Genomic DNA, 59,556 nt, shown 5'->3' on the forward strand with positions numbered 1-59,556 from the left:
GCGTTTTGGGATTTTTGAAACTCTTCGCAGCTAGAGGGACAAAGAGCAAAGGATTATTTCTCCATTCCAATAAAGCTGAAGTTGCAAGTGATGGATCCATCGCACCTCATCCACCAAATCGTCATCAAATTTAAATACCGCTCATCTCACAAAACAGGTGACATTTGTGAATGTACAACAAAGTTAAGTTAGCGAATAAGAAAGGATTGGTCCTTCGAACAGTTGCTAAGTGACCGGTTGTAAGTGGAGGACTACCTGTAGTTAGATGAATATACCAGGGGTCTCCAACCTTGGTCCCTTTAAGACTTGTGGACTTCAACTCCCAGAGTCCCTCTGGCTGAGGGACTCTGGGAGTTGAAGTCCACAAGTCTTAAAGGGACCAAGGTTGGAGACCCCTGGTATAGACAATATAAATCACCGCCTGTGGTTCCTCTTTCTCACATTCTGTGCTTTTGCCAGCCTTTTGTCCATCTTTGCCAATTAACTGTTTTGGTGTGTGCTGATATTTATGATTAACACCAAGCTATATTATTTTTTTGGTGTCTAATCTGAGCGGCCTATGTGCTTGCTCGGTTCTGACCATAAAGATAAACTGAGAGTGTGCTAGATGCAAACTAGCCTACTGTATCTGGAAAAAAGCCAGGACTTTATTATTACTTTCATTATAATCAATTTTCAGCCATCTCTTATGCAGTCCATTGTCAGTGTAGGAATCCTGGATCATTACAACCTAGCAGAGGTCATTTCTGTACATGTGGCATGCAATCATTCCTTGCGATAACATAAATTCCCTTAACATTCAATTGAGGTCCAGCCCAGCTGTTTTCCTTTCATACTCTGCAGTTCTTAAGTTCTTTTGGGGAGACGTCTATGCACATTGCCAGGGTGAAAAAGTTGGGGATGGGGAGATGGGTTATGTTGTTGCAATGTCACTGGAAAGTACAACCCTGAAATGTCCAAGTCTCGTTTGGAGGGTTGTCTCGGAATAAAAAATAAGATAAAACTGTTGATCTTAATGACGGCTTAATACCTCTTTTAAATCCTACCCTCCTCTAATCCCATTTCTGAAAATCACTGATTTGCTGGTGAATTTTAATTCACACTGTTGGAAACTGGGGATTGTAATTCCTCATCCAATCCCACCTGAAGTGATAATGGCACTTCCAAAGCTTTATCTAATGGAATGTTCTATCTTGGAGCTCAACTGCATCATAAAGTAGAGACTGTAACCATACATTATCTTCGAACCAAGAATAATCTTTAAAAAGAAGGCTGGTTTTTTTGCATATAAAAGAGGGCTGTTCTATGCCAAAATAGCACTTAGATTTAGATACCGCTTTATGGTGCTTTACAGCCCTCTCTAAGAAGTTTACAGAGTCAGCGTATTGCCTTCAACAATTTTGGGTCCTCATTTTACCCACCTTTGAAGCAGGGGTGGGTTTCACACGTTTCGCTCGTGCATGCGCAGAAGCTTCTACGCAAGCGCAGAACGTATTTAATGACATGCAGGTGGGTGGACGAAGCCTCCCGTCACCACTGCTACCAGTTCGCCCGAATTGGGGTGAACCCACCACTGAAGGATAGAAGGCTTGAGCCTGGTGAGATTTGAACAGCCAAACTGCAGGCAGCCAGCAGGCAGCAGAAGTAGCCTGCAGTAGTGCATTCTAACCACTGCACCACCGCAGCTCATACGACTCAAAAAGCACTGCACAGGAATTTAATTTGCACAGTAAGGTTACTGACCACATCACCTGGTTTTTAAAGTGTTTTAGTGGCATTAGTATTTTTTCAGTAACAATCAATATAGTAATTGCAACTGTGATGTAGATCTGTTTCTCTAGAAGGGGGTCACTTGGGGTTGGTTATTCCCTCTCTTTTAGAAATTATTACGAGTGCATTGCTAAGAATCATAACACACCTTCACTAAGAGCCACAACCAGCCAGATAACATCAGCGGGATCGACAACCTTGTTGAAAACACAACGTGGCTGCTGTAGGACAAAAGTGGAAGTAGTGATCTTCCCTTCCATTTCCTCAGAAGTGAGATGAGGGGTATAGTCAACCAGCTCTGAAAAAAAAGAAAAAAGAAAACAAAGTGAGTTTTCCTCTGCGTTCAGGCCCCACGGCTTCTCCATGTAGTGCAGAGTTGTCAGAGTAGATTTCATTGAGGGCTGCATCAGGGTTGTGTTTGGCCTCGGGAGCCAGGGTGGGCGTGGCCAGCTTGATGTCACTCATGTCGGGGGTGTCTGTAGTGGCCTGAGCAATCTGCCAGTGAAAACGGCTCCTGAGATTTGTTTTCAGCCACGACGGCCTCCTGCTGCCCTCTGCCAGTGAAAACGGAGCTCGGGGGGGCGCACACGCCACTCCCAAGCTCCGTTTTCACTGGCAGAGGGCGGCAGGAGGTCATCGCAGCTGAAAACGGAGCTCGGCAGGACCACACACAGCCCCCCCCCCAAGCTCCGTTTTCACTGGCAGAGGCACCGCAGGCTGGTCCTTTGCTGTTTCTAGGGCAGCCCCACGAGCCAGATCTAAGCACCCCATGGGCCGGTTCTGGCCCTGGGCCTTGAGTTTGACCACCGAGATAGTGCTTTCTGCAATGGGTTAATCATCGGAGACAAAAAAAAAATTAAAGCATTCTCCTAACAACTCTTGTTTATCAAAATTATATTAAAATAGATAAGCAGTAAGGGAAGGGAGATGTGATTAAAATCTGAGCTGGGCAGAGAAAGAACTCTTGAGTTTGTAAACTAGAGTACAGTAGTTATGCTGAGGGCTGCTTGAAGCTCAAGTCCAAACTACTTCAAATATTTGAGAGGCCTCAGATTTTTGTATCCGAGAAAGCTGTTTTTTTTCGCTGTTGAAAGACTTTTTTCTTACCAAAACAAAAAGTATTTTCCACGTGCTATTGTTATTGCTGCTACAATATTGATAAGCAAAATAAAAACTTATTAGTTTTATTTATTAGCTTGGTTTGCCACTCCTCTTGCTGAAGACAAGAAGTAAAATAAAAAAATTTCCAAGAATTAAAAAATAAAATTAAAAAAAATCTCAAATTGTAAAGGAGAGCAACAAAGATGATAAAGGTTCATACAATCAGGGGTGGGCTGCTGGGAGTTCGCAGGGGTTCGGGCAAACCTCTAGCTAAGATTCTATGCAGTTCAGAGAACCCCCAAATCCCACTCCTGGCTGGCCCCACCCACCCCACCCTGCCCCTCCCAGGAGTTTTGGATGCAGGTAAGTGCAGCTTGGGGAGGGCAAAAAACAGGCCTACCAGAAGTTCAGGAAGGGCCTGTTTCTGGCCTCCTGAGGGCCTCTGGAGCCTGGGGAGGCCGTTTTTGTTCTCCCAGAGACTCAAGGAAAGTTTGCCGAGCCAGGGGAAGGCAAAAATCCCCCCCCCCCAGCCATGGTGCAGGAGGCTGACTAGACCACGCCCATCATGGCCACGGCCACCCAGCAACCAGGCAGAGAACCCCTTGCTAAAATTTTTGAACCCCACCCCTGCATACAATGAACTAGGTACAATATGTTTACCCTAACAAACGTAAGTGTTAGGGATGACATAATATCGGTCTTAAGATATTTGAAGGTTGTCACAGGGAAGAGAGGCAGGACAAAAAGAAATAGGTGGAAGCTCTTCAGAAGGAGACCAACCTGAAACTAAAGAGAAATTTCCTGACAATAGGAATGATTGATCCATGGAACTGCTTGCCTCCCAAAGAGCAAGAAGAAAAGATCAGCTGCAGTGATTGACTTAACAACTGCAGCAAGAAAGGTTGTAAAATGGGGCAAAACTCACTTAACAACTGTCTCGCTTAACATCAGAATTTTGGGGCTCAATTGTGGTCGTAAGTGGAGAACTACCTGTTGTAAAATTACACCTTGTAGCCTTGTAGCATCTGTATTCAAATGGTTTTCCCTTCTAGATTCGAACATACAATTGGGAAGCTAGAGTAGTAAGAAAATGAGTAGTGCTGTTTCCTAATCTGCCCAGGAGGTCAAAAAGGGGGGAAATTAAGCTCATGGCATTGTGATCAATTTTTTGCCCTTTTATTTGTGTTCCTGTACAAAGGAGAGGGAATTTAATTACATTGTGGCAGTGGTGGGTTTCAAATTTTTTTACTACCGGTTCTGTGGGCATGGCTTGGTGGGCGTGGCAGGGGAAGGATACTGTAAAATCTCCATTCCCGCCCCACTCCTGAAGGAAGGATATTGCTGGTCAGAACCTGTTGAAACCCACCTCTGCATTGTGGTGGCTGCCAATTGCCCTTTTCAAAACCATGCCTGTGGACATTGATGATTGATAATAGACTACAATATCTCGCCCCCCCCCTCATTTTTTTTATATTAACCCACATGAGCATGCTGGAGGATGAAGACACAAAATAGGGGACTCTAACCCTTAGTCCAATGATGGCTAATCTTTTCCGGACCAAGTGCCCAAAGCACACACGTGCACGCAAATGTGCTCTCTGCATCCATTCTGCCCCCCGCGCATACGCATGCGACTCCCGTACATACAGAGACCCAAAGACCAGCTAGCTGGCAGGAGATGCATGTGCATGCGTGGCAGAGCTGAAATGGGGCTACGGGTCACGTGCCATCAGAGGGGGCACTGTGTGCCACCTCTGGCACGTGTGCCATAGGTTCGCCATCACAGCCTTACTCTAACCCCACTTTCATAAAGTTCACTAAACCCTAGCATTTCTTTGCATATTTTGAGAAATGGGCGTTTCCTTGGCATCTAGGTAAAATGTTGTCCACAAGTTCCTGAGTTAGCAGAAAGCTTCTTGAGACATAAAACCTGTTGCTTCTTCGCAGATCCCTATTCAACTTCAGGCCCTAGGTTAGCAAATAGTTTATTTGATTTATGGGCTAGAGGCATGTTAAAACAGGGATCAGCTGAGTTTCCTGGTTTTGTTTCCTTCCCTTCTCACCAGACGTCACCATTCTGCAGAGAAAGATCTGAAGCAAATACTCCAGAAGATAGGTTCAATATACAGAAGGATTTTGACAGATTTGAACGTTGGGCCCTATCTAACAAAACGAAATTCAATGGTGTAAAAAGTTAGGTTCCACATTTAGGCAGAAAAAATCAAATGCACAGGTACCTGGCTCAATAGTAGGGATCTGAGAGGGATCTTGGCGTCTTAGTGGACAATCATTTAAATATGAGCCAGCAGTGTGCTGCAGCTGCCAAAAAAGCCAAGACAGTCCTAGGCTGCACTAACAGAGGGATAGAATCAAGATCACATGAGATGTTAGCACCACTTTATAATGCCTTGGTAAGACCACACTTGGAATACTGCATCCAGTTTTGATCTCCACAATATAAACAGTTGAGACTCTAGAAAGAGTGCAGGGAAGAGCAAGAAAGGTGATTAGGGGACTGGAGGCTAAAACATATGAAGAACAGTTGCAGGAACTGGGTATGTTCAGTTCAATGAAAAGGAGCAGGGGTGACATGATAGCAGTGTTCCAATATCTCAGGAGCTGCCACAAAGAAGAGGGAGTCAAGCTATTCTCCAAAGCAGGGTTCTCCAACCTTGATCCCTTTAAGACTTGTGGACTTCAACTCCCAGAGTTGAAGTCCACAAGTCTTAAAGGGACCAAGGTTGGAGACCCCTGCTCCAAAGCACCTGAAGACATGACAAGAAGCAATGGGTGGAAACTGATCAGGAGAGAAGCAAGCTAGAACTAAGGAGAAATGTCCTGACAGTTAGAACAATTAATCAATGGAACTACTTGCCTCCAGACGTTGTGGGTGCTCCAACACTGGAGGTTTTAAAGAAGAGATTGGATAACCATATGTCTGAAATGCCTAAGCAAGGGGTTGGACTAGAAGACCTCCAAGTCCTTTCTGACTCGGCTGGGGAAGAAATGAATTTGGATACATGGATAGACCATCAATTTTAACTATGGGCATCCATAGAGAAGAAGGGGGGCCATGGTGAAATGTGATTTGTGATGCTAGCTTCACTCTTTTTACACTTGGGTCAGGCTACACATAAATAAGGAAAGAGCTGGCATCATGACATAACGATGTTATATATCATTCCAAAAAAATCTTGACTTGCTCCAGAAACTCCAGGTTTAGAAATCTGTCAAAACTCACTGCACTTACCCAAGTGCCTTTTGTGTGTGTATTTAAAGGGGGGGCTGACTATAAGCCAAGGTTGCAGGTGAACTTGTGCTGAGTTAGATGCAAATGAGGGAAGCCCAGACTGTCAAGAATCATCAGCCAACCATCCATGAGAATGGTGGCTGGGATAGCAATAGCAACAGCACTTAGACTTCTATACCGCTTCACAGTGCTATAGAATAGAATAGAATAGAATAGAATAGAATAGAATAGAATAGAATTTTATTGCCAAGTGTGATTGGACACACAAGGAATTTGTTTTGGTGCATATGCTCTCAGTGTACATAAAAGAAAAAGGAAAGAAAAAAAAATACATCAAAGCTACAACATTTTAACCCTTAATGATAGCAACAAAAAGTTACAGTCATACAGTCATAAGTGGAAAGAGATTGGTGATGAAAACGATGAGAAGATTAATAGTAGTGTAGATTTAGTAAATAGTTTGACAGTGTTGAGGGAATTATTTGTTTAGCAGAGTGATGGCCTTTGGGGAAAAAACTGTTCTTGTGTCTAGTTGTTCTGGTGTGCAATGCTCTGTAGCGTCGTTTTGATGGTAGGAGTTGAAACATTTTATGTCCAGGATGTGAGGGATCTGTAAATATTTTCAATATCTGTAAATATCTGTAAAAATATTTACAGCCCTCTCTAAGCAGTTTACAGAGTCAGCATATGGTTCCCAACAATCTGGATCCTCATTTTACCGACGGAAGGATGGAAGGCTGAGTCAACCTTGAGCCTGATGAAATCTAAACTGCCAAATTGCAGGCAGCTGGCAGGCAGCAGAAGTAGCCTGCAGTGCTGCATTCTAACCACTGTGCCACGGGTCAAGCATAGCAGTCAAGACTATGAACACTTGGAGATGGTTTTATAATATTGAACCATAGTCTTAAGAAAACTGCCGGGATTTGTCTAGGCAATCACCCAAAGTCAACACTAATTTGAACGCCCTGTAATAAATGACGGTTATACACCCTTGTTTATTATATCACAAACCATAACTTTAGTTCTCCCTCACAAAATTAGAATAGAAACAAAGTTTATCTGGAAAGAAATCTTACTTATTAAAATAGAAACTTTTTGTCCTTTTAGAAGTTTGAATGAGCATATTACAAAAAACAAATTAAAGAGGACATCAATCAGAAAATTGTCCATTTAAATCTAAGGATTGTAGGATATCAGTTAGATTATGATTACTAAATATATTACAAAGATTCTTCATTGTTTTAATTATTAAAGAAGTGGGAACATTTGCCATTGATCAGCTTTCAAGTAGCTTTTCCACTTTGCTTTCATGTCAAGATCTGCTGAACCAGGTGGTTGCCTATGACAGTTTATGCTGTTTGTTAATTTAAAATTTTCTCAAAAGTGTAAAAATGCCATTGAAAAATGCCACTTTTTTCTTCTTTAAAAACAGACTGGAGAATGGAGGGACCTTTTCATAATTAGGTCCTGATTTTTCACCTTATTTTAGGAAAGGTCTCTATAGAAATCATTATTCATTCTCTTTCCACCAAAATACTTACACATTGATTGATATTTATCTGGTGAACCGTGAAAAACTAGGGCTTTGTTAATAATCTGTCCATTAAAAGAATAAATCATAATTAGCAAGAGGTAGGAATTGCAGTCTGAAGGCCGTGTTCACACAATATGCTTAATTTGATTGCTGATTTAATTAATTTTCTGGATCGGCATAATACATATATCCACCACATGAAGCTTAGCAAGTTGTGGGAACATTTTTCTCTTCCCTCCATCTTCTGTCAGGTTTCATGCAATATATTGACACAGGGCCAACATCCTTTTCTCATCTACCCTAAAGAATTTGCAGTTTTGCTGAGGAACGCCCGCTTAGCCTGAGGATGTTCGATGAAAGACGTAGCACCTTATCTTTTATACCTTCAATTCCAAGTGAGGATTTCATTAATTTCCCATAGAATCCACTGAAACAACAGCCAAGCTACAACCCTCTTACCTTCTGCATGGGCGGCATTGATTGTTATCCCAATCAAAAGTACCATGGATACTGCCAGCACTTCCATCATCATGTCCCCTTTCCTGTCCTGCAAAAGTATCTGTGGAAGAGTTGAGTAGAGGCGCTTTTTTCCCTCTCCTCACCACCCCACTTGTGGTCCTGCCTTGTTAGGCCTCGCCCACACCTCTCATCCATCTTTGGAACAACCGTGAATTCTTCTTCTTCTTCTTCCTCAATAGAAAGGGGCAAGGGAGGGCTGGCAGCAAACAGGTACGGCTAGTTTTCAAGAGGGAGAGGTAAACTGAATGTGAGCAAGCAAGCGAATCAACTTGAACAAAGAAGTCAATAGGGAGGGGGAGTTGTAAAATGTCTCACCTGGACTGGCGTTCTCCGGATGCCACTTAGAGGTGATTTATTTCAGGAAAAGAATGAAGATGTATGCTCTTTGTCTTGGAGACCTTGAATTGAAAAGGTAGGGATTTACTGTGGTAATGGATGTGTTTCTCAAGATGCAGCATGTTCCACAGGTTGGCTTGGCGTTGAATAGATAAAAGAAAACCAGTAAGGTATGCTGGTTAAAGGACTGGACTAGCACTAGGAAGAGCCAGCTTCAAGTTGCTCTCACTTCTAAATCACTTCTTCTCAGCCCAACCTATCCCAGAGTTTTTGTTTTGAGGACAAAAATGAAGAGAGAGGCTGCCTCCCTGAAGGGAAAGAAACATAAGTAATAAAATTCATAAATTAATGAATATTATATATCCCCGAGCTGAAGTGCTTTTTATCTATCTTTAAACTGGCAAAAAAAAAAATTGTGCTGCATGAAATTTGCTGCCTCTGAGGGCAGAGATTAATAAAATGAAGGCAACATCAAGAGGACCTGGCAGAAAGAGGTAGGTTGTCTCTGAAATTTCCAATTCCAATGATTTTTATTGCTTCTTTAATCTCCATTTTAAATGATATCATGAGCACTGAGAGGAATTTACCCCTCATCAATATGTCTGACCTCTTTTTAGTAGAATGTTGGGAGATACCTCCTCAAAGAGAATTATTACAGGAATCGTGGTGGCGTAGTGGTTAGAGTGCAGTATTGCAGGCTAATTCTGCTGACTGCCAGGGGGTCGATCCTCACTGGCTCAGGGTTAATTCATCCTTCCATCCTTCTGAGGTCGGTAAAATGAGGATCCAGATTGTTGGGTGACTCAATATGCTGACTCTGTAAATTGCTTAAAGAGGGCTGTAAGGCACTGTGGTGGTATATTAGTCTAAGTGCTATTGCTCTATTTAATAGATGATTGCTTACAAATATAGAGAAACATACTAAAAAGCAGAGACATCACCTTGCCAACAAAAGTGCGTATAGTCAAGGCTATGGTTTTCCCAGTTGCAATGTATGGTTGTGAAAGTTGGACCATAAGAAAGGCTGAGTGCCAAAGAATTGAGGCCTTTGAACTATGGTGCTGGAGAAGATTCCTGCAAGTCCCTTGGACTGCAAGGTGATCAAACTGGTCAGTCCTAGAGGAGATCAACCCTGACTGCTCTTTAGAAGGCCAGATCCTGACGATGAAACTCAAATACTTTGGCCACCTAATGAGAAGGAAGGACTCACTGGAGAAGATCCTAATGCTGGGAAAGATTAAGGGCAAAAGAAGAATGGGACGACAGAGAACGAGGTGGCTGGATGGAGTCACTGAAGCAGGAGGAGTGAGCTTAAATGGACTCCAGAGGATGGTAGAGAACAGAAAGGCCTGGAGGGATGTTGTCCATGGGGTCGCAATGGGTCAGACACAACTTTGCAACTAACAACAACAACATAGAAAAGATGGACAAGACTCCTTTGATATTAATGTGTGTCCATAGAAATGGCCTAGGCATTCTCTGCTTGCTTTTTGTATGGTTGTGTCTCTCCTTCTTGATCTGTACAGGTAGCCCTCGATTTACAACAGTTCATTTAGTGATTGTTCGAAGTTGTAACAGCCCTGAAAAAAATCACTTATGACCATTTTTCACACTTACAACAGTCTGAGGCATCCCCATAGTGACATGATCAAAATTCAGATGCTTGATAGCTGACTCAGATTTATGACAGTTGTAGTGTCCTTGGCTCACCTGATCCTCTGGAACGAACTCCCCCCAGGACTCCGTCAACTTCCTGACCTTCGAACCTTCCGTCGCGAGCTCAAGACACATTTATTCATCTGTGCAGGACTGGCTTAGATTTTTAAATTTAGAGGGGTTTTAAATTTAAATTGATTTTAATATTTATATTTTATATTTATATTTCTATTTTTAATAATTCGGGCGCTAGAATAAGTTTTTTAAGGATTATTTTAATTTGTATATTGATATTGATGTTTTATATGCCTGTGAACCGCCCTGAGTCCTTTGGGAGATAGGGCGGTATATAAATTCGAATAATAAATAAATAAATAAATAAATCCCCTTTTGTGACCTTCTGATGAGCAAAGTCAATGGGGAAGCCAGGTTCACTTGATAACTGTGTTATTAACCAAACAACTGCAGTAATTCACTTAACGGTGGCAAGAAAGTTCATAAAATGAGGCAAACTCACTTAATAAATCCCTCACTGAACAACAGAAATGTTTTCCTTACTTATCGTTGTAGGTTGAGGATTACCTGTACTGGGCCATGGAAGAAGATAGTTGAAGAATCCTGGGAAGGAGAGTGGAAGAAGGAAACATCTATGAGAGGAAGTGTTGGGGACTGGAAGGAACAGCACTCCACCCCTCCCAAAATCAGGACTGTCTGACCTAACCTTCATTCATCATTAAGTAGCCTTTCCCAATTAAGAGTTCTCCATGGCTAGTAAACAAACTGGCTCGGGAGGCTGGAAACAATATTCCTGCATACCTGAAAGGCCAAATATTGGGGGAAATTGCTCTACAAGTTTGAAAGCCTTGCCAGAGAACCATGTTTTAGGAAGGAGAGCAAACAGGGGAAGAAAATTAGCAACACAGTGCTTTGGAGACAATACAGTCCCTATTATTTTGAAGGGCGTATCTGTGGAGATTCTCAATCATCCCAGGTTATTGTTGTCGCATATGGTTGTGATGGACTTGGAAAGTCCCATCGCCTTTTGGAAAGCACCTTTATTTTGAAGGACCTTTAGAGCAAATATCCGCATTGGCATCCTTCAGTCTCCAAAGACTATGTTATCGTTCTCTGGAAAGAGATCCTAAAACAGCATCTAGTGTGACTGAAAAGGCCAATTTGAGAGTGACAATCCCTTCCACACTGAGGGCAGATACATTCTGTCCCCTGCCTAGTCCCCAGATTTTGCTGGTTCCAGGACTGCCTTTTTGCCTCAGCCTGCCAAACAAATGTCTCTTCGAATTGGAGAAGGCCATGCTGCATCTTTAGCCTCCAAGCTGAACGATCGGAGGTCAAGGTTTCCCAGTTGTTAATGTCCATTCCCAGGGCCTTTAGGTCCCTCTTGCAGATATCCTTATATCGCAGCTGTGGTCTCCCTCTGAGGCCTTTCCCTGCACTAATTCTCCATACAGGAGATCTTTCCTCAATGGATTCCAATTCACAAACGAGTCAGCTTTCTTTTCATTGTCCCCAGGCCCTCTCTGCTTGCTCACCTCCCTTGGACTTAAATTCACATCACTGTTCAAAAAGAGGAGAGACAGATAAGGTTAAAAATTCAAGCATCCTGCGTCATACAGTAGCCACCCAGATGCCCTCAGGAGGGTAATAGCTTCTTTTCTCTGCTGTTTCATAATGCTAGTTCATAAAGCATATTGTTTCTGATTTTTGAGGCAGGAATTACCTAGGGGTTTTGCCACACTGCAGCTTTCATCTAATTCTCTCCCACTTGTAATGCTTTTGGAAATGAATCTGGTTAAGAAGTCCTTTTCTATATTTCAATTCCTTCCTTTGGTTTGGCCAGAGTGACGGCTTGATGTTCTGACTGGACCATGTTTGCCCTGGCCGTAAGGGATGCGTTTTCCTGCTCCTAAACACTCCAGGACTGTTTGTTTTTTTAAAATGGTTTTGCCATTTTTCTATCCCATAGGCCAGAAGGAGAAAACATCTAAATCAGTGTTTCTTAACCTTGGCAATGTTATGATAGCTGGCTGGGCAATTCTGGGAGTTGAAGTGCCAGACATTTTAAAATTGCAAAGGCTGTGAAACACTGATCTGGATTATGGTCAATTTCACCTGAAATCTTGTCAATTTCACGGGTCAAAAAAGAGGCTCATCTTTGCACTGTTTCATTGAATTGGAACTGGGGAAGGCAGTGGTGGGTTGCCCCCGGTTTGGACTGGTTCGCAAGAAGTAAAACTGGTGGGAGGCTCCGCCCACTGACCTGGACGTCATCAGGAAGCTTCTGCATGCGCGCAGCCCTGTTGTGAACTGGTAGTAAAGGTAAGTAGAACCCATCCCTGGGGGAAGGTGACCAGAGACAAGAAGAAAAATGGCATTCCATTTTTCCAGCTCCAGCAGTCATTTGGGATGGAGGGCTTTAGTTAGAATAACAGATTGTCAGAGTTGGAAGGGACCTTATAGGTCATCTAGCCCACCCCCCCGCTCAAGCAGGAGACCCTACACCATTTCTGACAAATGGCAGTCCAATCTTTTTTTTGAAAGTCTCAGGTGATGAAGTTCCCACAACTTCTGAGGCAAGTTTTTCCATTGGTTGATTGTTCTCACTGTCAGAAAGTTCCTCCTCATTTCCAGGTTCATCTCTCCTTGGTCAGTTTCCATCCATTATTCCTTGTCTGGTCTTCGGGTGATTTGAAAAACAGCTTGACCCCCTCCTCTCTGTGGCATCCCCTCAAGTAATGGAACATGGCTATCATGCCTCCCTTGGTCCTTCTCTTCACTAGACTAGCCATGCCCAGTTCCTGTAACCGTTCTTCATATGTTTTAGTCTCCAGTCCCATAATCATCCTGGTTGCTCTCCTCTGCACTTTTTCTAAAGTCTCAGCATCTTTTTTATAGTGTGGTGACCAAAACTGGATACAGTTTTGGAGAAGGTACGCAACTTGGACGTGCTCCTGGATGGTCGGTTGTCCTTTGAAGATCATTTGGCGACCGTCTCCAGGAGAGCTTTTTATCAGGTTCGCCTGATCCGCCAGTTGTGTCCCTTCCTGGACCGGGATGCCCTATGCACGGTCACTCATGCTCTCGTTACCTCTTGCCTGGACTACTGCAATGCTCTCTACATGGGGCTCCCCTTGAAGAGCACCCGGAGACTTCAGCTAGTCCAGAATGCGGCTGCGCGGGTTATCGAGGGAGCGATTCGGAGCTCCCACATAACACCTATCCTGCGCAGACTGCACTGGCTACCTGTTGTTTTCCGGGTGCACTTCAAGGTATTGGTTACCACCTTTAAAGCGCTCCATGGCTTAGGACTGGGCTATCTACGGGACCGTCTACTGCCGGCCTCTATCTCCCAGCGTCCGGTGCGTTCCCACAGAGAGGGACTCCTCAGGGTGCCGTCAGCCAAACAGTGTCGACTGGCGGCCCCCAGGGGGGGGGCCTTCTCTGTGGGGGCTCCTACCCTGTGGAACGAACTTCCCCTCGGGCTTCGACAACTACCTGACCTGAGGACCTTTCGCCGCGAACTTAAAACCTATTTATTTCATATGGCTGGACTGGCCTGATCTTAATTTTAAATTTTAATTGAATTGTTGATGGGTTTTAAATTTTGTAATTTTATGGGGTGTAATGTCATTTTAAATTTTTTGGCAAAATTTGAATCAGTTTTTTAAGGGTTGTTTTAATTATTGAGTATGTTTGTTTGTATTTTATTTGCCTGTTCACCGCCCTGAGTCCTTCGGGAGAAGGACGGTATACAAATTAAAACATTATTATTATTATTATTATTATTATTATTATTATTATTATTATTATTATTATTATTATTATTATTATTATTAGTACTCTAGGTGTGGTCTTACTAGAGCTTTATAGAGTGGTATTAGTACCCCATTTGATCTTGATTGTATGTTAATGCAATTTAGGTGAGTGAAATGTAGCACACAAATTGAACACTAGTGGGGTTTGAGCTGGCATAAGACATAAAATGCTACGTTTGATGCAGAGTCAGAAAACTCTGGCAGGGCCAGCATTACCTGCTAGCTGGGGAATTCTGGGAGTTGAAGTCTACATATCTTAAAGCTACCAAATTTCAGAAACAGTGCTCCAGTCCAAATGAGTAGGTACTAAAGTTTACTCATCCAAACATTGATGCTATTATTATCGAGAAACACATATACACTTAATAGAAAAACAGCGATTACTGAAAAAAAAATCTGAATAAAAATATATGATAACAGCAACAACATAGAGACCGATCAGCATTACAAAGATCAACAGTGTACTAAGAACTATTAATGTGATGTGCCCTCAGCAGCTGGCAAACCTGGCAGTGGTTGAAATCAAGTGGCATAGCTTCAAAAGAAGAGAGTTTCATAGCAATGATGCCATATCATCAAAAGCCCTTCTTGGCTAATTTTTCCCTGGCCATGGCCACGTGATACAGCCTTGGGGGGGAAAAAAACATTGAACTGAATTCACCTAGGGCATGATAGATGTGCAGATGCCCTCTATATGTGGGATAGAATAGAATCACCGTATTGTGGCTGTGGAGCTGAAAAACAAACTATCCAACATACAATGACATTGTCAAAATAGAGTCTATAATGGAGATTTTGCTGATTTCCTGACTGCCGCAAATGAAGTAAAAAAAACCCTATATTTGCAATTTAGATATACATTTGTAATCTTCCGGTTAAGATTTCAAATTTTATATTCTCTTGTTTTGTATTTTACCCCTGTGTTCCTTTTTACTAAAATATGGTGTGAATGTGCCATATGATAAACAAATACAGCAAAAGTGTTTCCAGAGTTGTGAAAAGACAGACAGATACATAATGGGACATTCTTACGCTGCATATCAGCAGTGGGTTGCTCCCGGGTTTTGTCCAGTTCTTGAGAACCGGTAGTAAAAACGACGGGAGGCTCCACCCACCCACCCTGACATCACATTTGGTGATCTGCACATGTGCAGAAGCTTCTGCACATGCGTGTGTGCTCCCGTTGCAAACCAGTAGTAAAAGTAAGTAGAACCCATCCCTGCTGCATATACGTATTTGTCTTATCTGCATCTAAATTGATGGTTTCCACCATATCATAGTTTAAATATGCATTTACATACATGCTATGTAACCAAGTGCTTTCGGGGCGGGGGGGGATCCTTGGTCCTCTCTGAGCTTGGTTGTTTTCTTGCTCAGAGAGCACTAAGGAACCCACAGTTCAATCCTGAACTACAAATATTCTCTTCTATCAGCAAGTGTTTTCTATTACCGGGTTTTATTTCATCTCTATTATCCTTCAGTGGGTGAGTAAGAACTGACTGGGCAAGAAGGTGAACAAACGGGGTATTATCTACCAAGCCACACCTAGCTGCACACTATTTTCTCACCTGGTTTAAAACCATACCTTTAAAAAGAATACATAAAAATATCTAGAAAATGTTTGTGTGTGCCTACCAATACTCATGCATGGACAAGCACCAATAATAAGCAGAAGATTCGGAGAAGATGGGACCAACTGGTTACAACATACCTAGCAACACTTCTGATTTTTAAATAATCATAGGACCATGAAATTCAAACTTTCCTAAATAGAGAACAACCTTTTGTGAAACAGGCCATTTTGACAAATTTTGACAGTTCAGATCATTGCAACTTAGGAGGGTCCAGATATCCACCTTCTGCAATCAGCATCTCAAAGACAACTGATGGGAATGGGTTGATTTACATAAATTGAGAGTTTTACCCTGCTTTTTAAATAACTAAAATAATAAATGTAAGGATCTCCAAGATCCCTTCCAATTCTGTTATTGTTACTGTTTACTGGCTGTACCATATTACATTAATAAAGAATCATAAAAATCAAAATAGCTAAAAGATTTAAATATGATTTGAATATGAAAAAAAAATGAACACCTTTAGTATTCCAGAGATGGAATTCACTGGAATAACAGGAGCAATTCCAGGAAACACCAAGGAGAAATTAGAATAGGGGTGGTATACTGAGCTACAGTGACCGGCCCAAAGTCACCCAGCTGATTTTCATGCTTAAAGAAGACCAAGAAGTCATTAAACTAGACTAACATTTCTGAATCTTGACAACTTTATGATATCTGGACCAACTCCCAGAATTCCTCAACCAGCATGCTAGGTGGGGAATTCTGGGAAGTGAAGTCCACACAACTGAGATTAAGAAACACTGCCCTTGAAGACTTGCCCTAACCCATAACTTTCTGCTTGAGTCTGGGAAACAATACTTCCATACTTCTTAAAGTTGTCAAGGTTGAGAACCGGTAATCTAAGCAGCCATATTGCCAGCACTTGCAGAAGGCCTGTGAGAGTCAGTTGGCAGACCCACGCAGGTACTCTGGGAAACTGGAGGAGGAAGGCAGGTAGTGGGGGAAAATATGTATGAGCCAACCATGCAAAGCCAGAATCTCGTGGCTGCCCAAGCCAAGGCTTGGCTCCAACCCAACTGCTCTTAGAGCCAACCTCATATTAAGGTACAGGTAATCCTTATGAACATAACTGGGCCCAGATTGCTAAACAAGATGAGTGTTAAGTAAGCCATGCCCGATTTTATGATCATTTTGAAAAATTCCCCACTTCTATACTCTATTATGATATGACTAACAGAAAATATATTTCAGATGTTTCTCGTTTCTTTGGGAAGGCTAATGTAAACTGAGCCACATGTTTCTCATGTGTGGATGCCCATTCTAAATGTAATCCACACCAGAGGTGGGTTTCAGCAGGTCCTGAGCAATTCTGGAGAACCAATAGCAGAAATTTTGAGTAGTTTGGAGAAATGGTACTAAAAATTCTGACTGGCTCTGCCCCTATCTATTCTCTGCCTCCCGAATCCCAGTGATCAGGAGGAAACAGGGATTTTGCAGTATCCTTCCCCTGGAGTGAGGTGGGAATGGAGATTTTACAGTATCCTTCCCCTGCCACGCCCACCAAGCCACACCCACCAAGCTACACCCAAAGTACTGGTAGTAAAAATTTTGAAACCCACCACTGATCCCCACCTCATGTGAATATATATATAGAATTCCCCAGGGAGGCAGGAAGAAAGAGGCATTCTTTTAGATGGGCTACTAAATTCAGGTGAGCCTCAACCAATGTTCATTTTTGCTTCCAGCTAACTACAAGGATCAAATCAGCATGACATTAAATATGAGATGGGCAAGAGTTTTATTAAACGAAGACCCAAGGATATCTCAGAGAAGGAAATTAGCACACTGCTTTTAATTCAGCAGGAACTGCAACAAACTACATTGATCTAGAAATGATGACATTTCTCAAATACCTCCCTTACATACTTGTGTGCTGATTCTGATGAAAATACATCAGTTGCAGCATTTGTGCATGTCTCATCTTTGGTGTCCTCCCCATGGATTCCTCTGTCTTATTCGAATCTGAATTTATCTATGTTTTATTTTATTTTATTCATTTCATCAAGCATGTATTTTATGACAGATACAAATGTAAACATAATTATAAATACATGTAAAGGATATGAATCAAAGAAAACATTAGGACAGAGACGGTAGGCAAGCTGCTGCTGTTATGCATGCCCCTTACAGACCTCTTAGGAATGGAGTGAGATCTACACTAGACAGTCTAAGGTTAAGGTTTTGGGAATTTGGGGAAGAAACCACAGAGTCAGGTAGTGCATTCCAGGCGTTGACAACTCTGTTACTCAAGTCATATTTTCTGCAGTCTAGTTTGGATCGGTTTACCATGAGTTTGTATCTATTGTGTGCTCTTGTATTGTTTTGGTTGAAGCTGAAGTATTCATTGGCTGGTAGGACCTTGTAGCAGATGATTTTATGTACTATGCTTAGGTCAGACCAAAGATGGTGAAGTTCTAAATTGTCTAAGCCCAAAATTTCGAGTCTGGTAGCATAAGGTATTTTGTTGCAAGCAGAGGAGTGGAGGACTCTTCTTGTGAAATATCTCTGGACTCGCTCAATTGTATTAATGTCCGATATGCAGTGGGGGTTCCAGACAGATGAACTGTGTAATGTATCTTTAAGAGTTTTGGAGGGAAAACTGAGCGGGAAAAAGCACGTTGCTGATTGGATGAAGCCTCTGGCTAAACTGTATATAAAGAGAGGGTTTTCCCAGCCCGAGCTGCTGGGTTCACCATATAGTAAAGAGCTGTTGTCACTATCCTGGTCTCCTGCCTCGTTATTGCCCGAATCTAACACTGGCGACGAAGGTGGGATCTCGAGGCTAGGAGCGCCAGGAAAAAAGCTGAATTCACCAGGAAGACGCGAACCCAGCAAACAAGGGGCGGAAAGCAGCGATGTCCAGCTACACACCGCCAGCGCCATTCGACCCAGCTAAGGAAAAATGGGGGTCATACATGGCTCGTTTCGAGTGTTTCCTCGAGGCGAACGAACTCCAAGGAGTCTCAGACAACAGGAAGCGAGCGTATTTCCTGAGCCACTGCGGTCCAGAGGTTTTCGACACCGCAGAATCGTTGGCGGAGCCAACGCCGGTACAATCGGTGCCGTGGCAGACTCTACAGACCGTATTGAAAGCCCATTATGCACCAACGCCGTCCAAGTATGTGCAACGGTACGAATTCAGGGAGCGTAGGCAGCAAGAGGGCGAGTCCATCAGCGTATACATGGCAGCCCTGAGGAAAGCCACGAACCATTGCGAGTACCGAGACTTGGAAGAGGCATTGCTGGAGCAACTCATTTGTGGGGTCAGGGACATCCGTTTGCGACGGCGGCTGCTGTCCAAAAGCAACTTGACGCTGGCAAACGCCTTGGATGAAGCCAGGGCTCATGAGATGTCTACCCAAGCGGCGGAAACCCTACAAAAGCAGGTCGCACCAACGGCTGGTGCGAAATCAACCCCGGTCCACAATGAAGAGGTCCAGGCCGAGTCGGACGGTGAGGAGGAGGAAGGAGTCTTCCACACCGGGAGGCCGGAGAAAGAAGACCGGGGTGACTGCGCGAGTTGTGGAGGGCAACACCAACGACAACAATGCAAATTTAAGGATGCGACTTGTCGGCGGTGCGAAAGGAAGGGGCACATAGCACAGGTCTGTCGAGCACCCCAACCTTCCCGCCAAAAATTCAAACTGACCAACCAGAGCGCAGGAACGGCGAAGCGGCCCGTGATTGGTCAATTCAAAAAGGCGCGGTTGAATCAGACTGTCGTGAGAGTGGGTCACGCATCAACACGCCTAGAAAAAAATCTTTACGAAACAAAGATTGAGGGGTGCCGTGCCGATTGGAGGTGGACACCGGCTCAGCGATCACGATCATGTCCTGGGACACTCGTGAAAGCCTTACCCGCCATCGCAAAGCGCAAGCTGCAACCACAGAAATTAAAGGTACAAGACTACCAAGGAATCGCATCCCTGTTCGAGGGGTAACGTCCGTCCACGCCGAGTATGGACAATACAAGAAAACCCTGCCCATCACCATAGTCGATGGGACCCTGCCAAGCTTGTTGGGACTGGACTGGTTCCGAGCATTGGGCATGGGAGTGACTGGAATCTTCAGAAACGAAGTCAACCTCAAAGACGCACTCATGAAGGAATTTGGGGACGCCAGAGACTGCCTGGGCAAGTACACGGGACCCCTATTTCTTTAACTTAGACCCACAAGTTGCCCCTATTCGCTTAAAGGCTAGGAGGGTCCCGTCACCTAAAGCCCAGGATTGACCGGGAACTGGACAAGCTAGTAAACCAGGGAATTCTAGTGCCAGTTGACCATGCTAAGTGGGAGACCCCTATAGTCACCCCAGTCAAACCGGACGGGTCGGTCCGGATTTGCGCTGACTATAAGGCAACGCTTAACAAAGCGTTGCAAAAGAGTGCTTACCTCATCCCGGTGGTACAACACTTACTGCACTCAATGGGGCAAGGGCAGGTTTTTGCCAAGCTAGACTTGACCCAAGCCTATCAACAGCTGCCTGTAGATAACAGCACAGCCGAAGCACAGACAATTGTGACTCACAGAGGGGCTTTTAAGTGTACCCGGTTACAGTTTGGGGTCAGTGTGGCTCCGGGGTTATTTCAGAACCTAATGGAGCGACTATTGCAGGGACTACCAGGGGTGGTACCATACTTTGACGATGTACTGGTATCCGCTGAGAATCTAGAGGAATTAGGGGTAAGGCTGCGAAAAGTTTTGGGCATTTTCCGGTCTGCCGGTCTCAAAGTTAAACTGAACAAATGCCAGATCGGGGTTGAATCTGTGGAATTCCTGGGCTACCGGATAGACAGGGAAGGGATTCACCCCACTGAAAGCAAGGTACGGGCCATCAGGAAGGCCCCGGTTCCAAAGAACAAAACGGAGTTGCAGGCATTCTTAGGTCTGGTCAATTTCTACGCGGTATTTTTAAGAAATAAGGCAACAGTAGCCGAGCCGCTTCATAAATTACTAGCAAAGACGGCTGCATGGTCTTGGGGAAAGGCGGAAGCTAGGGCATTCGAAGGGGTAAAGAATCTCCTATCGAGTGATAGCCTCCTTATCCAATACAATGGCACGCTGCCATTAGTGTTAAGCTGCGATGCATCTCCCTATGGGGTGGGGGCTGTGCTCAGCCACAGGTTGCCAAATGGCACAGAAGCCCCTATTGCATATTACTCCCGAACCATGTCATCAACTGAAAGGAATTATAGCCAGCTTGATAAGGAAGCCTTGGCTATAGTCTCCGGAGTAAAGAAATTCCATGAATATGTATTTGGTCGTGATTTGAAATCATCACGGACCATAGACCTTGCTAGGCCTGTTGGCAGGCGATCGCCCAACGCCCGTGGCACTTTCGCCCAGACTGACCAGATGGACTATCTTCCTAGCGCGATTCTTACAAACTACTACACCGGCCAGGAAGGAATTAGGCATGCAGACGCCTGAGCAGATGCCCGCTACCAGAGACTATCAAGACCCCACTCCGGGGACACCAATTCTGCTAATTGACTCTTTGGACTCTGGCCCAGTCACATCCAAAGAGGGGGCTCGGGCTTCGTACAAGGACATTACAATAAGGACTGTAATTGGTTGGGTACAAAGAGGTTGGCCCGCTGCGCCGGGCGAGCGTTTTAAAGAATTTGTAAAAAAACGTGGGGAACTCTCAGCTCAAGGGGGGTGCCTGCTATGGGGGGATCGAGTGGTGATCCCGGAGAAATTGAGGGAAAAGGTATTGGAGCTCCTACACGAAGGCCACCCAGGGATCGTGAGAATGAAGGGTCTAGCGAGAAGCTATGTGTGGTGACCCTTAATGGACACGGAAATTGCTGAAAGGGTAGGGAAATGCCAAGCCTGCCAGGAATCCAGACCGCTACCCCCAACGGCCCCAATTCGGGAATGGGAGAGACCCCAGGGTCCTTGGTCTAGGATCCATATCGATTTTGCCGGCCCCTTCCACGGCCAAACCTTTCTGGTAGTAGTCGATGCCTACTCCAAATGGCTGGAAATCATTCTCATGAGATCCATGACAGCCGAGGCCGTGATTTCAGTCCTACGGCACCTATTTGTAACCCACGGGTTGCCCGACACTTTAGTCTCCAATAACGGCCCGCAATTCACGGCAACCCAGTTTGAGGGGTATTTGGCAGAGGAGGGCATCCGGCATGTCCTCTCGGCGCCTTTCCACCCTGCGATTTAACGGCCTTGCAGAACGCTTCGCTCGAGCGCAAAGGAAGCATTGTCCAGAATCAGGCCAGGCGATTGGCAAACAAAATCGATACATTCCTAGCAGTCCAACACAGAACCCCTGTGTAACAACTGGCCGCAGCCCGGCAGAGCTATTAATGGGTCGGAAGCTTAGGTGCCCACTAGACCGCTTAAACCCAAACTACACACCAGACGGTTACAAAGGGCACACGGTAAAACAAGAGGGATGGCAGTAGGCGACCTAGTGTGGGCACACAACTACAGCGAGGCCCGACCTGGTTAGCAGGAAAATCCTAGAGATAACAGGACCAAAATCATATCTAGTAGAGATAGAGGATGGCCGGGTATGGAAGCGCCACATAGACCAAATAAGGAAACGCATAACCGGTAAATCAGAATCAGACGAAACAGGCCCTGACTATCCAATGTTTGAATCCACAGCTGACTCAAACCCGGGGCAAACGCGGGACTTATCTGAGTTCCAGGAGGTCCAGCGACGCCAACCGGTTCCTCCTGAAGACAGCAGGGACGACTCTGCAAATAATCCAGGGCCGGATGGCCTAGAGGAGGAGCTGAGAGGAACAAACAGTCCCTCCGGTCAGCTCGACTCACTCCCAGAAAATGAATTGCGCAGGTCCGAAAGAGTCAGGAGACGCCCAGTCTACTTGCGTGATTAATTCTATGTAAATATTGGTAAAGTGTTCTCTGGAAGGGAAGGAGTGTAATGTATCTTTAAGAGTTTTGGAGGGAAAACTGAGCGGGAAAAAGCACGTTGCTGATTGGATAAAGCCTCTGGCTAAACTGTATATAAAGAGAGGGTTTTCCCAGCCCGAGCCGCTGGGTTCACCATATAGTAAAGAGCTGTTGTCACTATCCTGGTCTCCTGCCTCGTTATTGCCCGAATTTAACAAACTGTATTCAAGAATTGGTCTGGCAAAAGTTTTGTATGCCCTAGTTTTCAGTTCAATATTACGGGAGAAGAAGCTATGCAAGATTAGGTTACAGCAAGATTGTGCTGTGGATGTAGGGGTGTGTCCAGGGCTCCAGGCTGTGTGTATGTGTGTTTGCATGCATCCAAAATAATCAAAAGGACAGTTATGATCACACCATAAAGCCCTCTGCCTTGCACGTGTGTGCAATCTTAATGCATGTATCAAAAGAAATGAACTTGATGGTGCAATCATGATTGCCTTCTTGACTTTTTTGACCCGATTCACCTTGGCTTCAACAAATTGAGGCATGACTTTGGGAGAGCTTTCTCTTAGCTGCTGATGGCATCAGACTAACTTCCATTGTTTGAGAGAGACTCCAAGTTGACACACTTTGTGGGAATTATGGAGTTCAAGAGAGTGGCAGAGGTCAAAGTACTTGTAGAGAAATGTTTCTCTACCATGGCAGCTTTAAGATGTCTGGACTTCAACTCCCAGAATTCCCCAGTCAGCATTCCATGCTGGGAATTGAAGTCCAAGCATCTTAAAGTTGTGGTAAATTTGTCAAGGTTGAGAAACATTTATATATATACATGTGTGTGTGTGTGTGTGTGTGTAGGTCTTTGGTTATTCGGGTTTTCTCCCGCGTAAAATTGGAAGTGTCTTGGCGACGTTTCGACGAACTCTTCGTCGAAACTCGTCAAGACACTTCCAATTTTACGCGGGAGAAAACCCGAATAACCAAAGACCTACATACAAACACCTGTGAAAACCTCAGAAAACAAATATAGATAGATAGATAGATAGATAGATAGATAGATAGATAGATAGATAGATAGATAGATAGATAGATAGATAGATAGATAGATAGATAGTATACAGTTGCCTGCACATCCAAAACAGACTTCATTTATCACATGAAATGCTGTCATTTCAATAAAGCAGTGTTCTTTCCCTCTCCCGCATAATTTATTAAAAAAATCATTTATATCAGATTAAGAAATATCAGATTGCCTTTGAATAATTAGAAAGTTATTTTATCTAATGGGGAGGGGGTTGGGAGATGAAAAGCTTTGGATGAGGTTAATTGGATTGGAAGGGAAAATTTTATTCTATGTTTGGTTTATGTATAACAATACCTTGTGATTAACCCGGGAAGCCGGGGAGGAGGGGAAGGGGTTTTCTGGGAGGGAGGGGGGAAAAAAAGGGGCGAAAATGTTTTTGTTTTTTTAAAAAACTTTTTCAATTTAAAAAAAAAAATCATTTATAACCAGAGATACAAATCCACACGGATTTGAAGAAGCCAATGCCAAATGCAGTTTTCATGCATTTTTTTTTTTTTGAGTATTCACCCCACATGGCAATTAAGCCAACACGATTGATTGCAATTTTGGGGTTGTTGAGAATATTGTTTCAAGGCATAAGGTTGTCTTAAAGGGGACTTCCTTCTGATGTGGGCTAAGAATACTGGGATTTCCATATCCAGATTATGATGGATTTGTTATTTTAAATGTTTTTAGAAAAGAAATTCTTTCTATTCTTTTCGTGTCAATCAAATACAGTGACATATAGGAACTTAGGGAAGACATGAGACATAAAGCATAAGAGTTAAGATGGATCTGCCTTGGATAAACAGAGGCAACTCACATTGAATAATTTCAAAAGTCCCCTGAAAGTGCCAGATTATTGCCAAATGCAAGGTCTCCCTTTTCTGCGTAAAGAGAGAGAGAGAGGGTGAGGCTGGGTGATGAGTTAAAAAGGGACTTTTGTAGCTCTCTTTCAAATACCTGATAGGTTGTCACCTAAAACGTCAAACCATATTTTGTCTTGCTCAAAAGTTTTGGAGTTATTTGTAAAAAAAAGGTTAAGGTGGGATGTAAATCAAAAATATTAAAGATGTTTAGTTATAGGGGGAAAAAAAGGTTCTGATTAAAAGCTAAGGGAAAAAAAATTGTCAACAGGAAGAGGAACTCTTTGACAGGTGAAACGTAGAGATTGATGTTTCTCCTTTGTTTGATATGTGTATTCAAGCAGGGGCAGCCACTACTAGACTGTTCTTGCTTTGGATTTGATTTGGATTCCTGCAGTGAGCAGTGAATTCCAACTTTATGAGTGAGCCGGGGGGGGGGGGGGGGAAGGGAGGGAGGGAGAGAGAGAGAGAGAGAGAGAGAGAGAGAGAGAGAGAGATGCTATAAGAGAGAAGGGGGGGCTATAGAAAAGGAACACACACCTGGTTCATTCTTGGGTCCAGTACTTTCAAAGTGGTTTCTACTTCTATCTGTCATATAGCAGAAGATATGTGGGGAGTGGCAATTGCTTTGAAGGTATGCATGTCAACTGTGCTTCACGATTCAAATGAATCAATGTTTTCCATTCAGGGCAATCATTACTCATCAATTCAGGCACAACCCTAAGAATTATTCCGGCTTTCAGTGGTGGCAAATGGCCTCCATATAAGCTGCAGTCCATATAAAGACTTCTTCCAGAGGATGCTTCAATTAATATCCTGCCCCTCAAAAATGTCCATGGAGGGTTGAAGAACTTAACATTTAAACTTCTTTATGTCAAAAAATCAGCATAGAACAAAAAAGGATAGAAAATTGAATTGAATACTTTGTTTGACCAAGTGTGATTAGATACACAAGGAATTTGTCTCCAGTGCAGAAGCCATCTGGTTCCCTTTCCTCGTTTTATTTTATTTTGTTAAAACTAATTGATGCGTAACACCAGGTTGCACCACAAATACATGTGTCTGGCCTATAGGCAAATAGCCCAGGCAGTTGTTTGCTATGTTCATATAATGTAACACAGGGGTCTCCAACTGTGGTGAAATCCTATTTTTTTTACTACCGGTTCTGTGGGCGCGGCTTGGTGGGCGTGGCAGGGGAAGGATACTGCAAAATCTCCATTTCCACCTCACTCCAGGGGAAGGATACTGCAAAATCCCCATTCCCTTCCCATTCCTAGGGGAAGGATATTGCAAAAACTCCATTCCCACCCCACTCTGGGACCATCCAGAGGTGGCATTTGCCGGTTCTCCAAACAACTCAAAATTTCCACTACCGGTTCTCCAGAACCTGTCAGAACCTGCTGGATTTCACCCCTAGTCTCCAACCTTGGCAACTTTAAGATTTGTAGACTTCAATTCCCAGAATTCTTCAGCCAGTTTTGTTGGCTGAAGAATTCTGGGAGTTAAAGTCCACAAGTCTTAAAATTGCCAAGGTTGGAGACCCCTTCTATAACACACTTAATGAGACTACTGGATTGGTTGAATCATAAATTAATAAAAGATGGTGGCTTTACACAACATGCTAAGCCAGTTGCACACACCCACCCACCCCAAGATTGACATTAACCATGCTAATTATTAAGTTCACCATATTTGGAGAATAGAACCAAAAGAATCACTTTCTCTTTTATACCAACAGAGGAGATCATTATTGCAAAATACATCAAAATTTCAATAAGGCTGAATATATATATAAAATAAGGGACTGAAATGCATCATACTCTCTATTTTAATCTGGGGGAGGGGGGGATTAAAAAGTAAACCCAAAGTAGACATTGTATGCAGTAGAAATTGATTCTCTGTAGATGGAAAGCTGGAGAGATCTACAAGTTCACATAGCAAATTAAACTGGAGGCATCTTGAAGGTAGCAAAAATTTGGTGCCCCACAAATGATGCGTTTCACACTTCTGCTACTTGAGTTGCTTTGGTGGTGGTTTGCTTTTGGGTCCAATTCAGGGTGTTGGCTATGAATTTTAAAGACCCATGTCTGCATGAATATGATATTTATATGGTTCATGGTTTTTATGTTTTGTGTTTTAATTGTACATCGCCCAGAGTCGCTTTGTGAGCGAGATGGGTGATCTTCAAATCTGATATGTGTATACATAAATAAAAATGTTGTTTTCACTATAGAGAATATGGCGCCGTTTATAAGTCTTGGTGATTGCTGTTCTCCTCAAAGATGGGCTTTCACTCAGCTGTGGGGAAGGACTCCAGAAAGCAAAATCTCTGGTATGATATATTTATCACAGAAAATGATTTCTGAAGATTTTATTTTATTTTAGGTTTTGCTTTGGCTTGTAAAGGTGTGCCATTAAAACAAGATAATTCATTGATTTGAAAACATGTTGAACAACAGATATATAGCTATACACAGTCACAATGGAAATATGTACGGAATCTACTGCCTTCATGATTCATATATATAGAAACATCAACGAAACGTAACCTATTATATTAGGAGAATAAGCATCTGATTTATTTTGTTTACATTTTGCTTTATTTCTGTATAGAAGGCACGCATACTGTTCCCACCTCCTATTTTCTCTACAACGGCAGTCCTATGTGAGGTATGTTGTACTGAGCTACAAAGATCAGCCCAAAGTCACCCAGCTGACTTTCATGCTTAACAAAGACCTAGAAGTCATTAAACCAGACTAGCATTTCTGAATCTTGACAGCCTGAAGATATATGGGCCAACTCCCAGAATTCCTCAGGCAGCATGCCAGGTAGGGAATTCTGGGAGTTGAAGCCCACACAATGTAAAGTTGCTGAGTGAAACACTGCCCTTGAAGACTTGCCCTAAGCCATAATTTTCTGTTCTTGTCTGGGAATTACGGTTCACACAACTTAAAGCTGTCAAGGTTGAGAAACAGTAATCTCAGCAAAACATGGGAGTTTGGAAGCAGCCATATTGCCAGCACTTGCATATTGCTGTGAGAGTCAGTTGGCAGACCCAAGCAGGCACTCTAGGAAACTGGAGGAGGAGGGCAAATAGTGGGGGAAAATATGTATGAGCCAACCATGCAAAGCCAGAATTTCGTGGTTGCCCAAGCAAAGGCTTGGCTCCAGTCCAGCTGCTCTTAGAGCCAACCTCATATTAAGGTACAGATAGTCCTTATGAACCCAACGGGACCAGACTTTCTATTGCTAAACAAGACGATTATTAAATAAGTCATGCTTGATTTTATGCCCTTTTTTGACACAGTTGTTAAGCGAATCATCGCAGTTGTTTGGCAAATCACACAATCGTTAAGCAAATCTGCCTTCCCCCATTGACTTTGCTTGTCAGAAGCTGGCTGGGAAGGCTGCAAACGGTTATCGTAGGATCCCAGGATACATATGCAACCATCATAAATGCATGCCAGTTGCTAAGTGCTTGAATTTTGATCACACAACCATGGGGATGCGGCAACAGTTGTAAGTCTGAGGATCAACGGTAAATCACTTTTCCCAGGGCCATTGTAACTCTGAATGGTTGCTAAACAAATGGTTGTAAGTCGAGGACTAACCTGTAAATGCATTTCCTGATTTGGCAGAGCCAGCTTTGATTGTACTGCATCCTCTTGGCCAGAATTCTCCTATGAAAAGCCAAGGAGATGACAACGCATAGAGCGTTTATTGCATGTAGCAGTACGGTGGGTTTAGGACTTTTCGCCTCCTACCCTTGGCTGCACCTGCTTCTCCACCAGGCTTCCGCCTTGGAGGATTCTCATCTAGCATTTCTCCTCAGCTGACATGACCCCATCTATTCGCCATGGCCAATCAGCCATGGCCCCTCCTTCGCACACATTTCGGCACGGCCCATTCGATGCCACACTGTTATAAAGTGGGAGAAAGCTCACTGAACAGCTATCTCCCTTAGCAACGGAGATTTGAGGCTCAATGATGAACATACAGTAAGTCGAGGGGTACCTTTACCCTTCCCTTACAAGTAATCTGGCAGGTCTTTGCTTTAAAATTCTGAATCTGGCCCACAGTGATTGACATCCACTGCTGGAGGATGGATTGAGTAAGATGCGTCGAAACTCACTTTAACAATGCTCTTGCTTAGCAACCAAAATTTTGGGCTCAATTGTTGTCGTAAGTCGAGGACTATCTCTGCCTTCCTCTGCATGGCAGCCTTGCCTAGTGAACTCCTTCCCTTTTCTGGGAATTTCTCCTCTCTGTTAGAGGCACATCTAATTATATCAAGATGATATAAGGTCTCCTTCTCTCTCTCTCTTTCTCCCCCTTCCCTTCCTCCTTCCCTCTCTCTTTCTCTTTCTAAAGCTAGGATACCCATCTGAAACAAAAACTCCTTTGAATGAAGCTGGCTTCTGGCTGCCAGCATTGGCAAGTAGCTGATTGGCTGGTGGCTAACTGTCCCCGGAGGAGAAAAGCCCAGGACTAACAGTGTGGCGTTGAATGGGCCGTGCCGAAGTGTGTGGGATGGCCGTGGCGGATGAGGGGGGAGGTATGTCAGCTGAGGAGAAAAGCTAGAAGACAATCCCCTCCCTGAGGTGGAAGCCTGGTGGAGAAGCAGGTGTGGCCATGGGTAGGAGGCGAAAAGTCCCATTCCGCAGCATGGTTGTGGGTGTGAGTGGGGTCTGACAGAAAGACATAGAGATCCAGTTAGGGGGCTTTTGGTGCAGTTGTGGGCTTTATGAAGGGGTGAGATGAGGGCTAGGCATATCTGCAGAAGGTGGGGGAGGAGGGGGCACAGCTGGGGCAGGGGGAATGTGATGGGTGTCATAGCGGCTGCCTTGGAAAGGCTCCGGGCGCTGCTCCTCTTGATTCTCAGATGGATCATGGCGCCAACGTTTGAAGCTGTCAAAAAAAGAAACTGGCTTGAGTAGGGAAGCGACTGCATGTTAATTTATTTCTTTGATGGACCATCCTGAGTTTTCTGTGAGTTGGAGGCCACATGTTTATCCTTATCCTTTTATTTCCCCACTCCCCATGTAAAAAGGGCTCAGGGAGCTAAAGTACGCTGAAACTTGCCTCAAGTCACCCACTGATCTAACATAAACTAGACCTCAATTTCTTCAGTCCTGGGACCACTGTACCGTATTATCTTGCCAATCATTGACAGTGGCAGAGGGAATATGATTTAATTCTCACTTGGATTCAGTGATATGTGTAGAAGGCTCAAAAAGTCAAGATGGTCAAATCCTTATCTTTTTTTTTATTGTGTTCAGTTGCACAACCATGGTCCCCATCTTTTGACCCTCCTCACTGTATAAAGGTAAAGGTAAAGGTTCCCCTCGCACATATGTGCTAGTCGTTCCCGACTCTAGGGGGCGCTCATCTTGGTTTCAAAGCCAAAGATCCAGCGCTGTCTAAAGATGTCTCAGTGGTCATATGGCTGGCATGACTAAACACCAAAGGCACCCGGAACGCTGTTACCTTCCCACCAAAGGTGGTCCCTATTTTTCTACTTGCAGTTTTTACGTGCTTTTGAACTGCTAGGTTGGCAGAAGCTGGGATAAGTAACGGGAGCTTACCCCGTTATGCAGCACTAGGGATTCAAACTGCTGAACCACCGACCTTTCGATCAACAAGCTCAGTGTCTTAGCTAACGAGCCACCGTGTCCTTCACTGTATAGGAGTGATCAAATAATCAAAGCCCCAGATTATATCGGTAGTCCTCAAGCTTGACCCTCCATAGTTCTTTTTAGGATAAAGGAAGGAATGGAAGGTATTTTCAGACTTGGAAGATTCTGCTATTGTAACCAGTGGTGGGTTGCCCCAGTTTGGCCTGGTTCTATAGAACCGGTAGTAAAACCAGCGGGAGGTTCTGCCCATCAGACGCACACACGTGCTCGTGCGCCTGTTGCAAACCGGTAGTAAAGGTAAGTAGAACCCACCCCTATAATAAAGGTAGTTTTAGTATTTGTTCATTTGGTGTTCAAACCTTAAAGGGCTGACCTTTGGGCTTTCTGGAAAATTCAAAGTTTTCTGTATACAGATAAGTCTTTGCCACCATCTGGTGGTCAGCTGGATCTCTGCAGCTTTTGCATGTTACCTATCCCACATGAAAGGTGTGGAGGAAGGAATGAGCCAGAAGTTAAGAGCTCTGGGCTTCCCAGTGCTGGTGGACCTCCCCTGCCTCTACTATATTTATGCCAGGGGTCTCCAACCTTGGCAACTTTTAAGAGTTGTGGACTTCAATTCCCTGAGTTCCTCAGCCAGATTCAGATTTTGGGAGTTGAAGTCCACAAGTCTTAAAATTGCCAAGGTTGAGACACCTGCTATAGAACATCTTGGAAGGGCCTTCCATATAGGCCTTCCATATTTCCATATACTGTAAACGCAAAAATTCCAAACCAAAATGATAGCATTCAAACCATGGCTTTGCACAAAGAGTTTCATTATAAAACTGCTGATGCCAGCTTATTTAGAACAGTGGCCCCCAATCTTTTGGGCACCAGGGACTGGTTCCATGGAGAAAGTTTTGATGCCAATGTCTTCAGCATTGTTTTCCTCCTTCAACCTTGTCTACTGTTTCAGGACTCCAAAACCTCATTTTTTTTCTGGGTGTTGATAGGACGGTCACCTGTCCTTTGCAGCACCAAGGTTCTAGGTGTGGGTACTTACCATTCGTAACAGACGGTGCTCAGGAAGCCAATGGTGATGACTCCACAGAGAGTGGAAAGAATGACAGTGATGACAATCATGTCCCCGCTACGTCGGCCAGGCCAAGTGTCTATTGTTTTCCAGGTTTCAGCTGAGAAGGATAATATATAACACTATTCATAAACGATCTCGCTCTCTGATATCTGGGGGAGGGGAGCAATAACATATGTATGGACATAATCATGTAAATGATCCAGATCAGGGGTCTCCAACCTTAGCAACTTCAACTCCAAGAATTCCTCAGCCAGCAAATCTAACTGATCTAGATTATGCAATATAAGGCTCTGATGATCCCAGCTGAGCCACACGATCATCAGAGTTGTTTTTTTTAACTTTTAAAAGCATTTTTTCATTCGAAGAAAAAATACTTTTAAAAGTTAAAAACAACAACTCTGATGATCGCACGGCTCAGCCGGGCATGGGGAGGGGGCAGGGATTTTTGCTACCGGTTCTCCACCCGTCGCCATCGCTACCAGATCAGGTGATCCGGTCTGAACTGGGAGCATTTCACCCCTGGTTTGGGTAATAAAATGTCTGCAAGAAAACAAGCAAGCTCAGAGATCACCAAGGACCCTTTGTTTCAGACATTTACAATTTAGAAAACGAAGTTTGCTTTTAATTTTGAACATTTTAATTTTGCCTGGGCAGGGGGTTGGACTAGAAGACCTCCAAGGTCCCTTCCAACTCTGTTATTATGTTATGTAAAGAGGGTTTTTTTTGCCTGCATAGAAATCGCACTGCCCTTGTTTTTTGTGCCGTGTTTTTTTCAATGGATGGGGAAAGTGGAAAATAAATAAAGAACTGGAAGGATTATAGGCATGGCACTGCTCTTGGCATCATTTGAAAATAAAAGAGCGACAGGAGATTCTGCCATTTTTGGATGATGGAGATTATTTCTGTTTTCTAGAATAGCCTTTTCCAACCTGATGCACCTCTCATTATGTCCCAGGTCCATAAAACTTTACATTACCATACATTTCTCAGCTTTTTAATGGGCAACAAGTTACTCTCCTTGCATACCAGTGGTGGGTTGCCCCAGTTTGGCCTGGTTCTATAGAACCGGTAGTAAAACCAGCGGGAGGCTCTGCCCATCAGACGCACACACGTGCTCGCGCGCCTGTTGCAAACCGGTAGTAAAGGTAAGTAGAACCCACCCCTATAATAAAGGTAGTTTTAGTATTTGTTCATTTGGTGTTCAAACCTTAAAGGGCTGACCTTTGGGCTTTCTGGAAAATTCAAAGTTTTCTGTATACAGATAAGTCTTTGCCACCATCTGGTGGTCAGCTGGATCTCTGCAGCTTTTGCATGTTACCTATCCCACATGAAAGGTGTGGAGGAAGGAATGAGCCAGAAGTTAAGAGCTCTGGGCTTCCCAGTGCTGGTGGACCTCCCCTGCCTCTACTATATTTATGCCAGGGGTCTCCAACCTTGGCAACTTTTAAGAGTTGTGGACTTCAACTCCCTGAGTTCCTCAGCCAGATTCAGATTTTGGGAGTTGAAGTCCACAAGTCTTAAAATTGCCAAGGTTGGAGACACCTGCTATAGAACATCTTGGAAGGGCCTTCCATATTTCCATATACTGTAAACGCAAAAATTCCAAACCAAAATGATAGCATTCAAACCATGGCTTTGCACAAAGAGTTTCATTATAAAACTGCTGATGCCAGCTTATTTAGAACAGTGGCCCCCAATCTTTTGGGCACCAGGGACTGGTTCCATGGAGAAAGTTTTGATGCCAATGTCTTCAGCATTGTTTTCCTCCTTCAACCTTGTCTACTGTTTCAGGACTCCAAAACCTCATTTTTTTTCTGGGTGTTGATAGGACGGTCACCTGTCCTTTGCAGCACCAAGGTTCTAGGTGTGGGTACTTACCATTCGTAACAGACAGTGCTCAGGAAGCCAATGGTGATGACTCCACAGAGAGTGGAGAGAATGACAGTGATGACAATCATGTCCCCGCTACGTCGGCCAGGCCAAGTGTCTATTGTTTTCCAGGTTTCAGCTGAGAACGATAATATATAACACTATTCATAAACGATATCGCTCTCTGATATCTGGGGGAGGGGAGCAATAACATATGTATGGACATAATCATGTAAATGATCCAGATCAGGGGTCTCCAACCTTAGCAACTTTAAGTCTTGTGGACTTCAACTCCAAGAATTCCTCAGCCAGCAAATCTAGCTGATCTAGATTATGCAATATAAGGCTCTGATGATCCCAGCTGAGCCACACGATCATCAGAGCTGTTTTTTTTAACTTTTAAAAGCACTTTTTCAGCTGAAGAAAAAATGCTTTTAAAAGTAAAAAAAAACCCCTCTGATGATCGCGCAGCTCAGCTGGGCATGGAGGGGGGGAAGGGATTTTTGCTACTGGTTCTCCGAACCACCTGCCACCATCGCTACCGGATCAGGCAATCCGGTCCAAACCAGGAGCATTTCACCCCTGATTTCAGCTCAGTTAATGACCAGGTGTGTCCACAGAGTTTGGTCAAAACTGTCAAGATGTTGGACGTAATGGTGAATGAACAAAGCAGGGAGGTAGGTCTAGAAAGAGAACAGAGGACCCATCTATTTTGGGCTGCCTTGATCATGACCATCATTTTTTTTTTTTATTCAAAAAGTTTTACAAAATTTTTCCCCCTTTCCCCCCCTCCTCTCCCCTCCCTTCACAACCCCCTCCCCGACTTCCGGAACAGGTACAAGGTATAGTTAAAATAAAACAAACATATGCTAAAAATTTTCATCCCAACTTAATTATACCCTACAATCATCAATTCCTAACTTCCCCAAAAACAATCAAAATAATACATCATAATCATTCAAAACAGTCTGATAACTCTTAGTCTGATATCTACGTTGAATATAGTCAATCCATTTTTCCATTCCTTTAAGTATCTTTCTTGCGTATTGTCTTTCAAAAGGCTGATATCTTCGCCATCTCAGCCAAATTGGCAACTTTCAATATCCATTCTTCTATTGTAGGTACTTCTTTTCTTCCAATATTGTCCTATTAGTAATCTTGCTGCAGTTATTAGATTTAAAATCAATTTAGTCTCAATTACTGTACAATCCGTAATAATTCCCAACAAGAAAAATTGCAGGAACTTTATCTTCTTTTCAGAACATTTTGTAAAATCCACCAAATTTTTATCCAAAAGGCCTTTATGTCCTTACAAGTCCACCAAATGTGAAAATATGTAGCGTCATCACAATTACATCTCCAACATTTTGCTTGCATTTCTGGATACATACACGATAATTTTTAGGATCTAGATGCCATCTATAAAACATTTTATAAAATTTTTCCTCAGATTCTGTGCCTGCGTGAATTTAACATTTCTAACCCAAATTTTTCCCAAGTTTCCAATAATATTGGCTCCTCAAAATTTTGTGCCCACTTTATCATACAGTCCTTTACCAAGTCCCTTTCAGAATCTATTTCAAGTAACACATTATACAATCTCTTTATATGCTCCTGAGACTGATTTCTAATTTGCTTTACCAAATTTCCCTCGTTCTGCTCTATACCAATTTTCTGATCTCCTTCCATCTAGCACGTAGTTGCTCATATTGAAACCAAGTATAATTTTTCCCTTCCTCTCTTAATACTTGCAGAGATTTTAACTGCAAATTACCTCTTTCAGTATACAAAAGATCTTTATATGTAATCATTTCCTGATTCTGTTCTATGTTTATATTTTCTATTGTATGTCTAGGACTTGCCCATATAGGAACCTTATAATTTAGTTTATAAGAGTATTTTTCCAAACACGCAGAAGGGCATTTCTTAGCACATGATTTTTAAAGGCCTTATCCACTTTTTGTCATAAATTAAATATGCATGCCATCCATATAGCAAATCATAACCTTCTATATTCAAAATTCTGTCCTCTGTTAAATTAAACCAATCACTTATTGCAGAGAGAGCAGCTGCTTCATAATATAATTTAAAATTAGGCATTTTAAACCTCCCTTTCCGAGAATCTTGAATTATTTTCATTTTAACCCTAGCTTTTTACCTTCCCATATAAATTTGTTAATTCCTTCTGCCATTCCTCAAGATTCTTATCTTTCTTAATTATTGGTATCATCTGAAAGAGGAATAAAAATCTAGGTAAAACATTCATTTTAATAGCAGCAATTCTCCCAGCAAAGATAATTGCAATTTTTCCAAACAATCAACTCCTTCTGAACTTTTGCCATAAAACCTCATAGTTATTCTTATACAATTTCACATTTGACGATGTAATATAAACCCTAAGTACTTAACCTTCTTTACAATTTCAAATCCTGTTATTTCCTCTAGTTTTTCTTTCTGTTGTCTGGCCATATTTTTATTATCACTTTTGTCTTTTCTGATTTACCTTAAACCCTGAGACATTCCCATATTGATCAATTATTTCCAACAAAGATTTACTAGAATTTATAGGGTTTGTTAAAGTAATCACCAAATCATCTGCAAAAGCTCTTAACTTATATTCATACTGTCTAACTCTAATTCCTCTATCTCCTTTACTTCTCGTATTTTATCCAATAATGGTTCTAGAGTTAAAATAAACAATAATGGTGATAAAGGACATCCCTGTCTTGTTCCTTTCGCAATCTTAAAAGGTTCTGTTAAGCTACCATTGATTATAATCTGTGCTGTTTGCTCTCCATAAATTGCCCTAATTATTCTTAAAAAACCATCTCCAAATTGCATCTTTTCTATTAATTTAAATAAAAAATCCCAATGCAATCGATCAAAAGCTTTCTCTGCATCGAGAAAAATAAATGCTGCTGGAATAAAATTTTTCTTTTCTAAGTACTCCAGTAAATTAACAATCTGCCTAACATTATTCCTCATCTGTCTCCCTTTTATAAATCCAGATTGATCATTATGAATTCTTCGCTGCAGAATCAACATTAATCTATTAGCTATTATTTTAACAAAATCTTATAATCATTATTTTAAAGTGAGATTGGCCTATAATTCCCAGGTTTAGAACAATCCTGTTCCTCTTTGGTATCAATGAAATAAAAGAGGTTCTCCATGAGGGGAATTCTCCTAGTTGTATCTGATTAAATAATTCCTTAAGTGGACCTAACATCTCATCCTGTAAATTCCTATAATAACTAACTGTGAGCCCATCCGTACCAGGAGTTTTCCCATTTTAATTGTTTAATTACCAAAATAATTTCTTCCGAGGTTATAGGCCGATTCAGTTCATCCGTTTGTTCTAAAGTTAAATTTTTAACCTTATATTCCTTCAAATAATTATCAATATCCCTATTCAATATATTATCTTTAAGATATAAATTTGTATAATATTCTAAAAAAGCTTTTTAATTTTATCCTGTTGATATCTCTCTTGCCTTTATATTCTATTTTTCTATAGTACGTTGTTTTTGTCTTTTCCTTAAAGTGTATGCTAACCACCTACCAGGTCTATTTGCGTTACAAAAGTATTATGTTTGGCATATTGTATATTTGTTGCCACCTGATCAGCCATTATCATATTAAATTGATTCTGTAGTAACTTTATTGCATCTTTAAGTTTTTGATCATGTGGATTATGTATTAATAATTGTTGTTTCTTATAAATTTCCTCTTCTAAATACCTACGCTGTCTTTGTTGCTTATTTCTCTGTCTATTATTAAGATATATTAATACACCTCTCATAAAAGGAGTCCCAAACCATTTCTATCGATGTTTCATTATTCAAATTATAATCAAAAAATTCTTTCATCTGCTTTTTACATTGATTTACATTATCCTGATATCTAAACAAATTTTCATTTAATCTCCAAGTTCTTCTACCCTCTTTTCCATATTGCAATTCCATCCAAACAGGACTATGATCAGACAAACATCTTGGAAATATCTTAGTTTTCTTCACCCTAAAAAGCAAATCATTAGAAATTAAAATAAAATCAATACGTGAGAAGGATTGATGCCTATCAGAGAAAAAGTATAGTCTCTTTCCTCCAAATTCGCAGTCTCCATACATCTCTTAACTCAAAATCTTCTATCATATCAAAAAAGGATTTAGGCAGCTTTGCATGTGCAGGTATCTTCTTGGAAGAAATTCTCTTGTCCTTTCGTGTATCTATTACTCCATTCCAATCTCCCAATATAATGCACGATTTATAATCCCATAGAATCAACTTATCATATAACATTCTATAAAATTTTTCTTGTTGCTGATTGGGTGCGTATATACCAAGCAAGAGAGTCCTTTTGTTTCTATTGTAAGTTCAATAGCAATATATCTTCCGTGAATATCTGCCTCTATTAACTTGGCTGGTATACCCTGGCAGCAGAGATGGAAATTGAACTAGCGAAGGACCGTAGCAGAAGGCAGCGCACTGGAAGACCGCATCGGCCCATTCTCCTGGGTGGCCCTCAAGGGACACGCCTAGACCAGAGGGAGGAGACAACGATCGACTGCGTGCTACAGATGTGGAAAAGAGGCCATCGGGCAGCCGACTGTCGAGTGAAGTTGGTTCCAAGCACGACCCTGGTGGTGGGAGGGAGAAGAGGAGGAAGATGACACAAGGGGCCAGCTGGAGGTGATTCCTGGGCAGAGAGATTTCAAGAGCCAGAGCCACGAACCCTCTCCCAGAGGAAGCTGAATTGGATGTGGGTCGCGCCACCTGCTGACCAAGCAAGGCTGCGGGGAAGGAAAGCCAAAATTCCCCATATTAGAAAAATTTGATGGAGATGCTAAGGAGCTGGAATTGTTCCTGGCGATAGTGAATGACCACATGTTAGACTGGGGAGATTATTGGTCACAGGCAGCACAAGTTAGAGCTGTGACCCACAATTTGACCGGAAGAGCAGCTGCATGGTTTGTGTCGCTGTATAAAACCACTCCCCTACTGCAAAATTACGAGCATTTTATTACGGCACTAAGGAGGAGGTTTGAGGACCCCTGGCGGAGCAGAAGGCCAAAGGTCGAATGAAACCATCAGGCAAGGGAGGAGACCGTGGCTGATTATACCCAGGAATTCAGTGATCTAGTCCCTTGATGAGAGGGTGGTCGGAGGTGATCCTGGTCGACTTTTACAAAGAGGGCCTGAATGGAGATCTCTATGAACTGTGCCGGCACGGCGTCTCCAACCACATTGTATGGCTGGTATATCTTTTCTCAAATAAACCACTATGCCATGTTTTTCTCCAAAGCTGAAGCAACAAAATGTTTACCTAACTTTGAGTTTATTAGGTACTTTTGATCTGATAATTTAATATGCTTTCTTGTAAGCAAATAACATCATTTTAAATTGTTTCAAATAATGAAATATTTTTCTTCTCTTCTGAGCTGAATTCAAACCATTGACATTCCAAGTCAAGATTTTATTTGCCATTACTGGGCTGCTGAAGCTTTGAGCAATCAACTGAAGATCGTCCTCCGTATCTTCGGCCGTGCTCCTCCACCGCTTCTGTAGCAGAATCCTGAACTTTACTTTGAGTTTGTTGCTCCTTTTCTTTACGCTTAAGGGCTCCCCTCGTCAGTCTTTGTTCTTGTGGTTGTTCCTCAGATGGTAACATCACTGGAATCACCTCAGCTTCCACACCCATTTGAGTCTCTTGAATTCTTTTTTCTATTATTTCTATTTTCAAGTTTCAGCACTGTAGAAAGAAAATCTTTGGCCTTAAGCACTGTGTCAATACGATATCTCCTTCCTTGATAATACACTGTCAAACCAACTGGAACCTCCCATCTAAATTGAATCTGGTATTTCTTAAGTTCTTGTGTAAAAAATGTAAAGTCCTTTCTATCCCTTAACATCTTGGGAGGAATCTCTTTCAAAACCTTCAACTCCTGTTCTCCTATTTTCAAGTTTTTCTGAAAAGCAACTTGCAAAATTTGATTCCTCACTGTTCTTTTCAAAAAATAAACCACAATGTCTCTAGGAAGTTTCTTTTGCCTAGCAATCCAAGAATTAACTCTATAAATTTTGTCAATTTGATAAGCAACCTCTTGTGGATCAAGTTCAATAAATTCAGCCAGAGCTTCTGATAAAATTTTTAAATCTTCCCTTTCTCCTCATTCAAACCCCTAATTCTCAGAGCTCCTTCCATCATTCTATACTGCATCACCACCACTTGATCTTCATTTTATCCAATTTGATTTGCATTCCCCCATTCTATTTTCTATTTGTTGATTTGACTGAACAATTTCTTGCACCTCCTCCTCCACCACCTCCAGTCTTTTGCCAAACCTTGAAAAGCCATCAAGATATCTTCTCTTATTTTTTATTATTCTCTTATTTCTTCTCTTATTTTCTCATTATTATCCATAATCTCCTTAAACCTTTCTTCAGACACTTTCCTTGCTCTTTAATCAGATCTTCTAAAGCTGGTTCAGAACCCTTCTACCCCAGTCTTAGGTGGTTTAGTAGCCATTTCAGTTTTAAAATTCACAAAATATAAGTCTAGAAACTTCTTTTCCCTTTAAGTATAGGAGAGCTCAGTTCACTTCATTAAAATCCACACATAACATTTCTTATCTTCTTAGTTACACAGACTGTTTAAATTCCATTCGTCACTTTCACTCCCTTTCAGGCGCCATCTTTAAGAGTCAATTAAAACAAAGAAAAAAGTTTCTTTTTAAAAGGTAGAAGTCAGGAAATCAAAAATACTTGCAATCCAGTAATTGTTCGCTCGCACTCATTCCGTCTGCTTAAAGAGATCCATAAAGATAAGACAATTAGCAGAGATGGAAATTGAACTAGCGAAGGACCGTAGCAGAAGGCAGCGCACTGGAAGACCGCATCGGCCCATTCTCCTGGGTGGCCCTCAAGGGACACGCCTAGACCAGAGGGAGGAGACAACGATCGACTGCGTGCTACAGATGTGGAAAAGAGGCCATCGGGCAGCCGACTGTCGAGTGAAGTTGGTTCCAAGCACGACCCTGGTGGTGGGAAGGAAGCAGTGAAACCAACTGCTAAGGCGCGCGAAACCGGCAAAAGTGGAGGACGGCATTGCCAAGAAGGGCACGCCCATCCAGGAGGACCGCGAAGCGTCGACCGACACTGATGACAGCAAAACCACATCGGAGTCCGACGAAGACTTTCTGGTGAGTTGGGCACGGGGCCCCTTGGACATTCCAGTCAACCTGCATGTTCCCTCCTCGGGCAACAAGGGGGAAATGTTAGCATTATTAGATTCGGGATGTACTAGGTGCATGATCAGTCCCGAACTAGTAGAAAAAATGGAACTAAGGTTGAGAACCCTAAGCAGGCCCATAGCATTTGCCCAGTTGGATGGCAGTGTGGCAGGGGGAGGACCCGCCCATTTCGTGACAGAACCCATAGAAATGGAAATTGGAGACCATCGCGAGATTTTAAACTTCATAGTAGCCCCTGGAATGGACCAACCTTTGGTACTAGGACTGTCATGGTTGCGGAAATGGAACCCCCATATTAACTGGAGAACGGGAGTCTTACGGTTCCGCTCAAGAGCGTTAAAAGGAGGAAAAGGGGGATCCAAGAAGAGTCAGACTATGGCCATGCTCCAAGATAAGTGGGGGGCAATGGTTGAACGGATAGATGGGGAGGAAAGGATACCTAAGGAGTACTGGGACCTGCGGGAAGTCTTTAGTGAGAAAGCATCAGACGTTCTACCTCCCCATAGGCCTATTGATTGTGCCATCGACATCCTACCGGGGGTAAAACTTCCAAAACCAAAAGCTTACCCCATGACCCAAAAGGAATTGGGAGAGCTGCGAAAGTTCATAGACAAAAACCTAGAGCGGGGCTTTATCCAACCAGCTAGGCCTCGCGTGGCCGCACCTGTGATGTTCCGGGAAAAGAAAGACGGCTCATTTCGTCTGATAGTTGACTATAGAAATTTAAACGCAGTGTGCGCCGAAAACATATACCCCATGCCGCTCATGAAAGATATGTTAGCACACTTAGCGAAGGGGAAGTTCTTCACCAAATTGGACCTGCGAGAAGCTTACTACAGAGTCCGTATAAAGGAGGGGGATGAATGGAAAACCGCTTTCAACTGTCCACTAGGGTGTTTCCAGTTTCGAGTACTGCCTTTTGGTCTACAGGGGGCGCCTGCAGTTTTTATGCAACTGATAAATGAAATACTCCATCAGCATTTGTTCAAAGGGGTTCTTGTCTACCTTGACGACATACTCATCTATACAGAAACTATGGAAGAACATATTAAACTAGTAAGAGCAGTTCTCAAAAAGTTATTATCTGCTGAACTGTATTGCAAGCTATCCAAATGTGATTTCCATCAAACTAAAATAGACTACTTAGGGTATCGCATTTCAGCGGATGGATTGGAAATGGATCCAGAAAAGGTGAAAGCTGTTTTGGAATGGGCCCCCCCACGCACCCGCAAACAGCTGCAAAGTTTTTTAGGATTCGCAAATTTCTACCGTCAATTCATCCCCTCCTTTGCTCAAATTGCTTTGCCAATCACCAACCTCCTAAAAACTAAAGGAGACACTAAACCCAAACCATCACTGCCCCTCGAATGGACAATGGAATGTCAAGCAGCATTTGCAAACAAATCAGGGGAAATGGTTGGCTGAGGAAGGAAAAAAAGAAAAGAAAATTATATTAGAGATTTAGGAAGAAAAAAAAGAAAAAAAGGAGTGTAGGAATTTAGCACCCACCCCCCCTCCTAGAAGAATGAAATATTCTAGGAAACATTTTAAAAAGCAGAATATTATACCTTCCTGGATGAGAAATGGAGAAACATATTTTAAAGAGAAAGGAGCTCCCTGCAACTTCCTGACTCCCCCCCACCTTTGTCAATGGGCCATTAAGGCTTGAGCCAGTCCATTGTCTACATGACAAAGATAGGATTAGCCCCTACCCATCTAGCAACAGAATCTTACCACATGGCAAGGCTCAAGCAAGCTTGAGAGACAACCTACACCATTACCTAAGACTCCCACCCCCTGGGAGTCTGACAACCAATCAGGATACACTTCCTGTGCCCCAGAAAGGTCAAAGCTCAGAAAAAGCATAAAGCCAGGGAGCACACAGGATCTCAGCCCTTTTCTGTTCAGGATCTCAAGCCATGTGATCCTGGCCACCATTAAACCATCTTTCCAAGCAGCCTCCATGTTTCCAGTGTCTTTGTCCCCACTTGGAACTGAACCCAGATGGATATTTCTTCCAACAGGAGGATTAGGGGTGACATGATACTAGCAGTCCAGTATTTGAGGGGCTGCCACAAAGAAGAGGGGGTCAAATGATTCTCCAAAACACCAGAAGGCAAGACACGAAACAATGGGTAGAAACTACTCAAGGAGAGAAGCAACCTGGAATTAAGGAGAAATTTTTTAACAGTGAGTACAATTAATCAGTGGAAAAGCTTGACTTCAGAAGTTCAAGGTGCTTCATCACTGGAGGTTTTTAAGAAAAGACTGGACAGCCACCTATCTGAAATAGACCAAGATCCCTTCCAGCTCTATTCTGATTGATTGATTGATTAAAGGTGAGACTATGTTAACACATAATGTGTGTATTTAAAAATCCTTCCATTATTTTATTTGAATTTGTATGAAAAACATAGAAAGTCTCCCTGGAAAAAAAGAGATGGATATTTGAAAAAATGGAATTTATTCAAACTTTCACAATCTCAAACAAAATATAAACAGTCCAATAACAACCTTTTGAAATATCAGAAGCCTTTGTCCCATTTGTCATCCATTACACACACACATCATTATCTGATTAGAGCTGAACTTCCTTTTGTATTATTCAAGGTTGTGAAACCTTCCTGGCTCTGACTTCATTCCATTCTCTTACAGGGTAGAAAGTCTGGTTGAATTGGTCTGCATTCCCATGGCTGTTTTCTCAAGGGATGGGCCCCCAAGTGTCGAAAACTGGTTATACCTCCAACTTCAGAATCAATAGGGGTTGTTGTTGTTTTCCTTCTTTTTTTCAGAATTGTGACATTTGGCTTCATTCTTCTTAATTTCTAAGGCAAACGCAGGTGCCTCAGAGTATCAAAAAAAAGTCAAAATGGCAGCTATAACTGTGCAATAAAAAGGGTGTGGTTTCGATCGCATGGTTATGGCTGCCAACTTGATTTTCTGACATGGCTAAAAAGGGGCGGGGCTTCAATCAGTGAGTTATGGCCATCAATGTGATATTTTTTTTTAAATGCTCTTCCCTCTAAAGAAGTTTTTGGAGAAGTGGCTGCTCACCCCAAATATTTATTTCTCTCCAATTGGAAATTTACATAGCAGTTGAAGCAAAACTGCTGGTTTACGCCAAGTGCCTGATCTTCGGACTTTTCGCCGTGAGCTGAAAACGCATTTATTTATCCAAGCGGGACTGGATTAAAAGTTTTACTTAATTTTAACTGGGGTTAGTTATTAATTTTCAGGAAATGGGGTTTTATCATTTTAACTGTAATTTTAAACTTTGGCCTATTTAAATAAGTTTTTTAATTAGTTTTTACCTTGTATGATATTTGTATTTTATCGGGCTGTAAACCGCCCTGAGTCCTTCGGGAGATAGGGCGGTATAGAAATTTGATAAATAAATAAATAAATAAATAAATAAATAAATAAATAAATAAATAAATAAATAAATAAATAAATAAATAAATAAATAAATAAATAAATAAATAAATAAATAAATAAATAAATAAATAGGACAACTCAGGAATAAGGCCAGAAGATGATTGGCCATTCCCATAAGGCTTAAAAGAGCAGCAATGAGCCGTTGGATTCTTTGTAGAAAAGCAACGTTGGTTTCCGTTCTTCTTGTCAGCGTCTCTTGAACTTTGTGGGGGTTTTGCCAAGAAAAGCCTTTGGCAGGTTGTCAAAGACATCAAAGGTTGGTGATAAGGCCGATGGACTGGTTATTAAGAATTTTGTTTTGGACTAAGCTGAGAATGAATTAATTCTCAGCTGTTTTAATAAAAGAAGTTTGTTGAGGACTGAATTGTGTTTAGTAATCACTACTTGGGCCTTGGTCACAACAGAAGATGTATTGTATACATTTGCTGCCTTGAGTTATTAGTAAGTAGCAAAGGCGGGATACAAATAAATAAATAATCTATCCTTTAACAGGAAGCCTCTTCAAACCTCTCTTCCGACCATCCCTGAGGGTGCTGCTGAAATTCTGCTGCAAAATGTATGCGTTTTGTCTTAATTCTCCCAAGTTTGCAAAATTCCAAAAAGAAAGAGCCAAGGATTCCATTGCTGCTCTGACCCTTATAGCCTTCAAAATGAAGGAAAGAGGGAGGAGAAAAGAGAAAAACCCCTTGCTAAAATTATGGATATCATTCTTTGATTTACATCTTGCCCATCAGTCCAGTAATCAAGGAAGCTTCCCTGCTTTTTATTTCATATACAGCAAACAAAAGACTTGAAAACTGATCATCCTCACGCTCCTAATGACTTTATATGCCTCCCCTTCCTTCTGCAAATATATGGTTACTGCAGTGAGGTTCCCAGATTCCCCAATGTTTTTTTTTTCTCTTCCCCAACCACCTCAAAAAACATTTCATGGCCTGTCAGGTCCAATAGCTTCCAAGAGAATTTGAGAATGTATTTGCCCTGCACACTTATCCATGCTTGTAAACGAAGCCAGCTTTGCCAATGTGGTAAGTCATGCACATCCATAAAAACAAGCCTAGTCAGGATTAAATTAGTTTTAACGTGCTGTGCAGATTTATGACTGGATGCAATCTGAGACACCGATAGGTCTGTTGGCTTAGAGATAACGAAGTGGAAACGAGGAGATGTTTATCCATTTTCTGTCTTGGTTTTTTTTAGGATATTATTATTATTATGGTTGGTCACACAGTCAGCCAGATGTTTAGAATGGATTTGGCATTTTTGTCCACCTATCAAGTCCTTCCTAAGGACCTGGAGTAGGCAGACCTTGTGTTATTATATTTTTTTATGATGATGATGATGATGATTGGTCGCATACTTTTAGACTGCATTTTTCATCATTATCAACTATTGATTCTTCCCAAAGACCTGAGATAGACAGATGTTATTGTTGATAGCGTTAAAAGTATCATAGGGACCCAGATTCCTGGGAGCCATATGCTGACTCTATAAACCACTTAGAGTGGGCTGTAAAGCACTATGAAGTGGTATATAAGTCTAAGTGCTATTGCTATCATCGCAGGATGTAAGCTGTTACTAGTAAAGCTGCATTTTGCAATTGACATCAGCTGATATCTCAGCTCTGGTGGTGTTTTGGGATTGCCTCCAAAGTGCCTATTACTATTGTTACTACCTATGCTTTCTTTTGCCAGTTGTATGATTATTAATAATAATTATATTGCAACTACTACAACTATTATTTCTGTTTGTTGCTCTTAAGGATTTTCAGATCCCAATCTTGAGAATAGAATAACCATTTTATATCCTGCCTTCAGAGGTGATCGCCGATAAAACAACAACCCCCCCCCAAGATGGTGGCCACATCCATACCAAGGGTGGGTTCTACTTACCTTTAATACCGGTTTGCAATGGGACCACGCGCACACAGGCTTCTGCACATGCGCAGAAGCTTCTTGACGACATACAGGTTGGTGGGCGGAGCCTCCCACCAGTTTTACTACTGGTTCGCAAGAACCAGTCCGAACTGGGGGGCAACCCACCACTGATCCATACAATCAAAGCCCCACCCCTTTTCACTTGCATTATGACTGCCATCTTGACTTTTCTGGCATCCCTTCCCTTGTGGATGCCCTCTCTACCTGCTGGGGTTCCCTCCAAGGAGTTCAGAGGGTCAAATCGAGGGCCCTATGCCATCCTCTCTTTACCTGTAAGGTCCAGTAGAGGGCAGAGGGCCATTGCAGTGGGTCCTGGTGTCATCGTTTTTGCAGGATGATTCGTTGCCAACTCGGAGCACATTCGTCGTTTTGCCTTTAGTACATGGGTATTGGGAGAGGGTGGACTTCATTGTCATGAAGGCATAAGCGGTATATAATTCTTCGTATGGTGGAATTTGCTGTGTGGATGTGGGGTTCTTGAAGTGAGTTGTGGCTGTGGGGAGAGCACATTTAAAAACGAGGCAGGGAGGGTGACCCAGAGATGAGTTCATCTTATCAAAAATCAGTGGTTTAATAGCTCATCCATCTCATATGAATCCTATTCGGCCCTTGGTTTGGGGAACCCGCCATTTACTCAGCATATGGTTTCCAGCAATGGACAACCAGGTGCCTCCCAGATACTAATTCCAGCACTTGAAAGCAATCAATCTTTACCAGTTGTGTTCTCTTTATTAAGCTACAAAGCTGTTAAAATTGCTCCCCTAGTGATTAATCCACTGAGTGTTTTAATCAATCTGTTTATGGCAATAGTTGAAATGTGCACCTTACCTTTTGACTCGGTCAAACTATCTATTAACATGCCACAGTGACTGCTTAGAATCTATCTGGATAAAGCAGTGTTTCTCAGCCTTGGCAACTTGAAGAAGTGTGGACTTCAATTCCCAGAATTCCCAGTCAGCATGAATTCTGGGAATTGAAGTCCACACTTCTTCAAGTTGACATGGTTGAGAAACACTGGAGTAAAATAAGGCAGCATCCGCATCTGGGAAACATGTCAACAAGTAACATTCAGAAACAAGGCTTTTAATTGCAAGTAAGGAGCCATGGTGGCGCAGTGGTTGGAATGCAGCATTGCAGGCTAATTCTGCCAACTGCCAGCAGTTTGATTCTCACCAGCTCAAGGTTAACTCAGCCTTCTATCCTTCCAAGGTCAGTAAAACGAGGATCCAGATTGTTAGTGGCAATATACTGACATTGTAAACTACTTAGAGAGGGCTGTAAAACACTGTGAAGTGGTATATAAGTCTAAAGTGCTAGTTCTATTGTGGAAATTTGAATGAATTAAAATCTCTTATACACTCTACCAGCTTTGTCCAAATTTTCTTTCACTCTTTAATTGGGCAGAAAAGACATTCAAAGCAGTGGTTAAAAGTGTTGGACTAAGATTGGGAAGACTTGGGTTCTGTGTGCCATCAGTCATGGAAGCTCGATGGGCAGCTTTGGGCTAGTCCTTCTTTCTGAACTCTATCTATCTCACAGGCAGCAACAACTGAAGGTGGGGTTGAATTCTTTTCTTTTTTCTTTTTTCTTTTTGATTTTTGAATGACAAATGCAGCATTGCACCATAAACCCCACCCCTCTTCTGTACATATTGGGACATTGTGTGCAAACCCAAAGGGGCTGGGCTTGTAGAACAATGCTGCTTTCATAATTTTACTCAAAGTAGAAAGCTTCTGTGGATGTTCATCTTCCAGGTGAGGTGTTCTAGGAATAAAATAGAGGAAACCTCCTCCCTATGCCTTGAGTTCCCGATCAAAAGGTGAAAATAAAGGAGAATAATTGTAGCTCGAGGTTGAAATGAGAGGTCCTTGATGCTCTCTGAGCTTGCAGGTGTTTCATTATCCAAACTATTTCCTAATGAAATATCTTTAAGAAAACCACCAAGGTCAAAGAGCACCAAAGACCCCTCCCTCAGAGGTGATAATGAAAAAAGAACGTCAATGGCTTGGAAGGGAATATTCAGAAGCTGTAACAGAAACAATGAAGGCAGACGTATGCCTTAAGGTCTGGGAAAGGAGGTAGCATTAGGAAGAGACAGACTGGTTCCTCTTGATTCAGTGGAATATATGACAAAGAGAGAAGAAGCTTACTCCGGCTTGCAAGATTCAGCTACTATAAAAAGGTAAAGGTTCCCTTTGCACATATGTGCTAGTCATTCCCAACTCTAGGGGGCAGTGCTCATCTCCTTTTCAAAGCTGAAGGGCCAGCGCTGTCTGAAGACGTCTCTGTGGTCATGTGGCCAGCATGCCATAGGCGCACGGAACACTGTTACCTTCCCACCAAAGGGGGTCCCTATTTTTCTACTTGCATTTTTTATGTGCTTTCGAACTGCTAGGTTGGCAGAAGCTGGGACAAGTAACGGGAGCTAATCCCATTATGTAGCACTAGGGATTCGAATTGCTGAACTGCCAACCTTTCGACTCACAAGCTCAGCATCTTAGCTACTGAGCCACCACGTCCCTTTCAGCCACTATAGCCTATCTCAATAAAGTTTAGTTATAATTTTCCTGGGGAGTTGGTTTCTTGATTGGGTCTACTTTCTAGGGCTAACCGATGTAAGTCCAATGAATAAAATAAAATTATTTTCTTCATAAAATGTCTTGAGAGTTTGGCTATTCACTCACCATTAGCAAAGGTGATTACCAACCAGATGTTATCGGAGGCATTGATGAATGAGTCAAAGACACACCTTGGCGATTCTAAAGCAAAAGTACTGGCGGTGATTTTTCCAGCCATGTTGAAGTCTGAGACTCGTGGAGTGTAGGGGACCACCTCTGAAAATACACCGAGAAGACATCAACAACATCAATTGGTGATGCAGAAATGCAAGAACTGATGATGCATCTCATCAAATGTCAGAACATTTCTCACAAATAAAAACAACATTCTTATATTTCCCCCCCACTTTCTGGACCAAGAGTGGACACTATAGCCCCTGGGTCTCCAACCTTGGCAACTTTAAGCCTGGCGGACTTAGCTGGCTGGGGAATTCTGGGAGTTGAAGTCCGCCAGGCTTAAAGTTGCCAAGGTTGGAGACCCCTGCTATAGCCTGTACCCCTTGACCTGAAACTCTGAGAGTCTCTGCAGTTAGAAGTAAAAGACAAAAAAGTAGGACTTTTCAGGACCTCTCTTGATGAGGTGAGTGTGTTATGTCTATGTTCCTTGGAAACGTTAATAAACAAATAATATATGCCCTATATGTGATCCATAAAATTTGCTATCCTTGTTCCTGAAAATATGGCCCACTGCTTTCAAAGAGGGAGATACATGTAGTGTTTTCCCACATTACACAATGACAGAAGATGTCTGCCTTTTATTTGGGGTCCACTCTACCAGTAGAGAAAGTGGGATAATAAGTCTCCTGGAACAGAAGTAAGAAGGCAAGTGGAGATGGTGAGAAATCAGATGATATATCTCATGTCCTACTCTGTGCATCCTAAGCTAGCTTGGTGACCTGAAGTTTAAATTGTGGTCAACGTTCCTGGCCCAAACAGCCACCATGGACCATCCCTTTACACCCTCTTTGTGCCTATTCAGTAGAAAAGTCATTCTTTAGGAGGACCCTGGGATGGGAAGGAGAAGACACTGTATCTCCTTTCTTTCAGTGGTAGTGCTCCCTATTAGAAAAGGAGATTGTCCCTCTATTACATATGTATTATATTACATTATATATATGTGTATATATTATATTATATATTACATATGTATTATTATATTATATGTATTATTATATATTAATATATATATATGTATTATGGTATTGTAAACATGGGTTGTTTTTTGTTTTTTCTTAAGTTTTAAGAAAGGTGTGCTTCTCTCTTTAACTCCTTCCCTTTACTGCCCTAAAGCCCTATTTCCTTGGGAGCAAAAGTTTAGAAACAAAAACAAAGCTGCACAACTGAATTAAAAATTAAAGCATTTTTTCCTCCTAAAAGCTAAAAATCTAACTTCCAGTGGCAAGCTGTTCCATTGATTAATTATCTATCCGCTATCATGAATTTCTCTAGATTGGTTCTCTCCTTGTATAATTCTGAGCATTTCTGTTCAACCTTATAGCATCCCTTGGATTGACTGACTACATTATTTGAGTCTCCATTTGAATACCCATTCTCCCTCTATTCTTCCAGCATTTAAGAGGATTAAGCCAACCATCTCACCTATCCAGGGCTGACATGGAAGTGGAATATCATTTGGAAATGACAGCAGAGCTGGTCTTCCGTATATTTCCTCAAATTCATTTTATGCTATTGACATTTGTATTTAAACACAATCCACTTAACCATGGCAAGTAAAACCCTAAGCTAGGCTAGTATGGTCCAAGCCCAGCCTGGTTTTTTTTCCCCCATTTATGGATGGGTGTGTTTGTGAACACAGAAAATAGATTAATTCAAGAAGCAGGTTCAGCACATTATGTGAATATAGCCACCCAGTTTTTGCTTGTACTTCGTTACTTAACCCAGATTATTGGAAGATTATTCCAATTTTTTTTCCACTATCTCATCACAAAAGAAGATTACTGTCAAACATTTACATCTAAGTGTCTGCTAATGCCCAGAGCAAAAGAGACAGGATCATGGTAGATGATACTCTTAATTTAGGAAAGGACACCAACGATTGAGAGAGAAGCAAGGAAAAAGACATTTTAGGCAATCTTCGCCAAGTCATCCTACAGATAGGTGAGATGAGGCATCATTTCTAATAATACAAATAACGATTTGAGTTGTATTTGAACGCGCTTGGAAAATACCAGGTTGAGAAAGATTGCACCATCAGCCTATTGAGATAGATCTTTCCTTCCATCAAAGAGTACCAAAAAGCATTGAGTTGCTCCAAATAACCCCCTTCCAAATTTGATTTTATGATTCTATAAAATAATAATCACCTAAAGCAGTGGTCTCGCAAGCAATTAGGAACAGAAGTAGAAGGGAAGCAGTCATTGTTACAGAAGTTGGTTATTCTTCTCAAGAACTTTCTTCATGCTATGATAGAAGATGTCCCAAGCTGGCAAAAGGATGTTTCTCAGAGTCCAAGGTACAAATGAAGACAGGGTCAGTAAGGAAAAACAGCCTTTTCTACTCTACTGGTCAATTCCTTTCCACATTGTCTTCAGCAACTGCCCCCATTCCACCCTTTGCCAACTTTCCACATTCTTCCCTTCCCTTGTAAGGATCTTGACCCCTGATAGCAAACAAGTTTGGCTTGTTCTTTCTCAAGAGAATAGAAAACAGCCACTAACTGGACAATTTAAGTGGGCATCATGGGGCTGGAGAATGAGGAGACGTGATACTGAAAGGTAAAAAGAAAGACAAGTAAGCCAGAAAATATCAGTAAAATCAAGTATGGTGCTGTAGTTAGACTTTAGGAGTAAGACCATGGAGACTCAGGTTCAAATTTTCAGTCATTCACAAAAATATGAACGAGGAGCACTGCCGCGCATTTGGTTCAATCTTGTGAAAATAAGTATACAGTAGGTAGATCTCACTTAGCAACCGCATTTGGACCAGCAAGTCTGTTGCTAGGTACCACAGTCACTAAACAGAAAACCATATGACCTTGATGGGCTTACAAATCATTTTCTGTGAATCGCCCCAATTATTAAATAAAACATGGGACTGTGATTTATAATATTACTTCTGTCTTCTCTATTATTTCTGTTTATTGCAAGCCAGTTGCAAAGCACACAAATGATGATCATAGGACTTCAGGACACTGCAACAATGCAAGAATTGGTCACAAAGCTTTTTTATTTTTTACACCACCATCAACATGTGAAATGGTTTTTAACCAAGGCAGTTGGTAAGCGATGACTACTGTACATTGGAACCTGGAACCTGCTGGATGATAGCACTCATTTTCCTAAAATGGCCAATGGGATGCACTTGAAAAGTTCAGATTCTTTTACTCTGGCAATCATTAGAATCAAATCTCAATGAATGAGCCAAATATTGATCTGAATTTTATATTAACAGAGTTGGAAGGGACCTTGTACTCAAGCAGGAGACCCTACACCATTTCTGAAAAATGGCAGTCCAATCTCTTCTTAAAAGCCTCCAGTGATGAAGCTCCCACAACTTCTGAAGGCAAGCTGTTCATTGGTTGATTATTCTCATTTTTAGAAAATTTCTCATTTCTAGATTGAATCTCTCCTTCATCAGTTTCCATCCATTATTCCTTGTCTGGCCTTTGTGTGCCTTGGAAAATAGCTTGACCCCCTCCTCTCTGTGGCAGTCCCTCAGATATTGGAACACTGATGTACAGGTATATTGCTCTGTTATAAAAATCAGGTCTCTATTTCTTTTCGAGAATAATTTTTTGCAAGAAAGAAAGTTCTTCCTTTGATTAAGGATTAATCTTTGACTACTCATTCAATTACTCAAATCAACCAAATAAATTAATAAAAAATCTTTGATTAAAGAAATCTTTGGTTTCAGTTACATAATTTTGTAGTACTGTACTTTGAAAAGCAAACATTCAGAAAACAAACCTTTGAAGGTGTGGAAATGCAAAATGTTTGTAAATTTTTTAAGTTTCTGGGCAACTGCAGGAAGACATGGCTGCTTTAATGAGTAACTGATGGCGTTAGATTTGCACTCAAATAGAAATATATGGCTGGAAGGGATCTTAGAGGTCTTCTAGTCCTACCCATTGCCCAAGCCTTATACCTTATACCATCCTGGACAAATGATTGTTCAATCTTTTCTAGAAAACCTCCGGGAATGGAGCACCCACAACTCCCGAAGACAAGCGACTTTATTGCTTAATAGGCCTACCTTGTGGCAGTAAAAGAGGTGGCCCTGCCATTAGACTAGGACCAGAGAGACTCAGGTTGAAGTCTATACTCAACTACTGAAATTCCCTGGCTGATTTTGGGCTAGTCTCTGCAATATTTGCTGCTTGAGATCACACAAGAATGGCGAATAGAACTTAACTAAGAACGACAACATCAACTAGACCTTCGTTTAACTTTATTTGAGGTTTTCTATGCCATGTTCCATCAAACCTGTTTTGGAACCTTCAACAAATTTTATGGAACCATCCAATACCCCAGTTGCCCAATAGAACTTGGAGAGCCCCAGAAAAAGCAAAGGGAGATAGGAGAATAAAAATTTGAAAAATGCCGTTAAACAAGCATGGGAAAAAGTTGTAGCCACATTAGCTACCAGACCGGTTACAGTCAGGTAAATCAGGTAATGCTGCTGAACAGGTTCTATAACTTTGGACAGTTATGCTGTGGTTGGACAGGTCTTGGGGTGGTGGTGGTTTGCACCTTTTCCCACACCCTATGCATTCCCAAAGAAAAATACAATTAAAAATGGAAAGCACATCACGCGTAGAAACTAAACAATCCCCACCCCGCTCAGGAACCATAACCAACCCCCACAACCAAAAATGATGGGGCTGGTTACCTCTTTGGAAGATTTATTCTCATGGCCTTTCTTCCTTTCTTTCCTTGTGGTGTGACCGGAACAATCTGGAACTGAAAACACTCAAAACCGTAGAAATGGTGGTAGCCTTTAGGAGAAACCCTCCCATACTTCCACCTCTCACAATACTAGACAACACAGTATCAACAGTAGAGACCTTCAAATTTCTAGGTTCTACCATATCCCAAGATCTAAAATGGGCAGCTCATATCAAAAACATCATCAAAAAAGCACAACAATGAATGTTCTTTCTGCGCCAACTCAGAAAGCTCAAACTGCCCAAGGAGCTGCTGATCCAGTTCTACAGAGGAATTATTGAGTCTGTCATCTGCACCTCTATAACTCTCTGGTTTGGTTCTGCAATCCAACAAGACAGACACAGACTTCAGAGGATAATTAGAACTGCAGAAAAAACAATTGCTACCAACCTGCCTTCCATTGAGGACCTGTATACTGCATGAGTCAAAAAGAGGGCTGTGAAAATATTTACAGACCCCTCACATCCTGGACATAAACTGTTTCAACTTCTACCTTCAAAACAACACTATAGAGCACTGCACACCAGAACAACTAGACACAAGAATAGTTTTTCCCTGAATGCCATCACCCTGCTAAACAAATAATTCCCTCAACACTGTCAAACTTTTTACTAAGTCTGCATTATTATTAATCTTCTTATCGTTTCCATCACCCATCTCCTTCCACCTATGACTGTATGACTGTAACTTTGTTGCTGGTATTCTTACAATTTATATTAATATTGTTTCCTGATTGCTTATTTGCACTCCATGACTATCATTAAGTGTTGTACCTTATGAACAGCTTTTTATCACCTTCTCAGGCTGCGATTCTCATAACATCTCTCATCTCTCAGATTCTCATCTCTTCGCACCTGCGGATTGGCTTACTCAACACCGGTCTGAGGGGAGGGGTCTCTCACTATTTTAATCTAACAGAATTGCATGGGAATCCTCAGATCTTGCTTTCTTTGTCTTGCTATCACTTTCCCTGCAATAAAAGTTTCCTTTTGAAATGCCAATTGTTTTAAGAGTTCTACTTTCTTGAGCAGAGAGGAGAGACAGTGCCCTATCACCTACTCCAAGTCATTTGTTTCACAGCTGAACTGCTCTTATGATTAAGAAGTGAGTTAACTGAGTTTAAACATGCTTGGGATAAACACTTGTTCAACATCCAATAAAAATTAAAACTATGAAAATAAAATAAAAATTAATAAAAGAAAGAATAATGATAAAAAATAATGGAAAATAAATTAAAAACAAAACACAGATAAACTCAAAAGGGCAGATTCAATGGGCCATTAGGTCTTTCTCTGCTATCAGTTTTATATGTTTCTGTATTTCTTCAAAAGCGTTCCCTCAATATTTGCTTGCAATACAGGTAGTCCTCGACTTATGACCACAATTGAACTAAAAATTCCTATTGTGAGACATTTGTTAAGTGAATTTTGCTCCATTTTATGACTTTTCTTGCCACTGTTGTTAACTGAATCACTGCAGTTGATAAGTTAGTAACCCAGTTGTTAAGTGAATCTGGATTCCCCATTGCTTTTGCTTGTCAAGGTCACAAAAGGTGATCACATGACCTTGGGACACTGCAACCATCATAAATATGAGACCGCTGCCAAGCATCTTACATTTAGTAGCCCTTGCTTTTCCGACCCTTTTTTTTCATTTTTTTTTGGATGGGGAACAGCTGTTTTTATGGCCAATATTTTCACATACCAGCATTCTATCTACCTATTATACACTCAGCATCTCTTACACCAGGGGTCTCAACCTTGGCAACTTTAAGCCTGGAGGACTTCAACTCCCAGAATTCCCCAGCCAGCTTTTCTGGGAGTTGAACTCCGCCAGGCTTAAAGTTGCCAAGGTTGGAGACCCCACACAGTACAGCAGGGGTGTCAAACTGGTGGCCCACAGGCCAGATGTGTCACACACAGGCCACGCTCACCCCACCACCGTGAATGTGAAAAAACATCACGTGATGGCAACAGGATGCAGCTCGTTTGACACCCATGCAGTACAGGTAGTTCTTGTTTAGTGATTGCCTCATTTAGTGACCATTCAGCTATGACACTGATGGAAAAGTAATATAATGACCAATGGTTACATTTATCATTGCAGGTCTGTAAAGCAAAGGAAAGCTGATCATTAACATCACAATTTTACTTCAGCTTTCCTTATATTGATATATTGATCATCAATTGTGTTGTAAATGTTGTACCTTGATGAACGTATCTTTTCTTTTATGTACACTGAGAGCATATGCACCAAGACAAATTCCTTGTGTGTCCAATCACACTTGGCCAATAAAATTCTATTCTATTCTATTCTATTCTATTCTTTGCGTTACAGATCTATGAAGTTTATAAATGTGAGGATTGGTTGCAAAGTTACCTTTTCATCAACATTGTAACTATGAACAGTTGCTAAATGAGGGCTACCTATATATTATAATGATTAATAAGAACAAAATAAAGATTTTCTAAATCTGAGGATGGTTACTTATTTTTTTAAAAAAAATAATTTTTATTGAATATTTTACACATTTAAAATTAAAGACATAAGAGAAAAAGACAGACAACAAAAGGAAAAAACGAAAGAAAAAAGAAAAGAAAAAAAACTCACACATACACCAAACGGCAAAATACAAAACATAACTAGCAACGTTATATAATATTTTACCATATTTATATAATATTTCTGTATCGAGTTGTCTTTGCTTTTAAATTCAATTCTTCTATTTAATCCTTTAGTCTTATATAGCCATCTTAACAACTCTTGTAACCAAAATTGTTATATATATTTGCATTCTATTTATTTAAATAGTCGGTGTTTTACCCTTGCTGATATTCAATACTTTTGGTTTTCAGTTAATCAAAATTCAATTCACAAACTTATTTCTTATTTTGATTTCTATTTTCTAGTCACATATAGAATTTATTCCACACTTTATAATAGTCTGAATCATCTTTCTTTAATGAAGATAGTTACTTAATCCAACATCTGTCCAGCCCATATTTCCAGCCCACAAGTGTATGTATGTATGTATGTATCCAGAATCCCTACCCAGTCTTCCACCCAGCCATCATTCAGCTCCATCATCCTCTATCAATTCTCCTCTCCTGATTAAAGTCCATTTGCTTCCTTGCCTCTAGAAATAACTCATGATGCTCATTTACTAATGGAGGACTTTGTTCTAGAGGCAAAGAACCATGTGGACCTTAATTCGGGAGTGAATAATAATAATAATAATAATAATAATAATAATAATAATAATAATAACAATAACAATAACAATAACAATAACAATAACAATAATAATAATAATAATAATAATAATAATAATAATAATAATAATAATAATAATAATAATTTAATTTGTATACCGCCCTTCTCCCGGAGGACTCAGGGCGGTGAACAGGCAGATAAAATAAAAACGATACATTTCAATAAAAACAATATTTAAAAAACTTATTCCAATAGCCTAAATTTAAAATACAATACGAAATATAAAATAAACCCCAATAAAATCCATATTTAAAACCCTATTAAGCCAGTCCTGCTCGACAGAATAGATATGTTTTAAGCTCGCGGCGAAAGGTCCGGAGGTCTGGAAGTTGTCGAAGTCCTGGGGGAAGCTCATTCCAGAGAGTAGGTGCCCCCACAGAGAAGGCTCTCCCCCTGGGGGTCGCCAGCCTGCACTGTCTGGCTGACGGCACCCTGAGGAGACCCTCTCTATGAGAGCATACCGGTCGGTGGGAGGCATGTGGTAACAGAAGGCGGTCCCGAAGATATCCCGGTCCTATGCCATGGAGCGCTTTAAAGTTGGTAACCAACACCTTGAAGTGCACTCGGAAAACCACAGGTAGCCAGTGCAGCCTGCACAGGATCGGTGTTATATGGGAGCCACGAGTGGCTCCCTCTATCACCCGCGCGGCTGCATTCTGAACTAACTGAAGTCTCCGGGTGCACCTCAAGGGGAGCCCCATGTAGAGAGCGTTACAGTAGTCCAGGCGAGAAGTGACGAGGGCATGAGTGACCGTGCATAAGGAAGAATTGATAAAGAGAATGATGGGATTGAATGATGGTCAGTGTGTAGATTCTGAAAAAGATGGAAGCTGCAGCCAATGAAAGACTTGTTTAGCCCAATGTTCTCTCCCTGTGGTTTATCAACAGGAAGCGTCCTACATTTTAGTAATTTTAGTTAAAACATAGATATATGGCCTGAATCTTAAGGCAGGGTTTTGAAGTGATTTGTATGAAAATACCTTTGAAAATTGTTGTGAAATAGCAACTATGGCAGTGTGTAAACGCCTGTAGAGATGCTCAATTATCCAGGTCATGGTTGTCCCAAAAGGGCTTTTTCAGGAGGCAACTGGATTGTTTTCATTTGAAGACGTTTCGCTTCTCATCCAAGAGGCTTCTTCAGCTCTGACAGGATAGTGGGGAATGGAAGGATTTATATTCCAATGGCAATGTGTGGTTACTAGATGTTGAGCATGATAAAGTCAGGCCAGTTGCCATGGTTCAACTTTCAGACTTTTAACGGGATGACTGAGAATCTTCATTGACATACTGCCACTCACTTTGGGGAAGAAACTCTTGAGATGAATCTCAGATGCATGCAGGTACTGCTTATCTTTGTTGCGTTACAATTGAAGTGATTTTGCTTCCGTCTTTCTTGACCGTTCTAATTCATTTTAAGTTGTACTTTTTGTTACGTGAGCAAGCTTTTCTGCTTTCCACTTTAAAATGCATTTTCCTCCCATTTTGTTATTTTTATTTACTGAACGATGCAGAAATTACTTAATTCCCACCCACCCCCTAGCAAAATGTGAGTTCCCAGAGATAGAATAACCATGACAAAAGCACAAGGGAAAAGCGGAAACTAAACCCAATTCAGACTTTGCCAAAAAGTTGCTGATCTCCAAAACTGTAACCAAATGCAAACTTGGCACTGAGATGTGTTCCAAGTGGAAGATAATTTCCAGAAATTAGAATTGCCAAAAGTAGAAAATCCACCTAGATATCCTTTATTTTTGAACAACAGAAATCCCATGGAGGGTGGATCTGATTTGCCATCTCTGTGCGACTCTTTACTTTCCTCTACTGGCCAGCTTTGGTAAAACAGCCTTTTTGTTTCAATGCTTAATTGTATGCACCAGACCCACTTTAGAAATTCCACCTTTCCAAGCTCTTGTAATTTTGGATGGTTAGGTCAATTTACCCTTCCCCTGTTTTTGCCATTATTTTAAAAGTATTTCCTTATACGTTTAAATATAAATTAAGAGAATCAGGAAGATACTTCTTATAGGACGAGTGGGAAGAAAATTGCTACATAAAACAGAGATGAATATATTGCTTTTAAAAAGTGATAAGCAATCAGTGTCAAGGCTCTAATTTTTATCCTCAGATTAAAAATTACTGTAAATCCGAAGAAATTTTTTCTCAATGCAAGAGAAAAATCCCTTCCTTTCTTCAATTTTTTAAAAAATCAATTACACAAAAATGGGAAAGGCAGAATCCAGCTTACCAGTCAGTTGTCATCTATTTCAATTTCACGGAGCAAAATGCTCCACGCAAAGGACTTTAGGGTTTTCATGTTTATGCTGCTTTTCAAAATTAAGTTAAAAGCATAGAACTGGTAGGTAATACTCAGGAAAAGTTTTTGGGTCTGGGTATTTTGAAGTTAGCAGTTTAGACCACGGGTCTCAAACCTTGGCAACTTGAAGCCTGAGGACTTCAACTCCCAGAATCCAAGATCTCCCATATTCTTCCCATGCAGATTCTGGGAGTTGAAGTCCTCCAGGCTTCAAGTTGCCAAGGTTGGAGACCCCTGGTTTAGACTAAAGAAGAGGGTTGAGAGAGGTGCTGGGCAAAAAGGAATGTGGCGTTACATTGTTAAAAATGCTTGAAATCCAACATGTAGATGGAAATGTGAGATACTGGACTTTCACATATACCCTTGATGGCAAACCTATGGTACGCATGCCCGAAGTGGCATACAGAGCCACCTCTCTAGGCACGCCAGCTGTCACCCATTGCTCTTCCAAGTTCTGGTGCACACATGGTTTTTGCACGCACGGGAGCACGGGAAACTAGACGAGCAGCTCCTTGCATGCGCACCGGGGAACTGCTCTTCTGACACTCCCGTGTGTGCGCGCTGGGGAGCTACTCGTCCAGTTTCTGGCGCTTCCCCTCCATCCTGCATGCTCCTGTTTTGGCACTCAGTGCCAAAATGGTTCGCCAACACTGACATATACCATAGGTAGCCCTTGAGTTACAATTGTTATTGAGCCAGAATAAGTTAAGTCAGTGGTTGCTAAGTGATGGTTGCCAAGTGATTTATGACAGGTTCTCACATAACTGTTGCAGCATTCCTGTAGTTACATGAACGAG

At 41.8% G+C, this 59,556-nt stretch overlaps 2 protein-coding genes across 2 annotated transcripts in view; both read right to left on the reverse strand.

Moving 5' to 3' along the window:
- Positions 1 to 8,251, reverse strand: part of LOC131188833 (uroplakin-3b-like) — a 21,673-nt gene extending 13,422 nt beyond the window's left edge. The window contains exons 1-3 of the mRNA XM_058164423.1: positions 8,115 to 8,251; positions 1,919 to 2,068; positions 1 to 30 (exon numbers count right to left, since the gene is read on the reverse strand). The exon at positions 1 to 30 is cut by the window's left edge and continues 193 nt beyond it. Coding sequence (XP_058020406.1) covers positions 1 to 30; positions 1,919 to 2,068; positions 8,115 to 8,187 — 253 coding nt within the window. The 5' untranslated portion in view covers positions 8,188 to 8,251. The remainder of the gene's footprint in view (positions 31 to 1,918; positions 2,069 to 8,114) is intronic.
- A 20,026-nt stretch (positions 8,252 to 28,277) lies between these two features.
- On the reverse strand, positions 28,278 to 53,653 carry LOC131188717 (uroplakin-3b-like). Its single transcript, XM_058164195.1, has 7 exons — positions 53,117 to 53,653; positions 50,593 to 50,728; positions 48,335 to 48,484; positions 45,921 to 46,143; positions 37,802 to 37,818; positions 33,035 to 33,164; positions 28,278 to 29,353 (listed from the first exon to the last, which is right to left on the reverse strand). The coding sequence occupies exons 2-7, from the start codon at positions 50,645 to 50,647 to the stop codon at positions 29,188 to 29,190; spliced, it is 741 nt and encodes a 246-aa protein (XP_058020178.1). The 5' UTR covers positions 50,648 to 50,728; positions 53,117 to 53,653; the 3' UTR covers positions 28,278 to 29,187.
- Positions 53,654 to 59,556: the final 5,903 nt, after the last annotated feature.

This window comes from Ahaetulla prasina, chromosome 1 (genome assembly GCF_028640845.1).
Source record: "Ahaetulla prasina isolate Xishuangbanna chromosome 1, ASM2864084v1, whole genome shotgun sequence".
In the NCBI taxonomy this organism is placed as follows: domain Eukaryota; kingdom Metazoa; phylum Chordata; class Lepidosauria; order Squamata; family Colubridae; genus Ahaetulla; species Ahaetulla prasina.

Coding starts and splice junctions, on each gene's coding strand:
- LOC131188717 (XM_058164195.1), bottom strand. CDS start 50,647: ATGACTGCTTCCCTTCTACTTCTGTTCCTAATTGCTTGCGAGACCACT. Junction 48,485..50,592: donor TTGCGAGACCACTGCTTTAG/GTGATTATTATT, acceptor GTGTATTTTCAG/AGGTGGTCCCCTACACTCCA. Junction 46,144..48,334: donor GGTAATCACCTTTGCTAATG/GTGAGTGAATAG, acceptor CTCTCCCCACAG/CCACAACTCACTTCAAGAAC.